This window comes from Saccostrea cucullata, unplaced genomic scaffold, assembly GCF_032062105.1.
Source record: "Saccostrea cucullata isolate Sc308-1 unplaced genomic scaffold, CSIRO_AGI_Scuc_v1 ctg2564, whole genome shotgun sequence".
NCBI lineage: Eukaryota > Metazoa > Mollusca > Bivalvia > Ostreida > Ostreidae > Saccostrea > Saccostrea cuccullata.
This window is the reverse complement of record NW_026920725.1, coordinates 3,358-75,446: the sequence shown is the minus strand read 5'-3', so window position 1 is coordinate 75,446 and position 72,089 is coordinate 3,358. Positions and strand designations below refer to the sequence as shown.

At 32.9% G+C, this 72,089-nt stretch overlaps 2 protein-coding genes and 1 pseudogene across 2 annotated transcripts in view; 1 reads left to right on the top strand and 2 right to left on the bottom strand.

Annotated features, from left to right (window-relative positions):
• The window catches only part of LOC134256316 (transmembrane protein 179B-like), a 7,391-nt gene extending 1,173 nt beyond the window's left edge, over positions 1 to 6,218 (bottom strand). Inside the window, exons 1-3 of the mRNA XM_062738974.1 lie at positions 6,100 to 6,218; positions 3,439 to 3,638; positions 507 to 647 (exon numbers count right to left, since the gene is read on the bottom strand). Of these exons, the coding sequence (XP_062594958.1) occupies positions 507 to 647; positions 3,439 to 3,638; positions 6,100 to 6,198 (440 nt within the window). The 5' untranslated portion in view covers positions 6,199 to 6,218. The remainder of the gene's footprint in view (positions 1 to 506; positions 648 to 3,438; positions 3,639 to 6,099) is intronic.
• A 30,647-nt stretch (positions 6,219 to 36,865) lies between these two features.
• LOC134256344 (uncharacterized) lies at positions 36,866 to 38,763 on the top strand. Its single transcript, XM_062738994.1, has 4 exons — positions 36,866 to 36,895; positions 37,761 to 37,988; positions 38,247 to 38,513; positions 38,561 to 38,763. The coding sequence occupies exons 1-3, from the start codon at positions 36,866 to 36,868 to the stop codon at positions 38,508 to 38,510; spliced, it is 522 nt and encodes a 173-aa protein (XP_062594978.1). The 3' UTR covers positions 38,511 to 38,513; positions 38,561 to 38,763.
• A 2,196-nt stretch (positions 38,764 to 40,959) lies between these two features.
• Positions 40,960 to 45,070, bottom strand: LOC134256304 (uncharacterized; annotated as a pseudogene).
• Positions 45,071 to 72,089: the final 27,019 nt, after the last annotated feature.

Here is a 72,089-nt window from a genome sequence, read left to right as displayed (position 1 = left end):
TGTTGATATTACAATAATATTAGCAGTTTAAAGTCATCATTTCCTAATAAGGTTCTATGGTCGAAAAAATAATGTTGTCATCGAACACAATCTACCATTAAGTCAAATAGTCACTGAAGTTTTTCATACTGTACTAATTGTGAGGTCATTTTTCCTTGGATTCTTCCTGAATTACCTTGGATTTTCCCTTTAATTCCCGATCATGATAAGAAGCAAACGGCGGGTGTTACCGGTCGGCAGGGGATGCTCACTCCTCAATGGCACCTGATCCAATCTCTGATGTTTTAGAGATACCCTATTTGCAATGCTCCCGATTTGTATTGTTTAATGGACTTTTGAGCTTGAATATAGTTCGTTATCTTTACAAATATCATGAATTATTAGATTAATTATCAAAAAATAAAATGTTCAATGTTATCATAACGCATGTTATATATAATATATGTTATTTTTCTGGGAGCAGCATAGCATATGGAATATATATTTTGATATTACCTTGTTCTTACCTGGAATAGTACTTATATTGTCCTCCAGTCAATGAGTCGCAGATCCCTTTAAATCCAACGCTAACCATACACGAGGCGACAAACATAACAGCAGTCACCAGGGAGTTCATCATAATAAACGGCATAACCCACATCTGGGATCTGTAAACGGAATATAGACATGTGCATGAAAAATACAGGGCCATTATACAACATGATGAACGGAATAGCGCACATCTGGGATCTGAAAACGGAATCTATGTACAGGGCCATAATACAACATGATTAACGGAATAGCCCACATCTGGGATCTGAAAACGGAATCTATGTATAGGGCCATTATACAAAATGATGAACGGAATAGCCCACATCTGGGATCTGAAAACGGAATCTATGTATAGGGCCATTATACAACATGATGAACGGAATAGCCCACATCTGGGATCTGAAAACGGAATCTATGTATAGGGCCATTATACAACATGATGAACGGAATAGCCCACATCTGGGATCTGAAAACGGAATATATGTATAGGGCCATATGCAACATGATGAACGGAATAGCCACATCTGGGATCTGAAAACGGAATATATGTATAGGGCCATATGCAACATGATGAACGGAATAGCCCACATCTGGGATCTGAAAACGGAATACATGTATATGTATAGGGCCATATGCAACATGATGAACGGAATAGCCCACATCTGGGATCTGAAAACGGAATCTATGTATAGGGCCATTATACAACATGATGAACGGAATAGCCCACATCTGGGATCTGAAAACGGAATATACGTATAGGGCCATATGCAACATGATGAACGGAATAGCCCACATCTGGGATCTGAAAACGGAATATATGTATAGGGCCATATGCAACATGATGAACGGAATAGCCCACATCTGGGGTCTACAAATGGAGAGCAAAGAAACACCCCTAAACGCAAAAACGTTATGATACGATACCATGAAGGAGTAAGCATCCCCAGTCAATCAGTAACACACAACGTGTGCCCTTTGTCATGATCGGGCAACGGAAAAAATCTGTAAAAATAATGCCCTAACAATTCTTATGGAAAACGTCAGTCAACATTTGACCTGATAAAAGATTGTATATACTTACACGTTCATTGTATGAACTATAGAAATGGAAATGTTGACGTCAAAAGAGACTGTTAAAATCCTTAACGTTGGTTCATCAATAGGCTTGATTGTCAATAGCTTCCCTTATTTTAGATATTGTTAAGAACATTCCTTTTTGTATTGAATCAACTGAGATATATAAACAAACTTCATATACAAGTGATAAGGGTATATTTCTGCATTGATATGTAAGGGAAGTTGACGATTGAAAAATTGATGTAGTCAAATCTCATATAGCGTAGTTTTTGGATAACCATTAATGAAAACATTTTTTCAAATAAAATTTCTAATTATGAAACAGACGTGTCAGCATACATGTTAACTCTCCCGATTTAGGCGGGAGTCTACCGCTTTTTCACTCCATCTCTCGCCTACCGATTTAATTCAGAAATCTACCGCTTTTCTACAAAAGCTGCGTCGAAAGTATTTTTAGTTCGCTTGGGTATCCATTTTTGAAGCCACTCTCATGAAATCTCGCTAGATATCGCGTGATTTGACTCGGAATCATACAAACTTTTTTTTGTACATAGATTTCAAGCACGGATTTGACAACGACAACAACACAAGACTACCAGTGATTACATTAGTTACGATAAATTAATCAACATCCCTGCCATAAAAAAGGAGATACAGCTTTTAAGAATAAGATGAAAACATTTGACATCGTTTTTAAAAGCACAGAAGCTCACAACTTTATCAATAAAGTCACTAGAAATCACTCGATTCACCAAGCCATGTGGCACATCTCTACTTTCGTTTTCGATCATCGCGGGAAATCTGATTTATATAACGAAAGATACGAACTTGTTTTAGATCTAGATTAAACCATGCCATCATTTGTTTTCTTTAAAAACTGAATGAACATTCAGAATTATTGCTTCTAGGCTATTTCAGCAAAGATCACTCTTCAAAAGGCTAAGTAAAGCAGCCAATCCAAGCAAAATGATGAGCATGAAAAATATTTGAATTTGTACAATTTATGTCAAACTTAAGGTGTTTCTGTCTTCTTTTTTGCTGTTGATATTTAAGATTAATTAGTGTAGGTACCTGATTTCTTTAAGGCTTATAATATACATGTATATTACATGAAAGATATCGATAATCCAAGCGTTAAACAACACGCGCGCAATGCTACCACTTTTGAGGTCTCAATCTCCCTCTTTTTCATCGCAATAGGTTAACATGTATGGTGTCAGCCTCTGTGGGATCTTTGATTTCAAGCACACTAGTATATATCTTTCTTTTATAGTACATCGTCGATATTTCTGTGAAATCACTTATTATCTTTAAATTAAATGTTGGGGTTTAATTTCATTTTTCACAGATACCCCGGTAATAAGTACCGTACTCGGCAATTCTTCATGCTCGAAATAAATCCCTACAAACCAATATTTTCTCAAACCATGAAAATTTGACCGAACGAAAATATGTGATTTTACAGTATCAAAATGTCGAGTTGAATGCTACAACAAGTTGAATCATATTAAATCAAAAATAGGTCTTCTGGTTACGGGACACAAATGGAAATTCCAACAGACCTAGTCTCAGAAAACCACATGGATATTGCCAGTCAGAAACTCAAGCAGAGTATTTGTGTGTACAATCAGAATGTTTTTTAGCAAAACAATTTTACAAACATCTAACTCACAAATGGAAACCTAAAGCTCTCTTTGGCGATGGTGGTACGAGCAACTTCATTATTCCTTTATAAAATGTTTATATTTAAAATGTTTATGTTCATTTCTTTGCACATCTTTACATTAGAAAAGAAAACATTTGGCGCATATAAATTTGTACTAGACTCACGCTATGGACGGGTCCTTCTGGGATTTATAAATAGCGTAGGTGTTGTAAACACCCATTCCTAGGGCGTAGAAGATACATACAAACACACCAACATAGATGGGGACGTCACAGTTGGATTTCTTGCTGTATAACAGCGTATAGTACGTGGAGTTGTAAGGTTTGAGGGAGGCGTATAGCAGGCACCCTCCAGAATTCTCAATCTGTAAAAAATAAAATAAATTAAAGATAAACGGTTTGATGGAAGCTTGATGAAAATATAATATGAATTAATATATAACAAAGAGTTTTTCAATCATTCTAAAGAATATATGTAATAGGGACTATGCTGTGTTTCTATGTCTCTATTTGGCGGTTCTAGATCTCGTTTGTTATTATCTGAACATATTTGTTTTGTGTTTGTTTGTTCTGTAGTTTTCTTTTTAATGCATTATTTTTTTGTGTTTTATTTCCATATAAGAAATGAATTGATATAAAAATTATACACTAGTCAGTATAATCTTGATGTTGCAGTTATATTTTGTAAACCGCGAAGAGTGACCGTACGAAAGAAAGTAATTTTCATCCCATCAAATACCGCGTTATAACCGGAAATAAGTTATAATCGTGTTTTTCAAAGATAGATTAAGGAATTCTTTTTATATATTGAAGAACAAAAAAAATTAAAATAGCACACAGAAGTATGGAACAATACGGAAAAAAATGTGAACGGAAGGAAAAGAATATAAAAAAGGCCAGATACTAAAGGGCTAATCTTTAGATCTGAAATTGGTGCGGAGCTGGAAGACATTCTGGAACGAGGAAGGATGGATATCAGAGAGAAAAAATGAAAAATAAGGACATAAAATGTTGTTTTCAAGTCAGTGCACCCTCTGACCTATGCACAGACACCTGACGCTACATAATTTTCTTCGTCAGCGTGGCACTGTGGTTAGAGCGTCTGCACTTAAGTTTTTGAGTGGGGAGTTGATCCTACCGTCGCGGGTTCGAATCCCATTGTTGGACGAGGATTCCTTCGGATGAAACCGTAAAACTGATATTCCGTATCGCAGTAGATCGATCGTTGCTCAAAAGCCCCGAGTGTCTACAATAGGACAAGCTCTCCGTCGGCAAATGGTGGAGTCTCCATATGATTGAACGAAAATCGAGAGGGACGTTAAACAACAAACAAACAAATATTTTTTTAAAACAATCAAACTTTTGAACAATTTGAAATCTTGAGATCAACCGCTAAAGAGCTAACGACTTTTCAACTTTATGCACAACCATTTCCCTTGATAAGTTAAAGTCCAGGCTTTTTGATATCATTGACAGCTGCTTTTTCGATACAAATGGAAATCATCAATTTATTTACCTTGTTATTGGTCATTTGAAAATAATTTTGTTAATAAACATCCTGATTGTACACTCAAGTCCTCTGAAGTTGACATCAAACAGATGCTTGAGTTTTTGACTGACAATATCTATGTGGGTTTTGGAGACCAGGTATTCCAACAATCTATTGGAATTCCCATGAGTTTCCGATGATGACAACTAGCAGAAGGCAGGTGTGGCCGGTCAGCAGGAGATGCTCACTCCTCCATGGCACCTGATCCGACCTCTGATGTTATGGAGGTATGTGTTTGCCCTGTTCCTATTTTGTATTGTTTTATGGACTTACGATCTTAAATACTGTTTGTTATCTTCTTGTGTTTTATTACATTAACGAAAAAAAAGATGAATATAATTTAATGAAAAGTGCTTAGTAAATTAATCATGTTATACTAACAAGCAAACACTTATATTCAATTTCTTTACATACATGTATTTATATTTTCTGTTGTTTTTTTTTCCATAGTTTGAAACTTTTAAAGGTATAATTATTATTTATGCATCATGTTTTTCTTTTCATTTCTTGCACCCTAAAATTTACACACATAAATGTTATGTATTTAATCTTATAATGTATGTATTAATATGTGTATTTGTTATATACAAACAGAGCAACGTATTTATTTTCATATATTTACATCCACTGAATATTTTCTTCTTTATTTCTTAAGAAAACCCATTGCGTTCATCCCTGCATAAACTACATTAGGCATATCACCTGTACAGATTTCTTGATCAGTGGCCGTTCCATCAATGAAACGTACAAAGACGTTCGCATCATTAACACAATAATTAAAATTTTTAATCCTACTTAAAATGATAATTTAAACAGATATAAATATAAACAATAAAATGTCTTTCTTTGTTTGTTGTTACTGGAATGAACGGTCGCAGCTATTGCAGAAAAAATTTACATAACCCGCTTACGCGGGTTATGTATTTTTTCTGCAACAGCTGCTTCCGTTCATTCCAGTAACAACAAACAAAGAAAGACATTTTATTGTTTAAATGAACTACATATAAGAATTCATTTGTCAGTATAAAAATTGAATGCAAAAAAACTCCTAAAACAACAACAGATTTATACAGTCTAACTTAATTTTTATAACCATGTAAAATTCATTAAGATGACTGTTACAGCCTGTTGATTGAACAAGTATCTCAGTTTCAAATTTCAAGTATGTGTGTTTGCATAACTTGCGTTTTTTAATCAGTTGAACGTTATTTAAAGTTTTTCTCAAATTCATATGCCTACATATATGTACATTTTACTGATCTAAATTGTTTACTCACGCCTGTTACCCCCAGTGGTATTGATATTGCAAATCCACAAACAAAAATAAAGAAATAAAGTAGTGTGTTTACAAACAACTGAACGTCAAACACAGCCATAGCACTCTAATCAGAAAATACTCATAACTCATGCATATAAGGGGGCGTATCCATGTGGAATATACAAGATTACGCAATGTCGAGCCCGACGATATTTAAAGCGTATAACTTTCATTATCAATACCTTTGAGAAAGATAAATCAAATACCTGAATTGACTACTTAAATGTTCATTACAAGAGTTTGTTCTACACAAGTATTTAACTAATCATAAATATAAATCTAGGGTTATATATATTGTGTAAGTGCAGATTTAGTGCGATCTTCGTTAGATACCTTGGATGTTTAATCTGTTTAATAATATACGGCTATGTAAACAATGTATTTATAACCACAGTGATAAAATATACAAATAACGCAAAATGTTAAAAATAAATACATTTGTAAATATAAAAGGTATATTTGAATGTAAATTAATACATGTCCAGTGATCAAAAGCATCATTCAAAAAAGAAAGGATATACTAGTTTGCAAACTATCATGTAAACTTATCTGAGATGTACAAGATAAAGATATTAACAAAAAGCGATCAATCTTAAAACATTTTTGAAATACGCAAAAATGAAAAGGACACAAGCACTCCACCCTAAAAATTCCAAAGGTGGGATCAGATATCAATGAAACAAAAATACCCTGCTGATCGTCCACTCCCACCGCAAGCCCTATGGATTGGTCAAGGATACATGTACTTTGCGTCCACTAGTCAAATTCAATATTAGCAAATGCAAAATATTTACTATGAAATATCAGTCAGCAGATTTCTGACCCAAAGTTATACATGTTATAGAGTATATTTACATACAAGGTCATTATAACGACCATAGAATTTAACAAATACCGACTTTAAACGAGTTTGTTGAAATGTTCTAATCAGGAACTTACCAGTGAGTAACACGCCTTGCTTTAATAACTGATCCTTCTCATAGTAAGCTCTTAAATAGAATACCACTTAACAATAAGCGATATTCATTTTAAAATTTATTTAACAGAATGTGATATGAACATTATACACAATTGATAATGCAAACAGCACATATGTAATGGTCTTTAAGTAAGGAATACACAATGCGCAATGTTTAACTTTTTCACATTGAAGGATATGGTAACAGAAAATATACGGAAATAAAAATAATGTATATTCATATAATTACTATTTACACATTCGCGTTGAAAAGGAATTTCCTGATGGGAGCTCAATGTATAGATTTTTATTAACTACAGAATTTTCCATCTACTTGATCAATACAAAGGGCTCACGGCGGGCTTGAAGGGACAGCAGGGGATGCTTACTCCTCCTTGGCAACTGATCCGACCTCAGGAATTTCTTGAGGCCCTTGCTTATGACCTGTTTATCTGTTTTATTGTAGATTTTTGTTAGATAAATTGCATTGCTAAAAAGAGCACTACTCAAGGATAAATTCTATGTAATTACTTCTTAAAATTAAGAAAAAAAAAGAAAACTTAAAAAAATAATTGAGGGAAAAATACACTTTGTAAAGCCAATTTGAAACGGTATAATATAATTTTACAGAAATCATGTATACGATGAAGAGTAATCTATCCAAAGTTCAATTAACCAATACAAATTGTGAGCAGAGCGAACACAGACCACTGAAACCTGGTTGCATTACCTTAATGTAGATTTTCCAAAGGGTTTGAAAAAGTTTTGGAATTCCATGGAATTCCATTCGTTTCCATACAAAACTCGAAAAGTGTGTCTGGAAGTTTTTGGAATGTTTTGGAATTTGAAAAAAAAATTGGACTTAGACATTTTTTGGCTAGGAAAGTAGTGGAATTCTTTGGAAAAAATTATAAAATGAGAAACTTAACCATTTTTGCGCTGGAAAACTGTGGAAAATTATTTAGATTTTTTTTAAACATCGGGATCGAAGTTGGGCTCGATGAACAGTTAATTTTAACAACACGCTGAAATTCAAAAATATCGAATGCCATTGCCATGATGTTGATGTTGTACAGAAGGAAAGTTGGAAAAAGAGTGTTTTGAACAGGGGAAATAATAATTAGCTCGGGATGGAAGAGGATGAGGACATTTGAAGACCCGGTATATACAATATTGCACAGTATTTTATGAGTCCCTGAATGAAGAATGCTTCTGCTACTGTTCATTAGTCTGTGAACCAATCATTAAAATGCCCTACTGTGAAATCGTTAGGACAAGCACTATTTCAATTTTGTAATAATTATTTAACAACACTATCATTTAGATCATGGATTTTAACCCGAATTTCCTCGTTTGGAATCAAACTGATGTATAGAATTTTACCTGTACGTTCCTTTGTTCAAGATAACAGAGTATGATGTACATATAATTAATTATATATTTTGTAATGCATGTTCATGATCATTACCAGCTCTTATTTTGATTGTTTTAATAGTTGCTGCAGTGCCTGAGATGATTCCCACAGCGCTGGCATTTTGATGCAAGTGGATATACATGTCTACAGATGCTTAGCCAATCACTTACTAGGCATGTGAATGTGGTGAGAACCAGCTCAAATTATCATTCAAAACAAATAAACTAACTTTGATTTTATTTCATCCATGTCTTAAAGACTTTTAGCATAAGATTTATTATGATTTTTTTTTATTTGCAACTAATATTGCCAAGTTAACAAAATTTAAGGTAAATTTTTACCATGCTCGATTTCCCTATCCTAATAATTTATAACAATGAATTCTGACAGGTAATCAAAACATGCTTACTGCACAGGTATGCATAATTATTTAAGATCAAATAGCTATCATCTTCTATGAAATTACATGTATTTACAGGAACCGGATGCTCAAAAGAAGAACAAATGCTGTATGAAAAAAACGTATGTCAGATTTCTTAATTATTTTCTTAATCCATAAAATCACATGAATTGAAATTGTCTTTTCAGTGTTAGTCAGACATTGAGCTTGAGCTCTAATCTTTTCATTTAAGCTCATCTGAGCTATTTTAAGGCCTAAGTGAATTTTTTCATCAGTGACTGGTGTTTTTTGTTTATAAATTTCCTAATTTGAACAAAAAATTGCAAGATAATGAATTCATAATCTACAGTTAACTGATCAGCCAGGTCGAAAGAACCAATTGTTAAATGTAGAGCTTCATTTTATAATTTGTCATACTATATTTATATGGATATCAATAATGATACATCTGAATGGTCATCTTTTCTTTCAGAAATCATATAAGGATAGAAAGAACCACAGTCTGTTGGGGAATGATCAACTTCGAACTTGCTTCAAGCCTTTTTACTAAAAGTGAATCCATTCGTGACACCAATTATCTGTCAACCCTCTATTGCAAATTTCATGGGATATGTCAGCGAGGAAGCGATTCTAGCAAACACGTCAGAAGTTTTGGATCTTCCATAATTGGGATCTTTAGAACGTACATTTGGGGAAAATAGCAACTGTCGATTTTATGGGATCTTTGTATCAATATAGTTGTGTAGTACATTTTTTTGCATTTAATAAGTATGTGTTTGTCACTCTAGTCACTAACTTTGTAAATGTAAATGAGCCACTGGCAGTTCATCGTAAACATGGTAGATGTATACCCTGTTGAGGTTTTAATGACCTCTCCAATCCTTGGCCAATGTCATTTAATGAAACTAATCTCTTAATTTAAAAAAATGCAGACTTTAGTTTACTACATCATGTACATGTATATCATAACATAATTTACCCATGGCGATCCTCTAGTAATCATATTTTTCTCTGGATATTTTTGTTAATAATCTTTGATGTTACATGTAAATACTTTCAGTGAGAATACATTTAAAAAGTGTGCTTATATTGTACATCTGAGAGGTATATGCAATATTTATCTCAAAAAACATTGTAAAAGAAACAGTGAATTTTTTATTTTGCAAATATAGATTTGATGTATGAAAAATTGTGATGTTATCAATTTTTTTTTGTAATTATTTAACACTAATACAGTTTTCATTGTATTTTCCTGGAATTCCACGGATTTCCATGGAATTCTTTAGATTTACAAATAATCTGGAATTCCATGGATTTCTTCCGCAAATTTCTATTCTGGCATTGTTCCGCTCTTTTCCAGGCTAGATTTAAAATTCCATACCATTCCGGAAAAAGTTCCGTCCCAATACTCCAGAGAATTCCTAAGAATTCTGCGGAACAAAAATTCCATGGAATTCCATGGAATATGCTTTGGAATTCCATGGAAGTTGCGGAAAATGTACATTGAGCAGTTAGCCTCCCTGTCGACCGGCCAAACTCGCAGCTATATAGTTTGAATTAACTATATTTATACTTAAGAAATAAAGTATGCGTTTTCGTGAATGTTGCAGAATAATCTCCGAGGTCGAGAAATGTTGTTTGAAAGATAAAAGCCGAGGTTTTTATATTTTAAACAACATTTCGAGACCGAGGAGGTTATTCTGCATCATTCACGGATAAATTACGGATAATCGTTTCCTTTATAGAGAAACGAATTAGGTCACCAAGTCTCGATTACGCTGTTTCATTTAACACCAGAAGTAAAATTTGTTTGCTTACCTGTGTATAGAATGCAGAAGATTTGAGCTTTCGTTACATTAAAAATAGCCTTTTTAAATTACAAATTTGTTTGTAATATATACTGATCAGTTAGAATGAATATACAATGACAAATCATGTTCCTGTTTTTTACTGCTAAAATCACGTTGTTAAATGTGTAGGGAGGTCCGTGGAATAGCCCCACTTAGCTATAAAAACCGACATTCATCAGCAACTTGATGCAATTTACAGTGTTTATACTGCAAAAGATGACACATCGATGCAGTCTAAACAAGTATTTCATTCTACAGCCAAACATGCATTTGAATTGTTCAGATTTGATACGTGTTTCTGATCTGATAATTTTTTGATGACGTTCGTGATTAATTGGAGAATAATGTCCGCCGGTTTTCTTTGATCTTTACAATAATCGTGGTAGAATTTACTATTGAGAATAGCTTGATTAGGCTATTACAAATGAACATATACCTAAAATAATTAACAATCATCATTCATTGCTCCGGAAAAAAGTTAAATAACAAACTTTAGATGCAATAGAGGTACATGTATACATTTTATTGCCTGACGTCACGGCGTCAGGCTGTATAAGGATTGATATTTGCAATATCAGAAACCAATAGATCATACCTAGAGAGTTAGATTTTGTGCAAGCTGATCTACAATTCTTTACCTGTATTTTAAAAGAAACAGTTAAAAAAAATCAAGATTTCATTTACGCAAGGTTCTCAAAAATAAAAGTATAGCTCAAAAGATTTATCACTCCTCTATTGATTGATTTAGTCAGGCAAGCTTTTTAAAAAGCTGTTACTTGTATGTTAATTAAGCCCAACTGTATATATACCTTAGAGGGCAGTGAGAAAGAGTGTAGGAACTTTAAGGCTTTAAGTTTTGTATTGAGAAATCAGCAGAAGGCCCTAAAATTAACTCAGAAACTACACTTTGAAGTTATACAGGGATAGCATTGACAACTGAAGCATTTAACATTCATACTTGTGTGATGTATATGTGTAATTTTTTTTAATAAAATGGAAAATTCAAATTTTGACAACAACCAAAAACCATTTTTCATATGGAAATTTTTCCTCTTTATAGAAATTAACCGCAGTAAAATGTTTGTTGTAAAAAAACTTCTTAAATTGTTTTTTAAGATGTTCAAATTTATTTGAGGAAATAAAATTTTTAAAAAGTCTCTAAACATAACTGGATTTTGAAAGTGGTAACGATATCCAATATGAAAACATTAATTCTCTCAAGTTGACTTTGAACGGGAGAATACTTTTCAACACTCTACAAACCAGTTCCTCAGATTCGTTGAAGTCAAGGCTTTTTGATATCATTGACAGTTGGGTTTTTTTTTTCAATAAAAATTGGATTCGTTAATATACTTTAGACCTAATCATTGGTCAATTGCAATACTTTTTTGTTTAAAAACATTCTGATTGCATATCTATACACAAGTACTGTTAGGTTGATATAAAGGATGCTTGAGTTTCTGATTGACAATAGCCAATGGTGACTCATTAAGCTTAACAGCAAAGCTTTATGATGACATTAAAATGTGATAACTACAATTTTTCAACCTTAAGTTACATTTAAGGAATAACTGTCTTATTTTTCGAATTCATGAAGTGATCAATGGATTGGCTTGTGTGATAATTTGCATAAACGCCGAAGGCGTTTATGCATAAAATTATCATACAAGCCAATCCATTGATCATCTTGATGAATTCGAAAAATCTGACAGTTATTCCTTATATTTACATGCTTTGATTCCGCCAATCCACGGGCTCCAAGCCTGCTTCTCTCTAGGTGTTGTCCCGCCCTGCACGTGTTTTTTTTTGGAACCGCGCCAAGACATTCATGAGGAAATAAATTACATTTACAATTGGTAATTTTATCTCGGACAAAGACATTGGAAATGTAAATATATGTCAATTGAAGCAATATAACCCTATCACCTGCGTATGTGGTTTATATTAGTGATGTCAAATCGGACGTTTTTTAGCAACCGGTTACTCACTTATATATTCTTCCGATTGCAAGTACCCGGTTACTCGGAATATTTTTTTAAAACAATCAAACTTTTGAACAATTTGAAATCTTGAGATCAACCGCTAAAGAGCTAACGACTTTTCAACTTTATGCACAACCATTTCCCTTGATAAGTTAAAGTCCAGGCTTTTTGATATCATTGACAGCTGCTTTTTCGATACAAATGGAAATCATCAATTTATTTACCTTGTTATTGGTCATTTGAAAATAATTTTGTTAATAAACATCCTGATTGTACACTCAAGTCCTCTGAAGTTGACATCAAACAGATGCTTGAGTTTTTGACTGACAATATCTATGTGGGTTTTGGAGACCAGGTATTCCAACAATCTATTGGAATTCCCATGAGTTTCCGATGATGACAACTAGCAGAAGGCAGGTGTGGCCGGTCAGCAGGAGATGCTCACTCCTCCATGGCACCTGATCCGACCTCTGATGTTATGGAGGTATGTGTTTGCCCTGTTCCTATTTTGTATTGTTTTATGGACTTACGATCTTAAATACTGTTTGTTATCTTCTTGTGTTTTATTACATTAACGAAAAAAAAGATGAATATAATTTAATGAAAAGTGCTTAGTAAATTAATCATGTTATACTAACAAGCAAACACTTATATTCAATTTCTTTACATACATGTATTTATATTTTCTGTTGTTTTTTTTTCCATAGTTTGAAACTTTTAAAGGTATAATTATTATTTATGCATCATGTTTTTCTTTTCATTTCTTGCACCCTAAAATTTACACACATAAATGTTATGTATTTAATCTTATAATGTATGTATTAATATGTGTATTTGTTATATACAAACAGAGCAACGTATTTATTTTCATATATTTACATCCACTGAATATTTTCTTCTTTATTTCTTAAGAAAACCCATTGCGTTCATCCCTGCATAAACTACATTAGGCATATCACCTGTACAGATTTCTTGATCAGTGGCCGTTCCATCAATGAAACGTACAAAGACGTTCGCATCATTAACACAATAATTAAAATTTTTAATCCTACTTAAAATGATAATTTAAACAGATATAAATATAAACAATAAAATGTCTTTCTTTGTTTGTTGTTACTGGAATGAACGGTCGCAGCTATTGCAGAAAAAATTTACATAACCCGCTTACGCGGGTTATGTATTTTTTCTGCAACAGCTGCTTCCGTTCATTCCAGTAACAACAAACAAAGAAAGACATTTTATTGTTTAAATGAACTACATATAAGAATTCATTTGTCAGTATAAAAATTGAATGCAAAAAAACTCCTAAAACAACAACAGATTTATACAGTCTAACTTAATTTTTATAACCATGTAAAATTCATTAAGATGACTGTTACAGCCTGTTGATTGAACAAGTATCTCAGTTTCAAATTTCAAGTATGTGTGTTTGCATAACTTGCGTTTTTTAATCAGTTGAACGTTATTTAAAGTTTTTCTCAAATTCATATGCCTACATATATGTACATTTTACTGATCTAAATTGTTTACTCACGCCTGTTACCCCCAGTGGTATTGATATTGCAAATCCACAAACAAAAATAAAGAAATAAAGTAGTGTGTTTACAAACAACTGAACGTCAAACACAGCCATAGCACTCTAATCAGAAAATACTCATAACTCATGCATATAAGGGGGCGTATCCATGTGGAATATACAAGATTACGCAATGTCGAGCCCGACGATATTTAAAGCGTATAACTTTCATTATCAATACCTTTGAGAAAGATAAATCAAATACCTGAATTGACTACTTAAATGTTCATTACAAGAGTTTGTTCTACACAAGTATTTAACTAATCATAAATATAAATCTAGGGTTATATATATTGTGTAAGTGCAGATTTAGTGCGATCTTCGTTAGATACCTTGGATGTTTAATCTGTTTAATAATATACGGCTATGTAAACAATGTATTTATAACCACAGTGATAAAATATACAAATAACGCAAAATGTTAAAAATAAATACATTTGTAAATATAAAAGGTATATTTGAATGTAAATTAATACATGTCCAGTGATCAAAAGCATCATTCAAAAAAGAAAGGATATACTAGTTTGCAAACTATCATGTAAACTTATCTGAGATGTACAAGATAAAGATATTAACAAAAAGCGATCAATCTTAAAACATTTTTGAAATACGCAAAAATGAAAAGGACACAAGCACTCCACCCTAAAAATTCCAAAGGTGGGATCAGATATCAATGAAACAAAAATACCCTGCTGATCGTCCACTCCCACCGCAAGCCCTATGGATTGGTCAAGGATACATGTACTTTGCGTCCACTAGTCAAATTCAATATTAGCAAATGCAAAATATTTACTATGAAATATCAGTCAGCAGATTTCTGACCCAAAGTTATACATGTTATAGAGTATATTTACATACAAGGTCATTATAACGACCATAGAATTTAACAAATACCGACTTTAAACGAGTTTGTTGAAATGTTCTAATCAGGAACTTACCAGTGAGTAACACGCCTTGCTTTAATAACTGATCCTTCTCATAGTAAGCTCTTAAATAGAATACCACTTAACAATAAGCGATATTCATTTTAAAATTTATTTAACAGAATGTGATATGAACATTATACACAATTGATAATGCAAACAGCACATATGTAATGGTCTTTAAGTAAGGAATACACAATGCGCAATGTTTAACTTTTTCACATTGAAGGATATGGTAACAGAAAATATACGGAAATAAAAATAATGTATATTCATATAATTACTATTTACACATTCGCGTTGAAAAGGAATTTCCTGATGGGAGCTCAATGTATAGATTTTTATTAACTACAGAATTTTCCATCTACTTGATCAATACAAAGGGCTCACGGCGGGCTTGAAGGGACAGCAGGGGATGCTTACTCCTCCTTGGCAACTGATCCGACCTCAGGAATTTCTTGAGGCCCTTGCTTATGACCTGTTTATCTGTTTTATTGTAGATTTTTGTTAGATAAATTGCATTGCTAAAAAGAGCACTACTCAAGGATAAATTCTATGTAATTACTTCTTAAAATTAAGAAAAAAAAAAGAAAACTTAAAAAAATAATTGAGGGAAAAATACACTTTGTAAAGCCAATTTGAAACGGTATAATATAATTTTACAGAAATCATGTATACGATGAAGAGTAATCTATCCAAAGTTCAATTAACCAATACAAATTGTGAGCAGAGCGAACACAGACCACTGAAACCTGGTTGCATTACCTTAATGTAGATTTTCCAAAGGGTTTGAAAAAGTTTTGGAATTCCATGGAATTCCATTCGTTTCCATACAAAACTCGAAAAGTGTGTCTGGAAGTTTTTGGAATGTTTTGGAATTTGAAAAAAAAATTGGACTTAGACATTTTTTGGCTAGGAAAGTAGTGGAATTCTTTGGAAAAAATTATAAAATGAGAAACTTAACCATTTTTGCGCTGGAAAACTGTGGAAAATTATTTAGATTTTTTTTAAACATCGGGATCGAAGTTGGGCTCGATGAACAGTTAATTTTAACAACACGCTGAAATTCAAAAATATCGAATGCCATTGCCATGATGTTGATGTTGTACAGAAGGAAAGTTGGAAAAAGAGTGTTTTGAACAGGGGAAATAATAATTAGCTCGGGATGGAAGAGGATGAGGACATTTGAAGACCCGGTATATACAATATTGCACAGTATTTTATGAGTCCCTGAATGAAGAATGCTTCTGCTACTGTTCATTAGTCTGTGAACCAATCATTAAAATGCCCTACTGTGAAATCGTTAGGACAAGCACTATTTCAATTTTGTAATAATTATTTAACAACACTATCATTTAGATCATGGATTTTAACCCGAATTTCCTCGTTTGGAATCAAACTGATGTATAGAATTTTACCTGTACGTTCCTTTGTTCAAGATAACAGAGTATGATGTACATATAATTAATTATATATTTTGTAATGCATGTTCATGATCATTACCAGCTCTTATTTTGATTGTTTTAATAGTTGCTGCAGTGCCTGAGATGATTCCCACAGCGCTGGCATTTTGATGAAAGTGGATATACATGTCTACAGATGCTTAGCCAATCACTTACTAGGCATGTGAATGTGGTGAGAACCAGCTCAAATTATCATTCAAAACAAATAAACTAACTTTGATTTTATTTCATCCATGTCTTAAAGACTGATTTAGCATAAGATTTATTATGATTTTTTTTTATTTGCAACTAATATTGCCAAGTTAACAAAATTTAAGGTAAATTTTTACCATGCTCGATTTCCCTATCCTAATAATTTATAACAATGAATTCTGACAGGTAATCAAAACATGCTTACTGCACAGGTATGCATAATTATTTAAGATCAAATAGCTATCATCTTCTATGAAATTACATGTATTTACAGGAATCCGGATGATCAAAAGAAGAACAAGTTCTGTATGAAAAAAAGTAGGTCAGATTTCCTAATTATTTTCTTAATCAATAAAATTACATGAATTGAAATTATCTTTTCAGTGTTAGTCAGACATTGAGCCTGAGCTCTAACCTTTTCATTTTAGCTCACCTGAGCTATTTTAAGGCCTAAGTGAATTTTTTCATCAGTGACTGGTGTTTTTTGTTTATAAATTTCCTAATTTGAACAAAAAATTGCAAGATAATGAATTCATAATCTACAGTTAACTGATCAGCCAGGTCGAAAGAACCAATTGTTAAATGTAGAGCTTCATTTTATAATTTGTCATACTATATTTATATGGATATCAATAATGATACATCTGAATGGTCATCTTTTCTTTCAGAAATCATATAAGGATAGAAAGAACCACAGTCTGTTGGGGAATGATCAACTTCGAACTTGCTTCAAGCCTTTTTACTAAAAGTGAATCCATTCGTGACACCAATTATCTGTCAACCCTCTATTGCAAATTTCATGGGATATATCAGTGAGGAAGCGATTCTAGCAAACACGTTAGAAGTTTTGGATCTTCCATAATTGGGATCTTTGGAACGTACATTTGGGGAAAATAGCAACTGTTGATTTTCTGGGATCTTTGTATCAATATAGTTGTGTAGTACATTTTTTTGCATTTAATAATTATGTGTTTGTCACTCTAGTCACTAACTTTGTAAAGTAAATGTACATGAGTCACTGGCAGTTCATTGTAAACATGGTAAATGTATACCCTGTTGAGGTTTTAATGACCTTTCCAATCCTTGGCCAATGTCATTTAATGAAATGAACCTCTTAATTTAAAAAAAAAATGCAGACTTTAGTTTACTACATCATGTACATGTATATCATAACATAATTTACCCATGGCGATCCTCTAGTAATCATATTTTTCTCTGGATATTTTTGTTAATAATCTTTGATGTTACATGTAAATACTTTCAGTGAGAATACATTTAAAAAGTGTGCTTATATTGTACATCTGAGAGGTATATGCAATATTTATCTCAAAAAACATTGTAAAAGAAACAGTGAATTTTTTATTTTGCAAATATAGATTTGATGTATGAAAAATTGTGATGTTATCAATTTTTTTTTGTAATTATTTAACACTAATACAGTTTTCATTGTATTTTCCTGGGCTGGAATTCCACGGATTTCCATGGAATTCTTTAGATTTACAAATAATCTGGAATTCCATGGATTTCTTCCGCAAATTTCTATTCTGGCATTGTTCCGCTCTTTTCCAGGCTAGATTTAAAATTCCATACCATTCCGGAAAAAGTTCCGTCCCAATACTCCAGAGAATTCCTAAGAATTCTGCGGAACAAAAATTCCATGGAATTCCATGGAATATGCTTTGGAATTCCATGGAAGTTGCGGAAAATGTACATTGAGCAGTTAGCCTCCCTGTCGACCGGCCAAACTCGCAGCTATATAGTTTGAATTAACTATATTTATACTTAAGAAATAAAGTATGCGTTTTCGTGAATGTTGCAGAATAATCTCCGAGGTCGAGAAATGTTGTTTGAAAGATAAAAGCCGAGGTTTTTATATTTTAAACAACATTTCGAGACCGAGGAGGTTATTCTGCATCATTCACGGATAAATTACGGATAATCGTTTCCTTTATAGAGAAACGAATTAGGTCACCAAGTCTCGATTACGCTGTTTCATTTAACACCAGAAGTAAAATTTGTTTGCTTACCTGTGTATAGAATGCAGAAGATTTGAGCTTTCGTTACATTAAAAATAGCCTTTTTAAATTACAAATTTGTTTGTAATATATACTGATCAGTTAGAATGAATATACAATGACAAATCATGTTCCTGTTTTTTACTGCTAAAATCACGTTGTTAAATGTGTAGGGAGGTCCGTGGAATAGCCCCACTTAGCTATAAAAACCGACATTCATCAGCAACTTGATGCAATTTACAGTGTTTATACTGCAAAAGATGACACATCGATGCAGTCTAAACAAGTATTTCATTCTACAGCCAAACATGCATTTGAATTGTTCAGATTTGATACGTGTTTCTGATCTGATAATTTTTTGATGACGTTCGTGATTTATTGGAGAATAATGTCCGCCGGTTTTCTTTGATGTTTTCAATAATCGTGGTAGAATTTACTATTGAGAATAGCTTGATTAGGCTATTACAAATGAACATATACCTAAAATAATTAACAATCATCATTCATTGCTCCGGAAAAAAGTTAAATAACAAACTTTAGATGCAATAGAGGTACATGTATACATTTTATTGCCTGACGTCACGGCGTCAGGCTGTATAAGGATTGATATTTGCAATATCAGAAACCAATAGATCATACCTAGAGAGTTAGATTTTGTGCAAGCTGATCTACAATTCTTTACCTGTATTTTAAAAGAAACAGTTAAAAAAAATCAAGATTTCATTTACGCAAGGTTCTCAAAAATAAAAGTATAGCTCAAAAGATTTATCACTCCTCTATTGATTGATTTAGTCAGGCAAGCTTTTTAAAAAGCTGTTACTTGTATGTTAATTAAGCCCAACTGTATATATACCTTAGAGGGCAGTGAGAAAGAGTGTAGGAACTTTAAGGCTTTAAGTTTTGTATTGAGAAATCAGCAGAAGGCCCTAAAATTAACTCAGAAACTACACTTTGAAGTTATACAGGGATAGCATTGACAACTGAAGCATTTAACATTCATACTTGTGTGATGTATATGTGTAATTTTTTTTAATAAAATGGAAAATTCAAATTTTGACAACAACCAAAAACCATTTTTCATATGGAAATTTTTCCTCTTTATAGAAATTAACCGCAGTAAAATGTTTGTTGTAAAAAAACTTCTTAAATTGTTTTTTAAGATGTTCAAATTTATTTGAGGAAATAAAATTTTTAAAAAGTCTCTAAACATAACTGGATTTTGAAAGTGGTAACGATATCCAATATGAAAACATTAATTCTCTCAAGTTGACTTTGAACGGGAGAATACTTTTCAACACTCTACAAACCAGTTCCTCAGATTCGTTGAAGTCAAGGCTTTTTGATATCATTGACAGTTGGGTTTTTTTTTTCAATAAAAATTGGATTCGTTAATATACTTTAGACCTAATCATTGGTCAATTGCAATACTTTTTTGTTTAAAAACATTCTGATTGCATATCTATACACAAGTACTGTTAGGTTGATATAAAGGATGCTTGAGTTTCTGATTGACAATAGCCAATGGTGACTCATTAAGCTTAACAGCAAAGCTTTATGATGACATTAAAATGTGATAACTACAATTTTTCAACCTTAAGTTACATTTAAGGAATAACTGTCTTATTTTTCGAATTCATGAAGTGATCAATGGATTGGCTTGTGTGATAATTTGCATAAACGCCGAAGGCGTTTATGCATAAAATTATCATACAAGCCAATCCATTGATCATCTTGATGAATTCGAAAAATCTGACAGTTATTCCTTATATTTACATGCTTTGATTCCGCCAATCCACGGGCTCCAAGCCTGCTTCTCTCTAGGTGTTGTCCCGCCCTGCACGTGTTTTTTTTGGAACCGCGCCAAGACATTCATGAGGAAATAAATTACATTTACAATTGGTAATTTTATCTCGGACAAAGACATTGGAAATGTAAATATATGTCAATTGAAGCAATATAACCCTATCACCTGCGTATGTGGTTTATATTAGTGATGTCAAATCGGACGTTTTTTAGCAACCGGTTACTCACTTATATATTCTTCCGATTGCAAGTACCCGGTTACTCGGATGATTTTTCAACTGAAACAGAATTTGTAAAAAATCTTATGCGTGAAAAGAAGAAAACACTTGCTCTGGCCTTCAACTGGACATTTAGATATATCGACGACGTATTGTCAATTAACAATGGTAATTTCCATTCCTCGTCGATACGATATATCCTGATGAGCTTGAGATAAAGGATACCTGTGACAGAGTATGACACATCTGTTTCATACTTTGATATTTGAATTGAAAAAGACGTTAATGGAAATCTAACAACCAAGCTATATGATAAACGTGATGACTTTAACTTTTCTATCGTCAACTTCCCTTACTTATACAGCAATATACCTTCATCTCCTGCATACGCAGTACTAGTATATATAGCTCAGTTGATTCGATACGTATGAACAATTTCTAAATCGAGGTAAATTATTGACAAGCAAGTTGATGAAACAAGAATATCAGTAGTCTCGTTTAAAGTCATCATTTCGTGAGTTCTATGGTCGAAACAATGACCTAGTCAGCAAACAAATTTATCATTGAGTCAAATGCTGACTGACGTTTTTCATACTAATTGGTAGTCCACTATTGATACACTGAATTGACGACGGATTTTTTTTTTCGTTATTTCCTTAGCATGACAAGGAGCACAAGGCAGGTGTGACCGATCAGCAGGGGAAGTTCACTCTTCCATGGCACCTGATCCCACTTCTGATGTTTCGGTGATCCGTGTTTGCTCTGCTCCTATTTTGTATAGTTTTATTTTACAAAGGCTCTTGTTACGTATTAATTTTCAGCCCTGATTTATGTCGCAATCAAAGGGAATAATTATTCATATACTCCGTAATTACTAATTTGTTAAGTGTCCATGAATAGTTGGTTTTCGAATAATATTAAAAGTTTATTATTACCTTCTCACAAGACGATTTTGAGGATGACATAGAGAATGTACATGTATAATTTTACTTAGCCAGAACTTGATATGCAAATAGTGTCTTCATCATTTGACTTGCGTGACATATGTCTCTGGAAAAATGACAAATACTGTCAACACACCATTTACAAAAGAAGTACATGCCTTTGTTTGGAAAGAATTCTATTGAATATATTCATAACTTTGTTGACATGCTATGATTTGTATAGGAACAAATTTGTAAAGGTACAAATTTGTCTGAAGCGGGATAAAACAATTTCTATTGTTACTAGACAGTGTAAGGAGGGAAGGAGATCAATATACATATAAATAAAACAAAATAATAAACAAGGTTCACATATGACCCTTTTGGCTCTGTAAATATCTGAAAAAACTTAAACTGCTGAATTTTATTTATCAATGTGTTAAATACCTTTTATAAGTTTGGTGATTGTATGTCTATCAAAAAATGAAGTAATTTTCTGGCTAGTCAATGCATTTTTCCTCATATTCTGAGAACTTTACAAAAACAGTCAATATTTTTAAAGCTATTTTAAATATTTAATGAAGAGCGCCGTCTTAGACTTAAGTAGCCTTTATGTTATGACCCCTGGGACTTTCGATGTTAAAACATTCCTCTATTCACATTATGCATTATAGAAAATAATTATCTCTATTTGACGCTGATTTAAGAATTTTATTTTTTTCGGAGGGGGGGGGGGGGGGGGGGCTGATCATTGATTCCAAAATCACTCCCAATACAGCAATACACGTGAATGCAAAATCTAATTTTAGGGATATGTCTGAAATTAGTATATAGGGCCTCGGCTATAGAAATTAATAGAACACAGTAATAAACCATGGATCTGTACATGTATGTTCACTTTTTAAGTTGATTTTTTTTTTAAACAGAAAAGAAAGAGGATGATGACTAATGCAGTATTAAAAAGTATCTGTAAAGTAGAATAAATGTAGAATGCGTCAAGCGCGGATTTAGACAGGGATCACTTCAGTTCGATCGAGAGAGAATTGTTGATAAGTGATGACATACGAAAAAATATCCCGATTTTTTTTTGTATCCTTGATTAAATTGCAAATTAATGCATGTACGAGGGTTGTCCCGTAAAATCGTGGACAAGTTGTCTAGTGTGAAAAATAAACATCACTGCGTTCTGAAATTTCACTATTATTTAGTACATATTTTAGTAATATACTTAGCAAATTTCAGATAAATATATGCATAAATAAACAAATTATGAGATTTTATGCCATGTATTGTATCACCTTACGGCGCATGGATTATAACGTCAAAGTGTATAAATCAGCGTCATGTTTTATCTTTGCTGAAAATGAAGTTGGATGAGTCCGACTTGAATTTAGGAATTTCATTCATACACATTCTTTAGTCTCCATAAGCAGTCGAAGAACCAATATTGGCACCATCATGCGATTTTCTGAAGATTTATTAGTAAGTTACGGACAATATTCTCACCATCATTCAACTAATACAAAATCTCATATCGGTGGTCTACTGTGACAGCGTCTTTTGCTATAACAATAGGAGTTTGTCCCTATGTTTTGTACTCCCCAGGGTCTCGATCAAAAAAGACTTCGCTAAGAAAACTCCCATTTCATTTGTATACTTAAGATACGGTGATATTTTTATAATCTTTTTCTTCTATGGTCATTTCAAGTCTCTTAAGGTGTCATTACAACATCGAAATAAAACTGAACTTCTCTCCGTTGCGCCGTAACGTCATAAAACGTCGCCATTTTTCGTGTGTTGTGTTTACCACTTTCTCATTTCGAATGCTCGAGAAACTCCCAAAAATTAGCCAAATGCCTCAAAAATTTTACAAAGACTACAAAATTAATTGTGGAATTGAATTAGGATAATTTTAATCCAAATCATATGTGTTTAAAACTTTTATTTTGAATTCAAACATGTGTATTCTTTAATAAAACCTTGGTTTTTTTACCGTGCGCCGTAGGTTAATACCCCGTGCTCATTCAAGCATAATAAAATCTTTATTTTTGCCTATATTTTATCAAAAAAATTATCATGCACTTAAATATGATAAATAAACATTTACTGAAATTTTCAGCTTAGTGCGCCCATTACTTTTCGAGAAAAACGTTTTGTCCACGATTTTATGGGACAACCCTCGTATATCATAAAACTCTGCAGTTAATGCTTCTGACATGCATGGCCTGATACATAGCGGGGATTAAAAATGTATTGAACTTTTTAGAGTTTCAATTTCAAATGGATAGGCTTGTCTTGTGTGCGATAATTATAACAGGGTAAGTGAACATTTGTCAAAACAAAAGAGTTACGAAACGTAAACTGAAAACATCTCAGGTGATAAAACAATTGTCGTGAACATCTAGAATGAACCATAAATCGCCACTTTCTGACCTTGCAGTATTTGATTTCAAACATTCCGAATAATTTAAAACACAATTATAATTTTAATAAGAAATCTAATCTAACATAACTTAAACCGATAGGTACGGACGTCAACTTTAATATGTATTTAATTAAACCCCTAACTGAATCACTTTTAGCAATATATCCATATAAAATCAAAAAACCATAGGTTGACTCATATGAAATATTTTTAACAGAAGTTTGACGTAGCTAGGACCAAGCTTAGTTCGCTTTATGTCACGGTTTAAGACATACTTAAGTAGTACTTAGATATAGGTCCTAAGATTGTGCCTAAAACGTACTTACGACCCCACTTAAGTCAAAAACTTAGCAAGCTTTATGTTACGAGCCCTTGGAGTTTAAGTAGAAAAACTTTAATATAATAATGAAAGTACTATAAGTTTTTAATTTATTATGATGTTTAAAATGGAAAATAAATTAAAGTGCTTAAGTCAATAAATTGGTATATCTAAAGGGGCATTTTAAAGTGAACTGAGCTCTTACTAAAAAAGATATTAGTACATAGCTTTCTGGGGCTCGTAACATAAAGCTTGCTAAGTTTTTGACTTTAGTAGGGTCTTAAGTATGTTTTAGGCCTAATCTTTGGACATGCCTAAGTACTACTTAAGTATGTCTTAAACCGTAACATAAAACGAATTAAGCAACGTCTTAACTAAATTAAACTTAAGTTCACTTTATTTCTCATACATAACCCTAGTTTTTCACGTAATTTGCATATATTGCTTAAAAAATCAATCAGTGACGTTTTTAAGTATATATAAAAGTTGATGTTCTTAATAACCTATCGGTTTTGTTAGGTTGGATTAGATTTTGAAGTAAAAATGAAATTAAAAATTATTCTTAATATTTGAAAAAAATAAAGTGGTAATAGTAGTTCATTGTAAAACAAATTATTTTCTTTAATGCATAATATGAACAAAGAAATGTTTTAACGTCAAGATTTTTAAATCCATTAATTCTAAATATGTAGATAATATAGTTAAGACATACCTATGTCACCTCTACCGGCCGCCTAAGTTTTGCTAAGATTGTCAAATCTTAGCACGCTTCTAGTTACGGTCTTAAGGCTAAGACTGTACTTAAGTCCTACTTAAGCATGGTCATAGACTTAAGTTCCCTTTATGTTACGACCCCCTGGTAATTTTTGTTTCTAAGAATATTTTGATAGTATTTTGTCCCCTTTTCAGCCGGGCTAATTGCTCAAAGAGCAATTGCCGGTGTAAAGACGAATAATGACCCCCCATCGAATAATGACCGGGGGTCATTTTTCAACGACAAAAAAAGACCCCCCACCCGTAGAAAAAAAAATCATTTTTTGTAGAAAAAGTGTCCTAGGGGTCATTATTTTATATGTTAGTCCTATAAAAAATTGACCCCCATTGAAAAATGACCCCCCTTTAAAGTGATACAAAATTTATAACAGGTGAAACTACGGTAGTTTTTACATTTTCTGTAACCAGAAAAATACAAAAACTCGTATGAAATAATTAAGAAATTCACGTAGTCTTTCAAGGCTAAAAATATGTTTGAAAAGAGATTTTTTAATTGTCAGGTAAAAAAAAGTTCTTTTTAATATTCCTCCTTTTAATGTTGGCTTAAAAATGATATTCCACTTGTTTTTAGAAATCAAACCATGCAACAATCAGGTTTAAATACTCTTTAATAGGAAAAATTAATTTTTCCTTCATTTCAACTTCTAGCTTGTATAAGTTTGGCAAATCCTATTTGACAATGAAAGAAGAGGAAATTTTTAACCCCTCCCCCCAAAAAAGAACATTACGTTAAATCAAAAAAAAAAAAAAAAAAATGAAAAGCAAAAATAGAAATAAAACTCTATACCTTTCAATAATACTGAAAGAGGCTCTAGATAAAATATTGAAATGAATTTAAGCCTTCACACAAGTACTATCATATTACAATTTACTTCGTCATAATTAAAGCATACTTTAAATGTTGATGATGGTATGTTGCAACCACTATTGAAATAACGACCACTATTGAAACTAGAGGTACTGTGTGTGAGCGATGAGCTCACTAAATGATACCCCCCGCCTCCATATAGTTATAATGGCAAAGTCCATGTTTTGCTGTGGCCGTGAAACCCAAAATATGTGTCGGATCAAAACGTAAAATAGGAGGTGCACAATGGCAATATGTAATAAAGATTCTGTGAAAGTTTCATCAAATTTCCTTCAGTGGTATGAGAGGAGTTGCGGATATGAGATGGGTACCCCAAAGCGTAACAGACGGATGGACGGACAGACACACATTTGGTTATATATTGGGTACATCAAGTCCAAGTCCTATTGGATACTGCTTATTGGGTACAAAAAAAGTGTACACACGAGAGAGCATTATTTGGGTAGTTACTGTTCAAATCTTATTGGATATTAATCCTCGTGTCCGTATTTTATTGGATTTTTTCTTATTGTTTTTTATCCATTTCAAATTTATTATATATTTAATATTTGCTGGTAAATTCAGACAAGACAGAAAACCTTTGGTTTTGAACCCATATTTTTGTCAATTTCTGTGATATAGCTCTTTTATTGTAACACCTAACTAATTTGTTCTTAGCAATAAGGATATACACCTGTATATTTCGATATATCTTATATTAAAATATATGAATACCTAAGTGCAAAAAAAACTGAATTGTGAAAACACAACACAACACATCTCAGACTCTGTTCAACCTTTCTTAAATAACAAAATTAAGTATTTAAGGAGAAACCTTTTTGAGTCATGACCAATTAATAATAAGCAAAGCCCATTACATGTTGGACAGCATGAAGGTATCCAACAGGCACTGGACAGGTGTCCAATACCTGTTGGGTTGTATTTTGACAAAGGGATAAAACTACCCAAGAACAATTGAACATGTGTACATTGTCCAATTCTATTTGGGTTTCTTGAATCTCCTCATCAAAATGCAACCCAACAGGTAATGGACACCTGTCCAACTCCTCTTGGATATCTACATCCCACCCAACAGGTAATGGACACTTGTACTATTCTTCTTGGGTTTCTTGAATTGTTTCATCAGACTACCACCCAACAGGTAATGGACATCCGTCCAACTCCTCTTGGATATCTACATCCCACCCAACAGGCAATGGACACTTGTCTAATTTTGGGGTTTCTTGAATTGCATCATCAAAATACAACCCAACAGGTAATGGACACCTGTCCAACTCCTCTTGGATATCTACATCCCACCCAACAGGTAATGGACACTTGTCCAATTCTTCTTGGGTTTCTTGAATTGTTTCATTAGAATACCACCCAACAAGTAATGAACACCTGTCCAACTCCTCTTGGATATCTACATCTCACCCAACAGGTAATGGACACTTGTCTAATTCTTGGGTTTCTTGAGAATCCCCTAATCAGAATACTACCCAACATGTAATGGACACCTGTCCAATTCCTCTTGGATATCTTCATCCCTTCAATAGTATATAAACTAAAAGGTATTGGACATTCTTCTTGGGTTACTCAAATTTTTTTTTCATAAGAAAGAAAACCCAATAGGTATTGGACATTGGTTCAACTCTTCTTGGATATTACATCCCAACATTATAATAAAACCCAACAGGTGATGTTTACCTGTCCAATTCTTCTTGGGTTACTTATACCCTTCATAAAAATTGTCAAATTTGTCTTGGATATTTATACTCTTGCATTAGATTGCAAACCCAATAAGTATGACATTTACCTTCCCTAGTTGAATTCAAATTTATCTGCATAAGCATACATAAGGCCAAAACATATTCAATACTTTAATTCTAACATTCCACATCTCATTCAGTGTACACTTTACAAATGATAGGAAATATATAAGCATTTTGTGCCTAAACTATTTGGCTTTTAAAGAATTTTATAACCATGTTTGCAAAATTTAAATTTAAATATTGGAACTTGGAGCAAGTCATTACAGGCAGAGCAAGATGCTGAAAACCATATTGATAAATAGATCACACCCTTGTTAAAATATTTGCCTTCAGTTGCTAAGATTGTGTTGTATTATATGGAAAATTTCTATAATCCTGTTTATTACAGATACATGTACAATGCATATTTTCCCTGTAATAATAAAAATACTTCTGAGATGTAAAAGAATGGATTAAATAGTCACCGATGTTAAAAGATATTACATGATCTCATTAATCTGGTTTGGAAATCACAAACTTAGTTTTGAAGCCGATAAAACAGTGTCGCATTAGCAAACTCAGTTACAAGTACAATGAATGAATTCGTTGTATCAAAACTTTAAAATAATTGATGCACTATGTCCAAATCTTTTCGACAAATCGGGATAAAGATATTAAATCAAATCATCACTGTTATAAGTCTTAGAGCTAGAGAAAAGTCATTACATGCCCAAATTTTACATGTAAGACGTTTATCCTATATTTCAATAAATGTCAAAATGGTTTTATTTTTGTTTCTGTTCAATACTTTCTTCCTCATGGTCTCTCATGGCCTATACTGTATGATACCTCCATTGACCCTGCTCTTTTATATTGCCATATGTTTATCCAGTAGCAGTGGTTATGCTCAGGCAATCTTTGAAATATTCCTCATTTCATGCATCTCCTTCAGTTCTGCCTCTGTCCATTTTATTCATTCTGCAATTAGATAAAGGCATTTCTTTGCCGTATAAAACATGTTTTTCTTGACTACAGCAAGATCACCCTTTATGTTGATCAAACCCAACCAAGAAGTAGAAGTATATTTCTGATTCAGAAATATGTATTGATAAATAAAATGGAAGAAAAACTAAATTCTATCAACTCTTTTTTTTTTCTTCTATGTCTAACTGCATCTTCATCCTACCCCCCATCCGCCATAATTTTATCAAAATGGAATCATCATTCAACACACAAAACGATGTTGCATATTAATTAGAGAGTATGTTAGTTTCTGATTGTTAAGAAGGAGATTTTAAAAAGATTTTACACCTATTCCTTGCAAATTTTAGACTTCTAATGTAACACTATCAGTACATTAGGGGTACATAATTTTCAAAAACATCTCTACACTTAATGATAAAGCTTTCACATTAGTATTGTTTTTAGCCTAATGGTTCTGCTAAAGAGGATTTAAAATTGACCCAAACCTTACTAACTGCTTTGAAATTATATTGACAGGGACAGAGACACACTTGACACTCCATCCCCCCTTCCTGGGGTATGCTTTGCACAAAATTTAATTAAAATTGACTAAGCTAGATAGAAGTTGAACATATGAAAAATTACAGTCAAACAGATTATGAATAACTTTCAGCACATCAGACATGAAGTAGTGATCCTTAAATAAAATACACCTACAAGATGAAGCTGTTTTATTCCTTTGAAGTGATATCTAGTATTGTTTCTTTTCCTGTATGCCACCTCTATCAGAACAAAATGTTATACATGTATTAACATAACCTATGACCGTATAGTACCCCAGTATTTACTTTACAATTATTTAAGTTCTGAAACCAACCCTCAGATGCCCTTAAAACAATTGATTCTAAACTGACAAAGGTAAAGGGCATCTGAAGAATTTAAAATAAAATGATGGTACAAACAAGCAAACAGTGTGCATGAAAATGTTGGCAAACACTAGAAACAAGAGGCCCACGGGCCTTATAGGTCACCTGAGTATCACGTAACAACTTTCCAGCGATTGTATTTGGTTCGTGTTTTAATCCAAAAGCCATGAAATTCACAAATTTTGAAGGAGGCACCTTTGCTTATCAAAGGGCAGATTTCACAGCATTAATTTATTTTTAGTCAAAGTACCCCCCTGGTACCCCTGACCCAGCGGCCCTGAAATTACCTATTTTGAAAGAGGCCCCTTTCTTCATTATAAGGCCAGCATTTTTTTTTTATGTTTAGGTTTAGTTATGAACATGAGAATAAAAAAGTCCCAAAGGAGAAGGAAATAAAAAAAAAAAATTATTGAAATAAATCAATTATTAACATTTGTACATTCTTTTTTATGCTATTCTAATAGGCTCCTTACCACTGGACACATAATGCTTACAAATAGGAAAGTAGAACATTCAATTGCTTATTTCATCATCTGTCAGTTTGGGCCAGTTATATAAATTTTGTGATGTTGGTCAAAATATGTTTTAAGAAATCAATTCTTTAAAAGTCTTTCAATATATCTTCATTTTTTTTTAATATTTGTTGGGTGAATGTGTAGACATTGTTCTAAAATTTACTTGATGCCTAAAATTATAATACCTATCATAAAACAGACAGGGAGTATTGGGGAGTAGGGTGAACATTTTTTCAATTAAGTGTAAAATAATTTTTCTGGCTGATACAAATGATACTACATGCCTGTATATATTTGTATATTCTTGACTTTTAATAGTTGATTTTTTTTTCTTCAGGTTATTGTTTATTTCTTCCTCAAATGGACTTAACTTCTCTCATAGTTTTATTCATTACATCTGATGCATAAGCAACCCTTTTCTGAAGAATGATGCTTAGACTGTAAGCTATAACAGAGACCTAAACAGTAAACAATGTCGCTGGCAATATGCAATAGCTACCACGGGCAGTTTAAAATCTGGGGGAGGAAAATGATTTACAGACAGATACTTTTGAAACGAATACATAATTATCTCACCAGCATGTCATTGTGCAACAAAGTCGTCAGCATTTTATTTGTCCTTTGAACGGGTGAAACGTTTTGAATGGCACTCGTATCGATGAATTTTACACTAAACCAAGGTATCTTCTCAGATCTAGCTTTATTTACCCGCCATTTCTCTTAAAACCGGAAGTGCGAGTTCGTAAATTTGAAATCTCGATCCCGACTCAAATTTGACATCGGAAAGAAAAAAATTATTTTATTTTTTCCTGAAAATTCAAAACCTTTAGCGGAGGGTTTGTAAAACTAAAAATAAAATAAATCATGGCCTCAAATATGTAATTAGATCATTATTATATTAACCAGGAGCAAAGGATAAGATGTTCAAAGAATTCATGTATTTTCACTATATAATCAATAGAGCCCCGCCCTAACACCAGAACCCCTGACCCTGGGGCCATAAAATTCACAATTTTGGTAGAGGCACTCTTGCTCATCATAACTATGTACTTAGTTGGTTTATTTAACACCCAGGAGCAGAGAAGAAGATTTTCAAAGAAATAATGCATTTTCACTACCTACTTATTTAGCCCCGCCCTAGCACTAGAACCCCTGACCCCAGGGCCATGAATTTCAAAATTTTGGTAGAGGACTCATTGCTGATTACAATCATGCAAACAGTTTGACTGCTTGATGTCCAGGAGTAAAGAAGAAGATTTTTAAAAATTGCATTAATTTTAGTGGTTTTGGCCCCACCCCTCAGGCCCCAGGGGGGCAGGGATCATGAAATTCACAATTTCTGTTCACCTTCACCCATAGATGCTTTGTGCCAAATTTGGTTGAAATTGGTTCAGTGGTTGCAGAGAAGAAGCTAAAAATGTTCATATGTTAACGCACGACGGACGACGCACAACGACGGACGAAAACAGATAGCAATAGGTCACCTGAGTTTACTCAGGTGACCTAAAAATACTAAGGTACTTCCTCAAACTTAACATGAATACTAAAGAGGTTTTATGTAGCTGTATTGCACATACCAAAAGCTTTCCTGCAGTTAAAGGTTGGTTGCCTAGTAGTTATGTAGTATGTACAAGTTTTTCCCTCTATCTCTTCTAAAAAAAAATCTAAACCAATTTATTGTAACATAATACTTAGGAAAATATCTATGTAATATCAATGGAAAAAAGGAAATATTATCTCCAGTTATCCTAAAATCGTAAGCATTAATCATATAAATTCACATACGTAGCCCCATTAGCTTTTTGTGCTATTAAATCATAGTCATCGCTGTGCAATAAAGGAAATGAAGTACTAATCCACAGCTTTGTGGCAATAAAGTTACTATCCCCGAGTAAAAAGTGACAAGCCCAAATATAGAGGCAAAAATTAAAAAGTAACATTGAAAAAAAGTTCATCGTGAAAAAAGTCAGGGTATTAACTACAGATGATTCTTTTTAAAATTAAATTTTAATTTAATTTTCGCTAGTAAAATTTAATCATATATAAATTAATGATTAAAAAAAATGAAAAAAAGATTTTCAATATTCCTTTTCTGGTCATTCACTAGTTCGTCTAATTAAAACAAAGCAAAAATCATTTTGTTTTCATCTTGAATCATTTAAAGCCATATATGGCGTATGTACAATGAAAATTATTAGACTAAAATTATGAGAACTTATTATTTGTATCATTACTTTATATAAACATGATGAAGATAGAAATTTTCCGTAAATTACAAAATCTAAGTCAACTGCGTTATAAAGATATCAAAATTTAATTTGGATTCTCGGAATTTTCTCCGACTTGGAAGAAAATACAAAAGATTTAAATAACACATTACAGAGAAGATAAAATCGTATTATTAGATAAAACGAGGTGTTCTCCGTGCTCCGAATTGTATGAAAAGCTTTAATTTAAATGCATTAACTATATTTCTGTACTTAATTTTGTATTTTTCAAAAATATATTTTTTGATCAGTTACGCCATATATGGCTTTAAAAAAACTCTACATAATTGCATGACACTTATCATTGAGCTGATTGAGTGAATGTATATAATTTAATAATGAGATATCTGTGAGGCATATATGTACAAGCAAATATTGCTATATTAAACAAAGGAAAGGGGGGAATTCATATTAGGAAATAAAAGATCGTTTTTAAATAAATCAGTCTTGTAGTACTGCAAAATGGATGCAGTTGTGGAGATTTATGGATAATATGAGCATGCTGTCTGGAATATTTCCATATTAGGGAATTTAATAGCAAAAAAGAGTGAAAATACCGGTGGTGCTTTTCATGTATTACATGTGTATTTTAAAATTCCTAATAGCCCAAGGGGATTCCTCAGTGCAGAAAAACGCTAGCCCCATCCTCAAAAATGGAAGCCCCGGGTGTAGCGCGATGCTAATTACACACCCATCATGTGAAATAGTTATAGTAGCCCTATATCAATTTCAGTATTGTTTTAAATTAATTAAAACAGATGACAAAAACCATAATTTTAAAAAAAATCAAAATAAAGCAGACACTCTTTTTTTAAAAAAAAAAATGTTAAATCTAGACCCTAAAAAGGGCATGGTAATCAAGGAATCAAAAGGGCACTTTGTGTCGCGACAGGATCTCACGAGGGCACTTTGAAAACAAATGTTAATGTCATTGAAATTATATATTTAACATTTTTTAATTTTTACATACTTTAACATGTCTAATTACTTTTAATATCCTTTCATATTGAGATCTTTATTTAAAACAAGTTATTTAAAGATAAATTCATATATCTGTATTCCATTCTTTATTTTTTTTTTAAACAATGTTTTAATTATTGATTCAGAAACAAAAAGAATATAAAAAAGGCATTTACATCCAATTTCTTCAATAAAAAAAGTAGTAAGGTTACACTTGAGAGAAAGTAATGGTATTAATCTAGCTGAAACAGGTGCAAAAATTATTAAAGTTTGGAGGTATGATTGTTTTTTTTATCTGCTTGGACTGTTATTTGTTTACAAGTACAGTCAATTTAAACATTAAAAGGAAAATACTTTTTTTTAGGGAAGGGGGGATAGGCATTTTGAAAAATACATGTAGAGACCATTCTCTTTACTTGGAAAATATTCTACCAACAGGATCATGTGAAAACTGGTCTTACTGCCATGCATAATTTGTTTAAAAAAAAAACTCTGACTTTAATTAGAAACTTTGACCCTCAGCTTGTCAAATCTATCAGTTCAATCAAAGAAACTAACTTAGTTTGTTGCTTTTAAGCCTTTTATCACATCACATTCAGTTTTTTGGTACACTGTAAGTATTTTATTCAGATAAAATATCCGTTTTTTCTTCAAGTTGAACTATGTGTTTTATTCTACTTTCGGTTTATAAAAAAACCATCCTAATTTTTATTAGTTAATAATTCACAAGTTTATTTATCTTTGGTCTTGGGCTAATTCTTGCATAATCAATGCAATCAAATGACAGTTTCTCAAGTTAAATCCTCTACCCTGACAGCCTGAGGCATGTTAATTAGCCAGGTTGCTTTCTGCGTGCGTTCAAGCGTGAAGTGATTTCCTGTCGTTGTTTAAACAAAGGGATTATCAGCATGCACTGAATAAACAGAACAGCAAAGGAATATTGCCTAAACTGGGCATATTTATTAATTTTGGGTTAGGAAATAAGGGCATGGCGCTGGAAAAAGGGGCATGGCGCCGCGCCATGCTAGTTTGCTTTAGATTTAGCACTTTTTTGATTTGAGTCAAAATCAAAGACGGAAAGAAGCACTGTTTTGACTGAAAGTTTTTCAGTAATACAATGAATCTCTTAAGTTACATATCAGATGAGATAAACTTACATACAATTATTTAGTTGTTGTCAATTATCCCATTTATCATCATCTCAGCTCACTTTGCGATTGTAATACTGTCTACATGAACCGATAATTTACAGCTGATTTATGAACACACGATTGTTAAAATTTTCATTTCCCTTTCCAATATACATTGTCAGATTATACTTAGTTGGTTATGATATAAAATTAAATAATAAACACTTTCAATTTATTAAAGATTATCTAACAATATACGATCATTTACCATGTTTACTAAATACTTCCAGGGCTCTCAATTCTCTAAAATTGGGGCCGTTCAACGGCCCCGTTCCCAATGCAAAAAAGGTACCTTTTTTCCCAAAAGAAAGGTGTAAATTTCCCAATTTCCATCCAGAGTAAAATATTAATTAAAAAAATAAAAGTCCATCAAACCTAATCGCAAAAAAAACCCCAAACAAAACACATTTGCAAATGAAAGTGAAACTGTACTACTATTTTATTAGTTCGCGCCAAATGCATTCGTAAACTGGTTCGGGGAACCAGGTTATTGTTTTTACAAAAATGTATACAACTATGAGTGCAGAGTATCTTGTTATGTAGTTTCGACAAAAACCAGCATTTTGGTTTCAAAAATAGACATTTCATTTAAACATTAGTAAGCTGCACCTAGAAACACACCCGCGCTTCGGCATGTTCAGTCTCGCGCTATATTGGTAAGCAAAGTTGCCCATGTGATCGAGGAAATTCGGGACTAAGCGACTAGCGACTGTCACGCAGTAAGACATATAACCGCAATATCAACACTCAAAAATAGTAATGACAAAGCTAATGTACTTTCATAAATAGCCTACGTACCCATGTTTGTTCTGTTTAACTGTTTTTTCAAACCAGAGTTAGCATTGGTGATAAAATGCTAGAAAAGCAAAATTTGAGGATTTTTTAAATGAATTTGTGTTATCCAACTTTTCCCAAAATGACGATAATTTTCCCAATTTGAACGGCCCCGGCCCCAGTCCCAAAAAGTGGTGTGAGAGCCCTGACTTCTAGCCCTCAAGAGAGTTAAAAAGACAGAGAAAATTCAAAATACAAACAAGTGCAACTTAGGATTAATTGTTCCGATATATCTATTTTAATTTTGTGCACAATTGTTTTCAAAATTACATTAAAATCAATTTTCCTTAAACAAGAACCCAGCAATGGATAGATATTAATCGAATAAACTTACCTTTTCTCTTGTCAATCAGAAAATCTTGTTGACATTAAGTGTTTCTTAGTCGCCATATTTTTTTTCCTTGAAAACAAACGTTGTTATGATCAGGATCAACGGAAGTTGATTTTCGGAACTCTCGAGAATTTAGAGTTCCGAATGTAAAACTGAAACAACAAAACACGGTGCGTCCGTGAAAGCAACTTTTTTGGACACTTTTTTGGACAAATCGTCGTGTCCAAGTTTTGTTGGGTACTAACCTGCAAATACCCAATTAGGGTGTTTTAAGCATATTCAGCGACACTTCTTATTGGGTATACCCAATAAGCAAAAAGTACCCAATAAGTACAATCCTGGCATGAAAAATACCCAATAAATGCACTCTCGTAAACACGGACAGACGGACGGACGGACGTACAGACGGACGGAATTAACGATTACTATATACCCTCCCGCTTTTCAAGCGGGGGGTATAATAATTATATCAATAGTGGTAACCACTATTGAAATACAACCACTATTGAAATAATTGTTTCAATAGTGGGTGAGAGTGCATTTCAATAACAAACATAGGTAATGACCACTATTGAAATACGACCACAATTGAAATATTTTTTTCAAATGTGGGTGAGATTCATTTCAATAACAAACATAGGTTGCAACCACTATTGAAATAATGTTCACATATGGATTAAAGTAATACACGCTATAACAAGCCTTATTTAAAAAAAAAATCTAAACGTCTATTTAGATTAAATGAATTAAGAAACATATTTGGTGATTAAAGTTAACACTTTCCACAACATATCGCTCAATTAATTACAGTATTAATGAAGCCATCAGCGATTTTTACAATTAGAGATTCGCTGCCTTTTTATGAATATTGATGAAGGAAGTGCGTCATCAATCCCATTGCGCATGTCCGCGGGAAAAATCAGCATGGACAAGGTATGTTGACTGTTGTATATTTCACAATTTGTTTACGTAATGAACAAGGGTTAAACATGTTATAAATATCTGTCCCCAAGGAGTATATGATTTAACACCAGATGTTTTGAAAGATTTACTCACTTAGTCACGACGTTTGCCATTCAAGATACCCGTATTGATAAAAAAAAATAATAATAATACAAATAGACAGCGTTACAAATGGGGCACCTAAGGGTATACCAAGTCATGTACGGAGCACATAGCTTTTCTTTCTTTTCGTATATCAAAATAATTTAAAGTCAGAATAAATTATACCCCTTCCTGTGAAAACAAAATACAGAGGAGCATTCAGCATGTTTAGACAAATTACTTAATAAAATACAAGCAAGAACCTACGTATATATATGATTCCCTATGTTACACATGAATACAAAATTAGAATTATACCTATTTCATCTCGCTCTTCATAAAATTGATTTGTTGCTCGTGAAAGGAGCAACAAATTAAATTTCCAAAGAGCGAGATGAAAGATCAATTTTAACAAGATTCACATGCATGCATATATAGTACCTGTCAAACATGTCCCTTTTAAAACTGCAGGCACATGTAAACTTCGAATTCATCACCTACACATGTCATACATATTTTAAAGATTTTTTTTTTTGAAAATCAATGAAATGATATTTATTATTATTTATCTGTACATGTATAAATTTACATAGCAATATACATGTACATGATATATCTCTGAATACGTTATATAGGCCTATTTGAAAAAAAGCCTACATGTTTTTAATTTTTATAAAATATAAAATTAATCCTCTGTCATACTATAACATGCTCTTGAAAGATTTTTCTAAGAAAGAATTCTTCAATATTGCAGGGTAATTCTAGTCCGGTAAGGAGAGGTATGCGTCAAAGAAGGAAAAGGAAGTGGGAGAGTGACTCAAGCTCCACTTCCAGTCCAGCAAGACCTGTAAGAGGGAGGGGGAGAGGGAGAGGAAGGGGGAGAGGAGGAGCATCTGGCAGAGGGAGAGGGAGGGGCACCAGAGGCCTACACAGGGGAGATGCAGCAGCTTTTGCTGTTCAAGAGAGACAGTGGAATTTGAATGTACGAACCTGCAAGTATATAAAATATATGAAATAATTATATATATATATATATATATATATATATATATATATATATATATATATATATATATATATATATATATATATATATATATATATATATATATATATATATATATATATATATATATATATATATATATATATATATATATATATATATATATATATATATATATAATAATGTAATATATATATATAATAATTAATATAATAATTTTGTTATTGATTACAGGATTTCAACCTCATAGTACTAGACGAGCTGGTGCTTCAGATGGCCCAGATGTACCGGCAGGATGTGTTTGCCTTGCCACAGGATGAAGACTACAACAAAGGAAAGCGTCATGCAGGGTACCGCCAATTTATCCTGTGGCACCATGGGCGCCTTGGTGTTGGTGTGAGGCATGTTATCCCTAGTTGCTGCGTTTGGGCCATTCGGGATAAGTATCCAGACCAGTATGGCCAGTACACAGGATACATTCCTTCACGCTTAGGGTGATTTGTCAAATACAGTACACATAATGCTTTTCGATTAAGAACTGCATAAAGTTAAGGAAAACAACAATTTATCTTACTCAATTATGTTCTTTTTTATTATTTTTGTACATATACATAAGAAATCCAAAATCTCAACAGTAATTTAAAACAAGAGGTCCATGGGCCACATCGCTCAACTGAGTAACTTTAGTGATGCAGTTCTTTACCAGATTTCCCCTCTTCTTATGTCTATTGTGACCCCCTACCCCCCCCCCCAAAAAAAAAAAAAAAAAAAAACACCACCACCACCCCTATTTTGGTCTTCACTATTGAGAATCTACACTACCCCAGAATGCTTCTACATAAGTGTCAGCTTTTGTGGTCTAGTGGTTCTTGAGAAGATTTTTCCTATATTATGTAAAACTTGGATTCCCTATTGTTGCCCCACCCTACCCCCTGGGGTCATGATTTTTACAATTTAGATTCAATACTACCCCAGGATGCTTCCACATCAGTTTCAGCTTTTCTGGCCCAATGGTTCTCGAGAAGAAGATTTTTAAATGACCCCACCCTTGTCTCTTTATTTTAATAATTTACACTTTCCATCACCCAATGATGCTTTGTATCAAGTTTGATTAAAATTGGCCCAATGGTTGTTGAGAAGAAGTTGAAAATGTGAAACGTTTACAGACGGACGGACGGACTACGGACAAAATGTGATCAGAGAAGCTCACTTGAGCCTTCAGCTCAGGTGAGCTAACAATAATTTGCTCCTCTCTGTACATGATTTGAATTGCAATACATTTATATTAATTTCCCTGAGGTTTTTGTTTGTGTGTATGTCTGTTTGTATATGCAATATACATGTTTCAAAATAAAAATGATCACAGAAGTTTGACTTTCATGTCTGACAATTTTTTCCCCAGATATTTGAAAGAAAATATTCTATCAAAATGCTTACTTCTATTATTTCATGAATCATAAACAGAGAATGGTCACATCCATATCATAAAATGGTAAAACTGGGTATAGATAAATTTATTTGACAAGAGGCCCATGAGTTTTATAGGTCACCTGAGTATCATGCAACAATTGAATTTGATTTGTGTTTTACACCAGAGACTATGAAATTCACAAAATTGAAGGAGGCACCATTACTCATCAAAACTAAACACTTTAATAACATGCTTTTGATTAATTAATACCCAAAGGCAGAGCAGAGGAATAAAGAAAAATGCATTACCAATATATAATCAGTAGAGTTCCTTCCATGACCCTAGGGACAAATATTTAAAAATTTTGGAAAAGGTACCCTTGCTCATCAGAAATCTTTGATTACTGGTAAGTCCAAAGAGCAGCCTTTAAAGGTTTAATTTAATTTCAGTCTATAATCATTAGAGACCCCCATCCCCCCAGTACCCAGGGACCATCATAACTTGGTACATAGTTTGACTTAATACCCAAGAGCAGAGAAGAAGCTTTTTAAAGAAATAATGCATTTCCACTATTAGTTCAACAAAGCCCCATCCTATCACTGGAACCCCTGATCATGGGAGGTAAAAACAATTTTTTTTACACATCAGTGGCAAATATGCATTTTCTGCTTTAGTGAATACAGTGTCAATCCTAGTCACAAGAGGATTAATTACAATACATGTAATAAATAAAACAAGCATAACTGCATACAGATATCCTATCACAAAATAACCCACGAGATATTCTTCGTAAACTGAACAAGCAACCTGCAAACAGAAAGCCCACAATAATGCATTACAAAACATTTTTACTAGTTTGAAAAACTTTTCAAATTTTATTCACCATGCACTTTTACCATGTCATTATTATTCGGAAAATTGTGATTTCCTATTTACACACTCAAAGGCTGGGGATTATCTATTGTAAACTCTTTAAATATAACTATTTATTTAGAATTATCAGATGAAAAATGATAATGAAATTCAGATATGATAACAATTAATACTTATAGTTTAAAGCAAGTTTAAAAAAAAAACTAGAAATATGTCCATAGGACACGTATGCCCCGATACTTTCTAACACAACCCAAATAGATTGGCCGCTGTTGAGGGTGATAATAAAATCAGTTTGTTACAGAGTTACTTTTCAAATCGAGATTTTTTCTCCTCTGCTAGCTGAGCAGATGGTGGCAGCAATGAAGGCGCAATCGTCTTGCAGATCCTTCTAGGGTCTCCTACTTCCAGTACAACTGGCCCATGGAAACCTTCTCTGTCTCTGATTCGCTTTTCCAGGACCTTTCTCAATAGATCTGGTATGTGATTGTACGTCTTTTTCTCTTTCACTGGATAAACTGACCATCTACCAGACTTTTTATTGTACGTCCTTTGCAGCCTGAAGCAAAATGAAAAGTCAAATAAAGATCTGAGATTTGAATCACACTGAACATTGCACAACTTGTACATAGACTTCAGAAAGCATATTGAATTTTGTTGTGCCTACCTGACTGTACCATCTTTGTTGATAACTGGTTCCCTGTCCACATGTTCATTATAATCTAAAGCGGCTAATATACTCCTCGCTCTGTACACTGGAGGAGTGTATGAGTATCTCTTTGACGAGTACATTAACATGTGGTTGTGAAAGCTCTCAAGTTCAGCTGTACTTCTGAAAGAAAAAATGAGACCATGTGCATTATATCACATTTCATACTTTTATTCTACTCTATTGATTAATTGCTCTCTTGCTTCATCAGCATGCATGTGTATATTTTCTGTACCTGAAATTGAGATAGTAAGGGATGTTGTGTAGGAATCTCTTATCAAATACAATTCTTCTGAGGGCTGCCTTTTTTCATCCACTCCTTCTCCCTAATAGTCTCCTCAGTTATAGGATCATATGAGCAGCAACTTACACCTGTATCACTGTATGGCAAAAACCATTCATGTTCCCCAACCACATGATGGAGAAGACCTCCCCAAATTCCCTATTGAAGAAAATAAACAGCAATATCAATACATTTTCCTGAATAGATTATTTGTAGACAAAAATTTAAGTGTTTTGAGCAAGACCAATGTAAAATGTTAACTTAAGATAATGTGAGCAAGCTCGCACAATTTATTCTCAATGTGTACCTTTCTTACAAAATTATGAACCAGAATTACATTATTTACTTTCTTGCCAATTATTTGAACCTGAAAACGATGATGGTACAATATCCTAACTAAGCTTCACTTCACAAGTAATCTTTGTTTAAAATAAATTTCCAGTGTTTCACATGATATGAACTGTATACTTATTAACAACCTTAAAGAATTGCCAAAATGGGATCCTGTGAACTTACCATAAAGTCATCCAAGTTATTTGCTGTTTTACATGTGTACCAGAAATGGTTCACAATGTCCTTGGACCACTTCTGGAGTTCTCTGCAACTATTCTCTTGTCCTGCCTACAATACATAGAACAGATTAGATGCACTAGATACATGTAAGTAACATTTTTAAATTAAACATTTCTTTGCCATAAATGCAACAATGTGAAAAATGACAAATTTTTGCAAGTTATATATTGATTAAAAAAATTTATTTTTGTAACGTACCGCAATAAGCTTTTTGCCAAGGTTCTTAGCAGCGTGCCATATATCGTGGCTATGTTTAATGTCTTTGTAGTCCTTTTCTATAAGAAAATGAATACATTTATATTTTATTGAACAAATTTGTATTGTACACATGTACATGTAAGTCATAAAATCAAAGAAAACAAGTAAAACATAACTTATTTTAAAGACTTTAGAGGTTATATATATGTTTTATTCTATAAAAAAATGAAAGTGAAAACTCACTCATAATGGCACCTATCTGGAGGTGAGCATCAGTAACAACTTCTTTGACTTGTAACCCTCTGTCTTGGACATCTTGCATTCCCCTTATAAATCCTTCTTTCTCAAGGTTTGCACCCTTTCTCTCTGTTTCTCTTTTGTCTACAGCTTTTACTGAGAGAATTTTCTTGCTGTCATTCTCCATGAAAGTATAAGTGCAGTACTGCGCACTATGCCCTGGGCTATCCATTCTCCCATCTCCTATAAAGCATGGAACATTAGATTATCATGCCAAACACCTACTCTGAAGTGAATGATTAAAATGCAATAATGCATGAAATGTATTACAATTGAAATTAAGCCATTACCAAGAAGTATAAGATCTTTGTCTTCCATCTCTGTAGCCAATTCTGTCTGTGTTTCCTCCTACAGTTCATCCACAGCTGGTACCAAGTATCTCCTCTGCAGCCTAGTGAAGGAGGACTGACTTGGAAAACCCATCTGCAGGAACTTGGCAAATAGCTGAACTTTGTTGAAATTATTTCCAGAAAATAAAATGGCGGAGGAAATAAGCTGGTCTCCACCATGTAGACCTCGATTTAGAACAGGCTGAGAGCACCAAGTCTCTGCGATATGAGAGTTTTGACATACCTGAAACCAAGAACACTTAATATATACCCTTTGAATACTAAATATTAGGGCTGGGTATTGGCCCGAGATTTCGTATTGCAATATATTGCGATATTTTAAACTGTATTGCGATACGTATTGCAATATTTTCAATGTAATAAAAATGGCAATTTCTTACTATATTTATTTTAATTTACATGCAGAATGTACATAACTATGATAAGTAACCAACATGAAAAAAAATCTTGTTGATTTCCATTAAGTTATACTCTGAAATGTTCCCCCAAAACAACTTCTGTCTTACTGTTTGGCTTAATAACAAACTTTCATAAGTCCATTTTTATATTTAATGACAAAATTCCTTAATCTAAGTATATTGCCAATATATCGATATTACAAAATCGTATTGCGATACGATATTTTTTGTCACTGTATTGCAATATATTGAGATATTGATATTATTGCCCAGCCCTACTAAATATGATAAAAGTGTAAACTAAGAAATTTTGTATACTATAATTTTTAATTTATTCCATACAACTCTTACCCATTTAAGATAGACAGCAGATGCAACATGCTTTATGTCAATATTGAGGACTCCACCACATCCCTTGACTTTGCATAGTGGGTCAACTCTCTTCTTAGCAAGAGCTGTAAGTTGGTTAACATACACAAGGGCTGTTTTGTTTTCCAGGAGATGACCAAACTCTTCAGGACATAAAACCCTGCATACCGAAGGACCAATATCTGTTTCTTCCTCTTCAACTTCCTCTTCTTGTTCCTCTTCATTTGGGAATACTTCCTCTTCACATGAGCGTTCCTCAATGCCTGTCACATCTCGTGGTCTTTAAATTCAATAGCATTTTGTTATAATGCATACAATATTCATGTTTTTCTGTAATTTAGAACAAAAAAAATATTTAAAAAATCAATTACCCAATTGATATGTTGAAACTTGGATAATAGGTTTCATCATCACTTCCTTCGACACCATCAGATTCCTCTGTTATATCAATACTCAACCTAAATATGATATTTAATTCATCATTAACTAAATAATGTATTACACAAGTCAAATTCAACTAAAATGAATTAGCTCAGTCTTTATTTATATTTAAATTTATACTCACTCCAAGGGGTTGAGGAAGGATGATGTACTGGTGTACTTTGATCCTCTGCTTTTCTTTCTGTAAAAATTTTTCAATTGGTATTATTTAAATTCATCTACTTTGTATACCAGAATCTACTACAAATTACTTAAGAAATTTTAACAAGAGACCTGGGGCCACATAGCGCACCTGAGTAGTGTGGCTAGAAAAAGCAAAAACCAGTTTACAATTACCGTAAAAGCTTCAATGCACAAGTTGTCCCAACTTACCCTGAAAAGGCATAAGAAGTAAGGGGGTAGGGTTGCAATTTGAAAAAGAAAACTTGAATCTACATTATCTAAGGATCCTTCCATAGAAATACAACCAAGCATGGCTTTTTTTTGTTCTTGAGAAGAAGATTTATAAACATGTTTCGGTTCCTATATTTCGATGTAAAACTCTGATCGGCCATTGTAGCCCCATCCTACCCCTGGGGGTCATGTTTTGAACAAACTTGAATCTACACCACCTGAAGATGCTTCCATATAAATATGACCAATCTAGGCTTTAATTTACAAATATTTTTCCTATATATTATTCCTATGATAAAATTGGATAGTCCACTGTGGCCCCACTCTACCCGCAGGGGTCATGATTTGAACAAATTTGAATGAACAATTCCTGAAGATGATTGCACATGAATTCCATCTTAATTCCTGGTCCAGTGATTCTTGAGATTGAAAATTTTTGAAAGATATCATTAATATTTCACTGATTCATAATTATCTCCCCTTGAAAGAGGGTGTGGCCCTTTATTTGAGCAAAATTGAATCCCTTCTAGCTAAGGATACTTTGTGGCAAGTGTGGTTGAAATTGGCTCAGTGGTTCTTGAAAAGAAGATGAAAAAGTGAAAAGTTTATAAAAATGATAACACTTAACAATGACAGACAATGGACAAGTTTATAAAAACTATATTCTGCATTATAAAAACTATATTCTGCAAGTCAAAAACAAGTGTCAGTTCCATACCTGACTGAGGGACCTGGCTCCATTTCTTATATATCTGACACTCCTCTGTAATATAAAGTACATGTATATACAAGTCGGTACTCTAAAGTTATTTTGGCAAAAAAGCATCTATGTAACACAATTTATAAATCTGCTTGTTTATCATTGCAAAAATATTTATTTGTTTTTTTTTTACTTACGGGTCGGTAGCTGCATTCGATGATTCTTCAGCAGAAATGTCTGAGATGACCCTTTGCAAATCTTTCCCCATTACTGCAGGTAAATGGCTTACTGCACCTGCCCGAACAGGAGTGGAAGCAAGTACCTGTACTCTAGCAGCTGAGACTTGGCTTTCCTCGTATCTGGAAATTTATTTCAACATACTAATTACAATTATTATCTTGTATCCCTAGACATAGAGAAAAATAAATAAATATATATTATAAATTTATTTTCAATGTAGCTTGTAACAAGAGCTTTAATAAATGGTTACAAATTAAGTCAGGTGTAAATTTCCGTGCACCCAGGCGGCTTGAGCTGGGGGTAAATCACATGACATCACAATGCAGAGTTTCTCTATGATAAAAAGCAAATGACATGACACCAAGATGGGTTACATTTTGTTATATACCTTTAAAAATTTGTTCCTATACAAATCTATATGAAAAAGTCTTAACATTTTCAATGTTTTGCTGAGTGGGCATAAAAAAAATTGATGTTGGACCACTGAGTGAGATGTTGGACCGGTCAATGAGATGTTGGACCGCTTACATCACAGAAGGGGCGGAGCTTAATCTCATTTTCATTTGTTGGTATTAAACAGTGACAGACGTTATGTTACATCACAGAATATCGTACAAAATACATGTATGTCCAAAAAAATAAAATAAAATGAAAGGAATAACAAAACATTTATTGACAGAGTTCTTGGGCAAAATGCGTTTTGTCAGTCTGACAAAACCCATGTTGCTCTCAAACTCATGCAGTCAATAAATTTAAGGTATAGTACTATATAATGCAGTAAATCTTATCGATAAGTTGAATGAGACACAGTTGATTGGACTTAATTGTTTACCAAGAATTTCTGGGGGAAAAGAGGAAATAAATTCATTATCCAAGTGCAATCAAGAGTGTACCAGGCTTTATACCCTGGGCTGTATTCCATACACCCTTCGGCCTTAGGGGTAAATCCCTAGCCTGTACACCTGTAATTGAACCTGGATAACAAATCATGGAAGATCCTAGTACCTATATGATATTCTTGAAGCAATTTAATTATTAATATATATATATATATGTAAGACTCCAAAGTCCGATGGTGACGCCAAAGTCTGATGGTCTCGCCAAACCCCGATGGTCTGCGCCAAACCCCGATGGCTCGTTGTCTTTACGGACGCCAATGTCCGATGGTCACGCCAAGGTCCGATGGCTCGTTTCCTATGAGACGCGAGATGCTAAAGTGCGATGGTTTGAAACGCCAAAGTCCGATGGTGCGGAGGAACAATTAATGTTTATAACGTCACAATAGTCCGACGTCTTGACGTTACTCTGCATTCAAAATTATTTGATTCAGTATTCGTCTCACATACCTTTTTATGGATATTGCTTTTTGTTTTCACTCACCAGAGGTATTAGGGTTAGTCCTCGTACACCATTGGAGTGATAAGGGTTAGTCCTTGAACAGTAAGGTGCTTCTTCGAACCCACCCGAGAGATTTTAGGGTTAGTCCTCGCACACTATTGGGATGATTTAGATTAGTCCTACACCCACCTATGATAGTTAGGTTAGAGTTTATACTCATTGTTCGACTGATAAGTCTTAGTTTCGCACCTACATCCAAAAGACGAGGGTAAGTCTTTGTATTTATGATATTTTGTATTTATTTATTGGCACGCCGTGGCATCGAATTCTTGCGCAGTAGTACTATGACGTCATAGACGTTAATTGTTTTCTGCGCCATTGGACTTTGCGTGTCAGACCATCGGGGTTTGGCACAGACCATCGGACTTTGGCGTGACCATCGGACTTTGGAGTCCCATCGCACTTTGGAGTCCTACATATATATATATATATATATATATATATATATATATATATATATATATATATATATATATATATATATATATATATATATATATATATATATACTACTTAGAGTTATGTCATATGATTGCAAGAGAATATTTCAGTGGATATAAAGATAAATATCTTGGACAGTTGTTAGTTATTAAATTATTGAATACTGACTTGTTATTATTAAATACTGACTTATGAATCTGAATGGATTTATTATGATCTCGATAAACATAGTGATACACTATCATGACTATATCGATTTTGCTGTTTCAGAGTTTAATGAACATTTTGATGACAGTAACACCCTAAAATAAAATCCGAGATTCCTCTGACTCTAACCCCTGCTTTTATATTATGACTTGTGCGGGGGAGATCCGAGATTCATAGTCATAATATAAAAGCGGGGGTTAGAGACTCTCCCCCGCACAAGTCATAATATAAAAGCGGGGGTTAGAGTCAGAGGAATCTCGGATTACCTTTACGTAACATCTAAATAATTTTCAGATAACTATCTAAAATTTAGGATTATTTATTTTAACAGGTCCAGTCCAAAGACTATTTCTACCTACGTAGTTATTAATAGCTACTTAGGTATTTAAAGCTACCAAAAGTAGCTATTTTTACCTACTTTATATAATTTCTGCATTTTGCGGCCCAAAGACCAAACGGCGCAACATGGTGATTACCATATCTTTTGATACTGTCACAATAATGATGAATACGACAAAATTTTGGCCAAAAAATGATTACTTCCTGAATCGGCAATTTTACATTAGTTTCTATGCAAAATTGATAATAAACGAAGTTGTCATTTTTTGGCCAAATTTTTGTCATATTCATCATCAGTGTGACTGTATCAAGAAATTATGTGCTCACCATGTTGCGCCGTTCCTGCATTTGGCCACAAAATGCAAGTAAAGCAGAAAGTAGGTAAAAATAGCTACTTTGGGTAGCTTTAAATACCTAGGTAGCTATTAATACCTACGTAGGTAGAAATAGTCTTTGGACTGGACCTGTTTAATTAAATTAATTTTCCAAAAGTTTAAAATGCAAAGATAAATCACAAGCAAGTGTAAATCAAATACAAATGTACTAGTATCTGCATATAACCTCAGATTTGAAAGCGGAGGATATAGGCCTAACTCATTATCTGGGTACGTGGAAGACAGAAGTAACGTATTACAAAAAAAAACCCGCACGTGGCCCCATATGATGTCAAGTCGAAAAGTCAATGTGCATTTCGATAAATAAAGCATGTAAGACAACAAAACGCTAACGAATACCGCTAAATGAATTAACTTTTGAATTATTATCATTAACGTTCTGTGTTTTTTACGTTTTTTAACTTGCACAAGTTGCAGAATGAAATATACACACCAGAATGAAATATACATACCTGTCAAGCAAACAACCTGCTAATTTTAAAGTTGTATGCAAAGTTTAACTGTTCTTTTAAGGTACTCCATCGCTCATAATGTTCTCCTATATAAATTTTTTCTTTGTTTCTTTCTCTTTCTGATAGTCTTTTTCTTTCTTTTCTTTCCGACAAAGTAAACTGGCATCCAAAAGGTCGACCACGTTTTCTCGATGCCATGTTGTTTACCGTTTGCGTCATCGTCACTTGATCATAAATATTCAAAGAGAGGCATTACTTTCCTTGCAGGAAAATAAATAATTATGATTTAATATCTTTTTAAACCGAACGACTTCAGATGTGTAATTAACAGCATTTTCGTAACTTTATTTGAGAAACAAAATAAATAGATTTCCCCGCTTTAATTCAACTGGTTTCATATAGCGTATATTACTTTAAATTATTGATTTCAATAGCACATTGAACAATGAATCCAATATATTGAAATAATTATTTCAAAAGTTGCGGACGCGGTGAAACTTTTCTTTCAATACTGGTAGTATTTTAATAGTGGTTGAAACCTATGGTTACCATATTGAAATGCACTTTCACCCACTATTGAATAATTATTTCAGTAGTGCTGGTATTTCAATAGTTGTTGAAACCTATGGTTATTATATTTAAATGCAGTCTCACCCATTATTGAAAAAATTATATCAATAGAGGTCGTATTTCAATAGTGGTTACTAACTATGTTTGTTATTGAAATGCACTCTCAACCACTATCGATATAATCATTTCAATAGTAGTCGTATTTCAATAAAGGTTACTAACTATGTTTGCTATTATAATGCACTCTCAACCACTATTGATATAATTATTTCAATAGTGGTCGTTTTGCAATAGAGGTTACTAACTTTTTTTGTTATTGAAATGCACTCTCAACCACTATTGATATTATTATTTCAATAGTGGTCGTATTTCAATAGTGTTTACTAACAATGATTGCTATTGAAATGCACTCTCAACCACTATTGATATAATTATTTCAATAGTGGTCGTTATTTCAATAGTGGTTGCAACAATGGTATACTTGAAAGTATTGTGGCAAAGTAACAGTTAAAAATCTGTAGAATAGTAGATTATTTTCAGCTTATATTTAGTCCCTCCTTATAGAAGATAAAGGTAGGGTAGATTTTATTGTTGTTGTTGATGATCGACTTCCTCCTAATATGTAACGGGGTGGGGTGGGTATAACACCTAAAAATGTGCTACGTAAAGCTATGGGCTAGTGTAAAATACACATTCTAATGCAAAAACTGTACATGTAGACATAACCTTTTGATTTAGCACACATTATTCCTTATATTTCTTAATTCTTGTTTTACTCCACTCTAATATTCAGTTCTGAGTATATTTTTCTGAGAATTTAATATGATAATCAGAACAAAATTTTCATTTTTGTAACGTCTTCTTTATATTGTATCATAATATGAAAAGTTAATGGAAGACCATTTCTTTTTTATGTCCCCGTAATCGAAGATTTCGGGGGTGTATAAATTTATCGTGTCCGTCTGTATGTCTGTCTGTCTATCTGGCGGTCTGTTTGTCCGCAAAAACTTTAACCTTGACCATAATTTTTCATTTATTGGAGCTATGACTTTCATATTTAATATTTGCATTTCGTGTGACAAGACCTTACTTCGGGTACCACCAAATTTGACCTTTTGACCTTTACCTTGGAGTTTATCCCATTTTACACAAAATGCAATTTTTTTTATTTTATTTTTTTACTTGTAAACGATAGATACTAGTACACTCATACTCCACATATGTATTTTTTGGGGCATTACCTTTCACTGCATACTAAAAACTTTGACCTTTTGACCTTAACCTTGGAGATTTCCGTACTTATGAAAAAAACTTTAACCTTGGCCTTTTGAACGGTAAAGGCTCTAGGGTTTTCATACTTCACATATGTAATCCTTTCTTAAGAAACCTTTCTTAAGAAACCATCAACTTTGACCCCTTGACCGTTGAGTTTGACCTGCCTTTCAAAAACTTATCCTCAGCCATTACTTTTGAACACGTGGTGCAAGGGCTTTCCTATTTTGCAGTTGTATTTCTTGTAAGACCCTACTTTGGGTACCAATATATTTAAATTGCATTTAAGGAAAGTTTAATCTTCGCTTTGTTGCCATACAGGGGCATAGCTGTTTCACAAACACATATTTTTATACTATATGAGGAGTTGCGGATAAGAGATGGATACCCCAAAGCGTAACAGACGGACGGACGAACATCCCGATAACTAAATATCCTCCCGCTTTTCAAGCGGAGGATATAATAATATATAATACTGTTGATTTTTTCTGTCAGTACGATGATTTCCACCATCGAAAAACAATGTTTACCTAACCCTTTAGGGTCGATAAATCTTTTACTCTTTAGATTCTGAATCAGCGCATTAACCTTAAAAAATAGCTATAATTGTTTAATGTTATGAGATCAACATATCATCAATTTATTCCCAATTAGCTCAGGTTAGCATTTTGGCCAATATGCTTCTTTATCTATTTTTTTGTTTGCCCCCTAAAAATTTCAGCTTTGATCCACAGGGAGTCATTTTTCTACGGGGGTCATTTTTCTTCACGTGGGTTCTGCAAATTTTTAGGGTGGTGACACTTTTTTTACGGGCAAAAGGGTCATTTTTCGACATTGAATAATAACCGGGGGTCATTTTTCGCCCTAAAATATTGATCGGGGGTCATTTTCCGCTGTCAAAAAATGACCCCCGGTCATTATTCGATGGGAGTCATTATTCGTCTTTACACCGGCTTATGTGATACTGTTCAAGACATGGTGTCAACCCCATAGTCGCCATTTTAAAGCTACGTGTAAAAATATAGTTCTTACTCTCAACCGCTTTTGAGTTAATATAAACGCTAAATAAAGCAACAAAAATAAAACAAAGTTTTATCTAAATAAATAAACATGTTTAGTACCTTTGAAAACTTCAGTCTTAAGTCAAAGAACATAGTTCATTATTGTAAGGATTTTTGATAATCAGTGTTACATGTATCTTAGTTATGTTCTAAATTCACCAGTTCAAACGAACATAAATTATTTATAAATAAAACTCAAAAACACTTTATATAGGAAGAGCTCGCATGCGCGAGTGCAACAGACTTTAATGAAGTGTATACAGTATACAAAGCACAGTCTTTAGCTTAACTTCTGAAATCCAAATCATTCTACAAAAGAAAAAGAAACAAATAAAGCGACAGTCAACATTAAAACGAACATTTTGACGTGTACAGTATATCGATCGTACTGGAAGGGGTGGGTGGGGTGGGGGATAAGTCTGTTGCAATGTAGCAGCGAACTTCGAATAACTTAAAACACCCGAAAATCTACCTTATACGTGTCTGAATCATGCGTAGCACGGATTCAACCTATTCACCCGTAAACAAATAAACAACCAATCGATCTCCTTTATCGATGGACTTAATCTGCATACAAAACAAACACACGTGTTTTACCATAACTTTTATAAATATATTTCTCTACACATACGAAGAAAAGCAGGAGAGGGAACCAGACTGGCCTGTTTGTTTATTTTAAAGCTGACATGAATTCTTAAAAACGCAACTTTTTCATCTATGTACGACTTGTTTCATACCAACTATAGCCGTATTCCGCCATATTTCTTCCAGATACCTTGTCTTATTGTAACGATATATACCCGAATGCCCTCGTTACACTTGAATGATTTTTTGGCTTGGCTATCGACTTGTGCACATCTCCGATGGTAAAACATTTGAAAACACATGGGTTGATTAAGACATTTCAAAACCACACAACATAATAATCATATTTCTGAATAATTATAGATTTGAATCAAATGTAATAAAAAAAAGAAAGAAAATGCAAGTTTGAAAGAAAGATTTAGTTGCACGAGTACGCATTTTTACACTGCGCCAATTTAGGCAGAATAAACATGAATAAAAAGCACTAAAACCCGTAAGCACACTTTGAAATTATTATCATTTGAATGGAACAAAATAATCAGCGTCTTTGATTTCAGGTTTTATGCAGACTTTGATGCATGTCGAGAAAACGCGTCGAACGCTGTAAACGTACCCATACCTGGTAATAAAGTCACTGCATCGGTTCGAAGATGTGCACAAGTCAAGTGAAATACACCCTGAATTCCATTTATTGAAATATGCATCACAAAAAAGAAATAAACTCCATAAAAACTCAATAAACACACTGTATCTACTCCGTACAGTCTAGCGCGTCGATACACTTAGTCCGTGCTGATCAGATTTTGGTCAGGGAAAATATCACAAGTAGAAAAGAGTGGAATTTGCGCGGCTGAAATGGGGGGGGGGGGTCTAAAGTATAATTATAACGGCTTCATAAGGTATAACTGAAAATTGTCTATCTAGTTCTAATACACATTCTTTATATAGTCTGCAGTTGTTTTGCATCGCAAAATTCATTTGTCAATTACAACTGATTATTTTAGTACTAATCTCAAATCTAAACCAAGTAATTTGATATACGGTAAATATTTAGTTCAAGACTTAAAAACATTAACCAGAATACAGAAGTTTATGTGTGCATCTGTACGTTCTTTAACACACACGCGGAAAAAACATCCCCCTTTTAGACTGATATAGAGGCATTTGTATTTTAAGGGCGGTGGGGGGGGGGGCAGAAATAATTGACATGGCCGTTACCTAAATATTCCTGGAAGACAGACATTTCTGCCAATTCCATTTTTGAAGATTTTTTATTGTCTCACTCCGACCACAAAGTATGAACATTTTTGCGGAATGTGGCTGTTTTATAATTATTACAGGAAGTCTTTCGAGATTTCAGTATCCCTGTCTGACAGTCTAGTTTTTTTTTAAAAATAAAAATAATTTCTGTTGCAATATTTGGGAGATACTTTTAAAAACCTTGGTAAGGAAACTTGGAACCTGGTGGAATACAGATAATATTTGATTACTCTTTTATTCATTGAACTCTCTCGCTCTCTCTCCTCCTGTAACCATCTGTAAGCGCAATAATAGATATAAAATCATATGTATTTTGTGCTGTACCATTTATTAGACCTTGGGACAGATCAAAGATTTTTTTTTGTCAGGCGGGGATGTCGAAACTTGTTCAAAAATTGAAATAATAATTTTACTTTTGACAAGAAAATAAACCTAAACGCCGAAATTGAAAGGAAAAAGTCTACATCATAGGAATGGGAACATTGGGAACTTTCTCAAATACATGTACCTTCTCAGGTAAGGAATCTGAATAAAAATTATTTAGACAAGAGGTATAAAAAAGCTAATTTTTGGTAGAATGTGGAACTCTCATCGGTAGTTTGCTTTCCCTTCCTATATGCTTCGACTATTAATAATTTATATCCAACCCAGATATTTCCTGACATGCAAAAAAAACCCCGTAAACTCGCCCAAACTTAAAAAAAAAACCTATTTCGGGGGGGGGGGGGTAGCCGATGACTTCTAATGCTTCAAACCTTAGCCTTTTCATACCAATTTAACACAAATTCGCGTTTACCAGGGAGTCTGCGTTTTCCGAGGGGGTTCCTACGTAACTTTTTTTCTTGCTTTAGTAAATAAATTTGATAACCTTGCAAATCCCAGGGGAGGGGAAGGCATGGCACTCATGCATAGAATCACAACACAGCCACTTCAATTTATATTGATGGGGGACCTCCAAAATCAGTTGACAAGCAAAAAACAAAACAAAACAAAACAAAACAAACACAAAAAAAAAAAAAAAAAAAAAACCTAAGCACCACACTCTATACAATCCTTTTTGGTAGGGGATAAAGGAGGCTTCCTGTAACTTTTCTGTTCAGTACATTACTTTTGAATGCTTGAATCTGCGTATTTTCCTGCAAACAAAAAAATGTGGAGGGAGCTTCAAAATCAACATTTTAATTTATTTAAAACTGGGGCAAAGATTGTCAGAAAAAGTGAGCCCCCCCCCCCCTCCATCTGCATACTACGGGAACATTTTAAACTTTTATCTTTACCGAATCGAAATATTTCATGCATACTTCTTAAAGTTAGTTACTTCTGAAAATGGTCCAAAAATGGTGAAAAAGTTCGCTGGAATCTTCCTTGCATGTTACTTGTGGCTGGTCGAAGCCCTTAGATAGGGTTACCAAGACAAGATAGAATTTGTCCCCATTGTAATTTAAAAGAACTCAGAGGTGAGTTTCATTACATACTAAAGTGCAGCTCGCTACTTTCAGAAAGAATGCTATGCTTAACAGAAAAAAAGCATAAAATTTCAGAATGTGATTAATTTTAAACACATTATGAATAACAATAAACACTGTTTCCTGAGAAAATTGTTCTCGTTTATAAAGAAAAAAAAATAAAATATGCCCCGCCTATATTACCATACTTCACATTTATAGCAACGTACAATTTTTTGGTTTCGTTTCTTATTCACGCATGCTTTATAGATCTACTGTTATGTATAAAATCACCTATATATTTTGTGATTTTTGTATACTGTTGTAAAATGGTGAAGAGATTCAAATAGTTGATTGAAAAATGATTGAAGGTACGCGGAGGAAAGCAAATCCGCGAAAATTTACAGATCTAGAAAACTGAAATGACAGAGATTTTTTTTATTTCTTCAAATTATTCATATTATTAGACGTATAAATATCTATACTCTATATTACAGAAAAAACATTCTCTCTCTCTCTCTCTCTCTCTCTCTCTCTCTCTCTCTCTCTCTCTCTCTCTCTCTCTCTCTCTCTGTATGTGTGTACAAAAATAAAGGCCGGGGGTTCCAATCCCTGGAACCCCACTCCACCTCTGTATCCGCCAATGAATTCTATTTTGATTATTCATGTACCATAGAATCAAACTCGTTTATTGTGTATAAAATTATGAAAATAAGTTTAAATCAAGTTATATAAGGTCTTTAATTAAAAAAAAAAATTAATAAATAAAGCCAATACACATTATTTATAATGAAAATATTTGATCGAAAAAGATCCGATCTTTTTCAGAGAGCGTTATGCATTTTTTTACCCCCCCCCCCCTCCCCTTTAACGGGAGAATCTCGTCAAAGGATGAATGATTCGTAATGTTGCATGCTATAAAATAAATTTAATGTAATTAAGCCATGTCTAAAAATTTTGTTTACATTTACATATACAGACAAGAGTAATATTTATTTTTGAAAAAAAAATTGCACTTTTTCAGTCAACCAAAATGCCAGTAAGCTTTCCACCTTTGAAATTTCCCCTGACCAAATAGACTATCGTCGTGGACCACGTGTGTCCAAGTGCTATGTGGTGACAATTTTTTACTGTTCAATTAGCAATGGATTACATGAATTCTGAGATGCATATTTCAATAAAAGTAAAATAGGATATTTCTTTCGACATGTGCACATCCCTGTAACGATAGCAGTATTCAGGTAAATATCTTTATCATTGCGTTCGATGCGTATTCTCGACGTCGACATGCGTGCGTGCATATCCAAACGGCTTTTGCTGTTTTCCGTGTTATTTTTTCTAAATTGCAGCAAATACATTCAAAAATAATTTACTTCTCAGTATAGTTCTAGTTTTTGTTAACTTTTAAAACATGTATTTGGTCAGTTTATGGATTTATGACAACTATGCTATCGGAGATGTGTACATGTCGACAGCCAAGCTAGAAAATCACTCAAGTGAAACAAATGCATCAGGCTTTATATAACAGGTACAGGTGGCCAAAAATTTTCAAGTAAATATGGCGGATTCGAAGAAATATGGCGGACAAAGGCGTACAGGAATGTAGTAAGTCGTACAAAGATGAAAAATGATGCCTTTTTAAGAGTTCATGTCAGCTTTAAGTTGCGGTACTAGATTAATTCTGATTCTGACAAAATCGGACCGTGGTATTAGGATCGAAACTCACTGTCAGTGTCTTATCATTTATATTGATAGTTTTAAAATGATTTTTTCATCAGAATTTTAAATCTGATATTCTTTTTTTATCTGTTAATACAATATAAACGTATGATTCATGTAATTAAAGAAACTCATAATGATTCTTCTCTGTAAATGAGCCCGGCTCTCTGTACTTCTGAGTACTTTGATTTTAAAAGTCTGGCTGTCGGTCTATATGTTTGTCAGTTTGTCATTCCAACTGTGTATAGTACATTCATTTCAAGATAGTCCTGTATATCAAAATTGGAACTTTAATATTCAATTATCTATATCATATCTCCCTGTTTCTGAATAGAAACCCAATGTTTTTCAACCTGCTCAATGTTAACAAGGTGGTACTGTGGTTCTGTATTTAGTTTTAAATATTCAACTAATGTAACTAACTCCGCCCTCATTCTGATGCACTTATTGTTTCATTGGTGTTTCAGAAATTAAAACTATTGATAAGCTGATTTCGTCGGTATAAATTAAGTTATATATATTCAAAAGTAGTTTAAACATCCATTCTTCTGACCTACTGAAGTTGAAACGTCCATGAAAGCAATCATGGCTACTTGTAACAAACTCCTTTCCCCCCGTTTTTTCATGATGGCTGTCTTATTGGAAAGCGTGATTGCAGGCTCCTACCGTAAGTATATATCTAGCAGATCTGGCTTTTGATGAGAAAAAATCAGACAGTGAATTTCTATCAGAGTCTAACGCCCAGTCCCTGCCCTTCTGTTCTGCTCTGTGTGGCTTCTCCTGTGGCTGTTTTGGGTTTAACTCTAAACATAAGAAGTGCCGCGTCTACAATCCGTGTAATCAAACAGAAATTGCTGTAGCTGAAGATGGATGGAGGAACTATTTTCCTGAAGGTAATATCATTAATAAATTTATACTTATATATATAATGATAAAATAAAAAAAACATAACACCAAAATAACATTACGTGTGTGGATTTATACTTGTCTATATGTTTTTATAATAATTTATATTAGTATTAAATTCAGAAGGGTACAATTCCATGAAGTAGAGTATTAATATACAATATTTATACAGCTCTTCCTCGAGACTGCCATGATCTTCATGTTTAGGGTCAGATAGAGTCCGGTGTTAACCAAGTTTATCCTTTTGATAATACTACGTCAATTAATATTCAATGCAAGTTGGAGACAAATGGCTCATGGTGGACGGTCAGAAACCCCTCTCTCTATTCTCTCTCTCTCTCTCTCTCTTAGAAAATTTACACTGCAAATTGCAGTTTAACAACTATAAAATTATGAATGCTACAATGTGTTTCAATAAGATATTTTGTAGGTGATCCAGCAGCGTAGGAGCGGAAATGTTAGTTTTTATAGAACGTGGGCAGAGTACAAAAACGGATTTGGAAATGTGGAAGATTCGTATTGGAGTGGTATATGTTTATTTTTTATCATTTCTTACAGAGTAATTACTTTGTTTTCACACAATTTCTTTTATTTCAATTTCGTTATCAAGATTTCGATAAATAGTTTCACTTATTTATATAGGCAGTATACATATATAATCATATCTACCTCTTTAAATTAAATTTTGATCATGTAGTTATATATATTAATAAATTGATTCCTTTTGGTGTGCAAGGAAATTGCATCCCAGAATGAAATACATGTAGACTGACATTCATTTAACAAGAAGGAAGGGGAATAAACTTTGTCAATAAATTATTTATAGGAAATGACGTAATACATCGACTTACCAAGGGAAGGAACTCCTCCCTCTACGTCTCTATCACACTGACCAATGGGACAAAGCTCTATGAATTGTACAACCAGTTCTCTGTTGGAGATGAAGCGAACAAATACAGACTTCTTCTTAGAGGGCCAGCTACCGGGACCCTGGGTAGGTAAAGGGAAAAACAATGTAGAAATGACTATCAATAAAGAGAGAGAGAAAGAGAGAGCAGAGAAAGAGAGGAAAGAGAGAAGGAAAGATATTTTTTATCTGGTGACAGGTACACAACTCTGAGTAGGTACGTATTGGGAGGAATATGTGGCCATCAATGTTCTGTAAGTAAGATATATTTGAAAAATAACAGACCTTACCGTAGGAAACCCCCCAGACTTACACTGACATTAATATTACTAGGGATATTGTATAACAAAGCTCAGTGTGAGTATTGTGTGTTGTATAACAGATCTCAGTGTGAGATGGTTATCGTAAAGTAACTGAGCAGATACCGGTATGTTGTAGCTGGGAAAGAGTCAATGACTTGCAAAATGAAATATAAGAAGATAACTAACAGTATTCACGCTCAGAAGTCCATAAAACAATGCATAATTGGAGTGGAGCTAATGTAGACCTCAAATTTAACATCAATGTAATTATTCTTTGAATATTTCTTCTTTATATGTATAATTTAACCAGATTAAATCTTCAGAAAAAAATATATGAATAAAATATAATTCAATGCAATTGTACCTGATGGTCGAGAGATAAAAGAGATTGTCATGATGATAAAACCTCACTGACTTTTTATATCTTTCGTATTGAAAAATGTATATTTAAGCTTGAACATTTTACCCCATCCATAAGAGTTATTTATAGATGTTATACAAAATTTTATTCATTTAAAAAGACTTTTTTGGTATACGATAATGGCTTGACATAATGATTTTATCGATCTAATATGTAATAATCTGATAGATCTAAATTATTTTTTTGTAATGACTTAATGCATATGAGTTATGTCCAAGACACGATGTAGTTACGATATCGACACATTACTTTTTTATAGTTTACTATAATATTTCTCTATCCTTGTGTGTTTGTTACAATACTTTCTGTTTTAAGAAGTCTTCCTTACTGTCAATATCCACGATATCGTGCTGATATCAAATCATGATTGTTCATAGAATAATGGTTTCCATCTACAATACTAGTATTGTATTAACATGTATTACTTGAACACTATCTTTTATAAAATTATCATATTTTTTTTAATATTCATGCTAATAATGAATGAATTTGACATCACTTGTGACCTGTAAAGTTATATTATACCTCATTGTGAAAATAAATTCTACAAATAGGATCGATATCGATACGATATCGTCATGGTATTGTCGATATCGACGACATCGACATAGCACAAAGTCTCATATATGGTACCAAGTATTTCAAATTGATAGTGCTCATCACGATCGATATCGATACGATATCGACATAATATTGTCGATATCGACATCGAATTCGTTCTGGGACATGTATGGAGTTAATGCATATGTTTATTATATTCTGAAAATAGTGTTATAATCTTACTACCTTAAAAAGATAATAGTATTATTCTTCCTACATAATAAAAATTTTGTTTTTATATTATTATTTGTATATTATTATTAAGCTTACCAATATCAATAAGTATAGGAATAACAAAGAAACTGCTTATTTCTATAGGCATGAATTTGACATGCTGATCTCCGTGAAAGGTCAAAGAATCGAGGAGAAGCTTTAAGCAGTGGCTCTTAAATAAGAAATGAATTTCAGTTTTGAAGATTCATGACGACATGAACTATGACACTTCACGCCGGCATAATTTATGAAGCACGTTAGCTCCTAATGATAAATATGGCGACACGAAAAGTTGTAGTTCATGATCGTGTATCTCAAAAATATACAAAAATTAAATTCATTTCCTACATTTACAGCAAATTTCTTATTAGTTACAATTCAACTTCATTTTAAAATCAAAACAGTGTGCAATATAGTTGTGAAGTCAAGTACGGTATTATGACGTAATAATGGAAAAATTCATGCTCACCTATACTATTTCATGAGAAATTGAACAAAATTCTATTTTGTAAGGAATGTTCAAGACAAATAAATGGAAATATCGATATTTATCAGTGAATCACCATACATGTAGTTACATTATATGTAGATTTAATTTCATATACAAAACTTTCTCGTTGCATGCCCATGTAGTTTGTTTATAAAGATGTTTATAACATGTATATGATTTTATTTTGTCGTTATTTACGTTGAACACCTTGCAAGTGCAACTTAATTGGCGAAAAATAAAAATTCGCGCTCACATTAGAGAGTTTGAAATTAGAAGAAACTTTTATGTTATATGGATTTATATTTCAGTGTTAGGGAATAATAAAATATAACATTTGGAGTAAAAGGTGGATTGATAGTGCTATGCTTGAATGTAGAGAAATATTGTCCGAATGTGCACAGTAAAACGCCTTTAATTGTTTTATATAATTTACTATATGGGATCTGTTGCGTTTTAATCAAAAACTAAAATATAAAACCACAAGAAAAATAGATTGTCGCCCGGGAAATGAATGAAGTAAACAATGGTAATGAGACATTATCATCAAATCGCTTCGATATGTGTGAAAACGACATTTGTCTGCATCATGGATACGATAATTGAGAAGGTTTTGAAAACTTATATATAGCCGGATGAAGATAGAACAAAAACCATTACCTCTTAAACTTGATCAATTCCTCCAGTAAATGTTGACTGTATAAAGTATAATTTGAAATCAGACATTTCGTCTATGGTCGATATAATTACCTTGTCAGCAAATACAATTTATCATTGAGTCAAATGCTGACTGACGTTTTTCATACTATTTGTTAGTCCGTTATTTATACACTGAATTGACAATGGATTTTTCCGTTATTTCCTGTTCATGACAAGGAGCATACGGCGTGTGTGACCGGTCAGCAGGGGATGCTCACTCCCCCATGGTACCTGATCCCACCTCTGATGTTTTGGAGGTCCGTGTTTGCTCTGCTCCTATTTTGTATTGTTTTATGGACTTTGAGATTGAATACTGTTTGTTATTTCCATATCCTTCTACACATGCATTCACCGCCTATTTTCAAAAATATATTTTACTGAAAGAATATAAAATACGAACTGCATACGTTTTTATGTGATAAATAAAACTCGATCTTCTAAAAAAAGGGGGGATTTGTCGTTTTTTCGATAGAACATGATAAGCAGCTTTATATATTAAATATGAAAAAGCATATATTTTTGATCCACTTGATGGAACTTAATATATTAATTATCTTGTAATTTTTAAAAGTTAAGAATATTCTATAATCTTAATTTTAATGTTTAGATAACTTTCAATTCTGAATAGATTCTCCCACCTCAATCCCATACACCAAAACTTCAACTTATATGTATAGAGCAGCCCGGTCATATAGTCTCTGCAGCTAAAAATTAATACCTGTTGCAATGGCTATTCAATTATAATTCTAACATGAAAAAAGATTGAAAGAGGGATTTTTTTTAAAAAAGAGAAAAACATTTGTTTAAAAGTCAAAAAAAGTGGGAGGTTCAAAGCATTGATTTTTTTTTAAATTATGAAATTTGAAATCTGGTTACTGTGTCTTGACCATGAGTTCCTAGAATCCGATTATTCCGAGTTACATTGGTGCAATTATGAGACAAAATGTTTTTTTAAAAATGAAATGTATGCAATATACGGAGATAACAAACAGTATTCAAGATCAAAAGTCCATTATACAATACAGAATAGGAGCAAAGCAAATACCAACCTCCAAAACATTATAAGTGGAATCAGATGCCATGGAATACTGATAATCCCCTGCAAACCGTTCCAACCCGCCGTGTGCTCCTTGTCATGGTCAAGAAATAACAGCTTTTGAAAATTGAACGATTAAAAGGGTCTTGACATAAAAGCTCTATTGTATAGAACAGGGAATTTAAACAAAAATATTTCCTTAGCTCAGAAAAATACTTAAATTTAATTATAAAACTTTAAGCAAACTTATGTACAGCGAAGTCGATGGGTTTCTTCGTTTATTCAGTAGATTCAAAGAATCAATATAATTACAATATAAACGTTTGATGGGATGTAGATTCTTGGAAGAGGATTCACGAAATCCTAGCCGTAAATCTGTACTGTTAAGTATGAAGGATAAGGAAATAACGAACAGTATTTAATATCCAAGTCCATAAAAGAAATAGGAGCAGAGCAAACATGGACCCCCTAAACATCAGAGGTGGCTTCAGGTACCATAGAGGAGTGAGCATCCCCTGTCGACCGGTCACATCCGCCGTGTGCTCCTTGTCGTAACCGTGAATTAACGAAAAAATCCATCGTCAATTCAGTGTATAAATAATGGACTAACAATTAGTTTCAAAAACGTCAGTCAGCATTTGACTCAATGAGTCTTTAAAACTCCGCAGATGCCATTAAGGACATAAAGGGCAATTTACGGGGTACGATATTCTGTGCATTGTTTCGGAGAATTTTATCACTTTCAAGCATTGATTCGATCCACTACCTTTCATTTCCTACCGGGTAATTCTTGACGCATAACCGTCCTTTATATTTTATGAACCCAACCCTTTATAATCTCCTCTTGAAACCAATAAATATGTCTGTCTTGCATTTCTATGGCATCCGACAAAAGTCATAACAAGCGAAATCAACGAACAGTTGTCTTTCACGAATAATAATAATTGAAAAGTGTTACTTCTTATCATTATACCCCTTGCTTGAAAAGCAAGGGGTATATAGCAATCGGGATGTCAGTCCGTCCGTCTGTAATGCTTTATGGTACCCATCTCTTATCCAAAACTCTTTTTATACCACTGAATGAAATTTGATAAATCTTTAAAAGAATCTTTATTACTTCTTGCAATTGTAACCTCCTATTTTAATTCTTTTTTTCCGGACACATACGAGGGCCATTTCCAAAGTTCTGGCATATGTTTATTAAAAAATTAACCGTTTTACTGAAATTATTGAGTTTGATATCATTGAAAAGATCAGAAAAATATACATATATTGTGACAACTCACGTTATAATTTTTATGACGTAATAAATCCGAAAATGACGTAAGAATCTAGAATGTTTAGCATCCTGAAGAGTCGCGTTTTTTATTAACATGAGACGATCGTATAAGTGCTGCTAAAAACTTATTTGAAAAAAAAAATATTTCAAAGAAAATTTTAATTTGCAAAGAGGTAGAGTAGGACTGTGATATTGTTTATAAGCAATTCCATTATTCATTGTATGGTTTGTTTACGATCACGGTTTATGTCCGGTTATGATATCATTGACATTCAATTAAGAGTTTTATTTACATGATACGGCTGAACTTTCGGTCTTTTATATAGCTCTCCGTTGTTTGAAATAAAACATGTCCTGTTTATAAAACTGAAGTATATTAATGCCGTTTTCATCAAATAAAATTTAGAGTAACAGGACTCTAATTTCCGTTTACGAATAAAATGTACTAAATCTTGTCCCTGACTTGATTCCCGCGTATTTTTTCATATATCATAAATCAACTTCGGTGCCCCAAAACTCGCGAGCTCACAACTGCTTTTGACTTTTGAATCCAAAAAATGAATATAAGTTAAACAGACATGTGAAATCTTATCTATTTTCCTTGCATTAAAATTTGCGAATATGTGGATGTGAGGTGGGGTTACAACTGCGCCGCCGCCATTTTGGATTTTATGAGAACATATGGGACACACTTAACTTCTCTTGAGCCTTCGCTCGATTCCACAAATCAGGTTAAAACACCTGACGAATTTATGCCATCAAATTTTGTAAAACTACCGCCTATTTTTCTTTGATTGTCAACGTGGTCTTTTTTTTTAGTTAGATCTCTTTTGCGCAATAGTTTGAGCGAAAATCGATAAAAAGTTTGATACTCGCTAAAACCATTTCAGAACAAGAAGATCTTCGAAAAAGATTGTATGATTGATATTATATTGTTTAAAGTCCCTCTTGAGAATTTTTCACTCATATGGAGACGTAACCGTATGCCGGTGAAAGGCTTCAAATTTAGACCTATACTCGGCACTCAGGGCCATTGAGCAGTGAGGGTTCTTTATCATGCCAGCGCCTACCATGACACGGGACCTACGTTTTTAAGGTCATTTCCGAAAGACCCGTGACTTTCACTTCTGATGCCGAGCGCTTGGCGACGGAACAGTCGCTACCTTTTTTACGTCTTAGGTTGGACGCGGCGCCGGGAGCGAAAATCGAACCCGGGCATCCCGATCACGAAGCGAACGATCTACCACTAGGTTACCGTGAACGGTCTCTTCGAAATATAATGCTATACCATATGATAGATTGTAGTCCATGTAAACATTCCACCAACTGGCATTTGCGTCCGTTGGGTTGCGTCCGAGTAATGAGCAAATGTTGTCTTGAAAATTTTAATTTGATCAAATTGTGTCTTTTGTTACGTCATTTTTATGGTCAATTTGCTAAATATTCTAAATTCATTTTCGGAGTAATCACATCATAAAAATTATAAAGTGACGTCACAATTTGTATATATTTTTCTGATCTCTCCAATGATATAAAAACTCAATAATTTCCATTAAACTGTTAATTTTTTATTAAACAGTTACCTGAACTTCTGAAATGCCCATCGTATGTTGGGCTTCGCATAGCTAAACATGGATTCTGCCATTATGTTTATATAGAAGGTCGGAGTATCATTTAGTGAGCTCATGTCTAACAGTACCTCTAGTTTTCCTTTTCAATTAATGGTCATCGCAATAGGAGGTGTCTTAAAAACATCTATCTTAAAATTTGAAACAGATGCGAAGAGTTTTAGCAAGTGTTATCTTATGATGTACAGTAATCTTGCACAAAGCCCCATTAATCAATACACATTGTATACAGAGCGAGCACAGACCTCTGAAATCTGGCTGGATCAGGTGTCATTGAGCAGTAAGCCTCCCTGTCGACTGTCATACCCGCAGTGTGCTCTATATCATGATCAGACAAACCAAACTGAAATCTTAATCAGCTATAAAGCGTGAATTAGCTATAAGTAGTTTCATTAATGAGAATAGCTTGGAAAGGCTATTTCAAATGAAGATATACATGTATCTATAATAAATGACAAATCATCATTCATTGTTCCGCAAAAGGATAAATAACAAACTTTAAAAAATGCAACAGAGGGATAGATTTCACCATCAGACTTTAAAGACACGTTTTACTTAAGTCTGATTGCATATATTTCTGGTTAAGAGGACAGTGAGATAGAGTGTAGTATATTGTAGGCTTTAAGTCGTATATTGCAAAAACAGCAGTAGAGCAACAAAATTAATACGGAAATTTCACTTTGCAGTTATACAGGGATAACAGTGTCAGCTGAACTATTCACATTTTGTCTAGTATAATGTAACATGATTCTTTTTATTTCACACGGGAAGAGTTAAATTTTGACAACGATTTAAAAAAATGCACAAATTTATTTGAGGAAAAAAAAAATTCTATTTGAGGAAATTTGAGGAACTAAAATGAACCTAAAATAACTGAATTTTAAAAAAAATAACCAATACATGAACATTTAAATCTCTAAAGTTGCCTTTGATGGGGAGTATACTTTTCAACACTTTACAAACCACTCTTCCTACGATTCATTGAAGTCAAGGACTTTTGTTATCATAGACAGGTGTTTGGGTTTTTTTCCATGAAAATCGAACCCGTAAATATGCTATGTATCCTATCATTAGTCATTTGCCAATTTATTTTGTTAAAATATATTTTGTTTGGATTTGTACACACAAGTACTCTGAAGTTGATATAAAAGATTCTTGAGTTTTTGATTGACAATACCTAGTGGCTATTTATGGAAACATAACAACAAAGTTTTATAATAATATTTAAAAATGTTGTCTTCAAATTTCAGTCTTTAAATTAAATATGTACATGAAGCAATATACCTGTTTCACCTGCATACGGAGTTTGTATCTCTCGGGTAATTCGATACGCAAGAGCATGCTCTTTATATGAATAATATCTTAAAACAAGACAAGTTATTGACAAACAGGTTGATGAAACAAAAAATTTATTGGAGAGTTTTCCTTGTAAATTTGTACAAGCTTTGCTTGAGTTATGTGCACTGTGGCGTGATAATGAAACAAAGATTCAAATAAAATATGTTATAGTGAGGCATGGTACACGTGGTATGAAAAAAGATTTATTTTATTGATATAGAATTTTTTATGGTTTTATGTTATTAATGTACACAAATTATTCATTAGTTGAGTTGCTATTAACCAATTATAAGGGTCGGGTTATAAGAAATGAAAACAAGCATATGTGTGTTGCGAAATATATCTAAGAAATGAATTTAATTGTTGAAGATTCATGAGGTTATGAACTACGACGCTTCACTCCGGTGTAACGACGATAAGTGATCCTAGTAGAAAAATGTCCAACTTTTTTGTAGAAATAATGGCCTTGGAGTCATTTTTCTCCGTGTGCATTGTAGAACATTTACCCCGTATAATAATAACCCCTTGTCATTTTATTTTTATGCAGAAACATTGGTTTTGACAGGAATGTTCTTGTTATGCGAATATATACTGGTCATACCAAGCAGCCTTATGATATGAGGTGTTCACTTCTGAAAGCATTTAAGCTTAAATTACAAAATCAGAGTTATGCTAATATCTAACATTAATAATACAATCTGTTTTATCCCAATTGAAGGAAGACAATGTTTATATACAAAATGTTCTATGACTAGGGGAGCAAAGATACGCGCATATATAGATTTGTTTATTATAACTTATAAAGTAAGCTTCTACAGTAGGTGTCAATAAAATCTTAGCAAAATGAGGGTTGTCACATAAAAAAAAAAATAATTCACGAAAAAAAAAGTGTTTGGCATAAAAAATTGACACAAGTAATATCATGTTTCCTCTTTCTATATACATGTAGTTACATGTGGTGATTTTTTATAATAAAAAAATGCAGGATTATGAAAAAGTTTCAGTTTACACATTATTTTTTTTCTACGTATGATAGGCAATATTAACACATTTGAATTTGCTAGTGAAATTAAATAGATCTAGAACTATACAAAAATTAGATATATTGTAACATATTGTGTTAGAATCAAGAACCATTGCGTGGTCCCTTTAAGCTTATATAATGTGGCGAGTTTTTATGGTAACTGGGTTGTAACCCCCTCTTTAAAGCTAATTAATTCCTTATGGCAATGCAAATGCATGTCTTTACTATACAAAATTAAGCGTTAACGTTTGCTGTGTAACACGAAGTTGAAGAATTTTAAGGATAAAAGTGAAAAGTAAATTTCATCGAAAATCATAGATAGGAGTTTACACAGTATTTAATAATGGGTATTTTCATGGTCATTGTTATACTTGTACGTACAATCATCAAAAAGAATATTGTCCATATTTCTAACGTACACGTAGAAAATAACGTATATAAACGAAACATATTGGTACTTTTATGCCCCTAGATCTAAGATCAGGGACATATTGTTTTTTCTTCTCTTCTGTCATACATGTATATACATATATATTTACATTTCCAATGTCTTTTTCCGAGATAAAATTACCAATTGTAAATGTAATTGATTTCCTCGTGAATGTTTTGGCGCGGTTCCAAAAAAACCACGTGCAGGGCGGGACAACACCTAGAGAGAAGCAGGCTTGGAGCCCATGGATTGGCGGAATCAAAGCATTTAAATATAAGGAATAACTGTCAGATTTTTCGAATTCATGAAGATGATCAATGGATTGGCTTGTGTGATAATTTTATGCATAAACGCCTTCGGCGTTTATGCAAATTATCACACAAGCCAATTTTATGCATAAACGCCTTCGGCTTTTATGCAAATTATCACACAAACCAATCCATTGATCACTTCATGAATTCGAAAAATAAGACAGTTATTCCTTAAATAAATGGAAAGTAAATATTTAAAATAAAGCATCAAAATCATTAAAGAAATAAATCTTATATATATATACATATATATATATATATATATATATATATATATATATATATATATATATATATATATATATATATATATATACTCCGAATACTTACTTAAGTTCGGAGGAGTTAATAATACCAACTTGGGTGCTGATGTTTCGTTTCCGTATTAATTTAATTTTTTTGGTAAATATTTTGCTATTTTATGATAAAGATGAGTACTTTTATTGGAAATATAGCAGAAATAGAGGGGAATTTTATTTTGTTAAAAGAAAAATTATGATATATATTTTTGACAGCACCGAAGTAGGGTATATAAATGGCACTTAAGTTAAGACCCTACTTAACTCCAGTTAAGGGCGAAAACTGCAGCAGTCTTAATTGTCTCAAAATTCATGGATGTACTTCAGCAATAGATTTATCAGGTTTCAGGTTATAAATAATCAATAAAAATTTAAAGTCTTATTAAATTAATTTTCTTGTCATGTTTTTGTGTTTATTATTCTCCAAGATTTTTTTAAAAAGGAGACGAACTCTAATCTTCGCTATATTTTCTTCTTCTTCTTTTTTTTTTTAAATTGTATCTATGACAATACTAAAAGTTATACTGTGTAAATACTTGAAAGATCAAGAGGATTTTAAAAAATAATAATGAAAGAGACACTAATATTTCAATTGAAATTCATCAACAAAAACTTTTTAATAACGCTGCTACGATATATGCGTGCCGAGGAAAAAAATGTAAACAAAGAGTTGTTGCTCTTTACGACCTACATTATATATAAATGAAAGTACTGACAGTACCTGGCAGAAATTTGTTAAGTAAACATAATATTCTTTAACAATTTATTTGAAATCCAGAAAAATACAAGCGATTATTATGCACATTTTTTTTCTACAGAACTCACAGCGCATTTAGGTTATCCATATGCGGATTAAAAATAATTAAATTATGGAAAACTTAATGTTGAATAACAATGATTTTCTAGTACATTTAATACACTTTGTATATAAATAAATGGGGAAAAAAAAGTTTTTTACGGGAATTATTTTTTGCATATTAAAGATCGAGGTTTTAGCGGTCGGTTTTCCTCAGGTATTAAGTTTTGTTGTAGGGTGGAGCTTAATTAAGTGACTATGAATTAAGTTATTTTGAGTCTAAAAACTATTATGATTAAAAGGATGTTATGTATGAGCACTAACATTCAAACAAGCAGAAATAGGGAATAAGGAGAGGGCTACAAATTTTTTGTTATTTAAAAAAATAATGGTAAATACATGTATATAAAATAAAAGGCCTTGTCATTGTTTTCATTTTTCAGGAGCATTTTTCAATATCAAAATTATTTTTTTTATTAATTTGTTCATTGAAATTTTGTAGAAGGTCTAAAGATTATGTATTTAATATAAAGTGTTCTACAAGTTTCATGCATTTTATTCCATCCGGTAGAACAACATTTAAAGGATTTTGTGTCAAAATATACTTTTTTTAAAGAAAAGCGTGGGAAATACAAACAGGATTAATTTTGTGAAATGAAGAAACGGATAGATTATCTTTTATTTTGATTTGCAGTACATTCACTCTCCAAAAAAAATTTATGCACACAATATTTTAAAATTCATAAATGTTATAAAATTTATAAAGAAAATAATCCTTCAATCAACTGAAGGAGTCCCAAAGCATGACAGTCTTCTACGTGTTTACGATTCAATTAATGACCCCACGTGGTTTTCGTCGGTTTACTGTATATATGTATATATATAATATAACTACCCCTACAGTTTCTATTTCATTTTATAAGGCAAAAATTGAAATATTATATTCTAAAAGACACCATGCTCGAGATGATTAATAGTTCCTTCAAATACCGTACAAACGCTATGACGTTTACAGTATAGACATAAAACACATCAGTTTTGATAATATTGAGGGGTTAAATAATAAGTGCACACTTTGCACTACTGTCTAAACTATGTACACGTCTACTACGTGAAAAAAACTTGATGGTTTAGCATGATTAGGCCGATGTTTTATAAGTTGATACATGTATTAATAAGTCTTCTCAAAGCAAATGAATTTTGTAAATGGGCATAGAAATGAAAGATTATACATCATTTTTAATATTTCTTTCATAAATCTAAAAAAAAAAAGATTTGAGAATGAATTCCCAAGATTTAATTCAAGTTGCTCTTTATTTTCAACACAACTGAGTACTAATGCAATACTCATTCATCAGTGGGTAAACATGGTAAAGTAAACAGATAGCTAATTTACATGCAAACTTATGCTGACATCAATTTAGTAGTCTCGACCTAAAATTGGAATAGGTGTCTGTAATAGTGCATTAGTTTTAATGTTTTGCAATATATTTTTTTTTATTTGAATTTCCCGCGGATTATCTGCCCATAACAGCATTTCCGGTTGAAAACAGATTGAAAGTGAAAGTCACAGGTAAACTATAATTTAAGGAAATTTAAGGAGTTCAAGTACATAAAATCAGCAAAATTTCCACAGCAACATCGATTAGTATACCATTAGAAATTGTTGTTAGAGCTAGAGTGCGAGCGTGTGGATGAATTATATTTAAACTTGTTGCTCCAAATTCTAACGTGCTCGACAGGCAGTTTTGTGATGTGTCAACCGACAGCAAGACAAATACGAGTGATTTTAGCGATTTAAACTATGTCTGACTCTGAAAGTGACGAAAAATGATATATACTGAACGAAGTTAACATGGTTAATGACACTGACACGAAGGAATCCATACTCCGTACGTGAGGAATGGAAACAAACTTGTAAGTGAAAATTTTATTGCAGTTTCTCCCCCTTTAGTATATAGATCTAGTTACAAGTATGGTATACTTCCCGTCATTATTAAATGAACATTCAAATACTATATAAGATTGGAATTGGACTATTTATCAGGTCCGGTGTAACGACGAAAAGTGACCCCCGTAGAATATTGACCAGGAGGTCATTTTTCTACGTAGAAACATGACCCCGGGTCAATATTCAACGATTAGTAGGGTCATTTTTCGACTGTAGAAAAACATTCCAGACCAGTAATTCTACGACTCCACACACGTAGAAATATGACCCTCATAGAAATTTGACCCCCTATTTTTTTATACTATAAAACCTTATATCTGTATCTCCTGATATTTTTCATACTTCAAATGTAAGTAGGGGGCATTTTTCATGTTCTTTAATCCTTTCTAACATATATTTGATTGCATATCTTAATAGTAGCATCACAATCAATGTATCTGGTATTTATTTTTGGCTTGCAGAATCGCAATGAAAAACTTCAGGAGTACCGTGCAACAATATATTCAAGAAGTGGTGTGAATCAGATGTGGATACTCAAAAATTCCAAAGAATCTCTGGACAATTTGAAATCACAAGATTTTTCCAAAATCAAAAGCTTAAAAACTTACGACATTTCAAGTTTATACACAACCATTTCAAACGATAAATTAAAGTCCAGGCTTTTTCATATCATTGACAGGTGCTTTTTCAAAAAAAGAATGAAACTCATCAATTTACTTTCCTGGCTATTGATCATTTGCAAAATTATTTTGTTAAAACACATTCTGATTGCACACAGAAGTACTCTGAAGTTGACATAAAAAGATGCTTGAGTTTTTGATTGACAATATCTATGTGGTTTTCGGAGACCAGGTCTTTCAACAATCTATTGGAATTCCCATGGGTACCAATTGTGCTCCGTTATTAGCAGACCTATTTTTGCATTCATATGAAGCAGATTTTGTGAAAATTTTATTCGTGAAAAGAAGAAAACACTTGCTGTGGCCTTCAACTCGACATTTAGATATATCGACGACGTATTGTCAATCAACAATGGTAATTTCCATTCCTACGTCGATACAATATATCCTG

Excerpts from the sequence above, each read along its gene's own strand:
- LOC134256344 (XM_062738994.1), top strand. The coding sequence starts at position 36,866 with ATGTCCGCGGGAAAAATCAGCATGGACAAG. Across the intron at positions 36,896-37,760 it reads GAAAAATCAGCATGGACAAG|GGTAATTCTAGTCCGGTAAG; the intron begins GTATGTTGACTG and ends TCAATATTGCAG. Across the intron at positions 37,989-38,246 it reads AGAGACAGTGGAATTTGAAT|GATTTCAACCTCATAGTACT; the intron begins GTACGAACCTGC and ends TATTGATTACAG.